At 49.7% G+C, this 70,675-nt stretch overlaps 1 protein-coding gene across 2 annotated transcripts; it reads left to right on the plus strand.

The window, feature by feature from the left end:
* The first annotated feature begins 565 nt into the window (after positions 1-565).
* On the plus strand, positions 566-53,572 carry PGM2L1 (phosphoglucomutase 2 like 1). Of its 2 annotated transcripts, XM_048493443.1 has the most exons (15): positions 605-621; positions 1,028-1,258; positions 22,194-22,361; positions 27,804-27,910; positions 29,197-29,281; positions 32,037-32,120; positions 33,050-33,243; positions 34,416-34,605; positions 35,979-36,076; positions 37,778-37,958; positions 39,437-39,530; positions 39,969-40,098; positions 43,064-43,253; positions 44,457-44,590; positions 47,934-53,572. In XM_048493443.1, the coding sequence occupies exons 2-15, from the start codon at positions 1,145-1,147 to the stop codon at positions 48,034-48,036; spliced, it is 1,872 nt and encodes a 623-aa protein (XP_048349400.1). In that variant the 5' UTR covers positions 605-621; positions 1,028-1,144; the 3' UTR covers positions 48,037-53,572. The 2 variants fall into 2 exon arrangements, with proteins under 2 accessions (XP_048349399.1, XP_048349400.1); XM_048493442.1 differs by having other exon boundaries at positions 566-1,258.
* Positions 53,573-70,675: the final 17,103 nt, after the last annotated feature.

Below are 70,675 nucleotides of genomic sequence, written 5' to 3' on the forward strand. Positions count from 1 at the left end.
GCCAAAGGTTCGCCACCACTCTATCTGGACTGTATTCTCACAACAACCCTGTGAAGCAGGTCGAGGGAGATCTGCTAATGGCCGGGTCAAATCTGAACCCAGGCCTTTCCGTTCTAGTGCGACCCCCCCACCCCCCACCACTACAAGTCTCCCCAGCAGAGACTGTGAAGAGACCTGAAAAGGCCGCAAACTGCTATGAAAGTTTTAAAAACTACATTCCCCAGAAGCACCCGCGACTCAACAGACACCGTTTCGACCGCCCTCCCCGCCCCGTTCGGAAAATTAAAAAAAAAAGAGAGAGAGGAGAATGCGCGCGCAGCCGACAGAGCCCGGGGCGCGATTGGGGCAGCCGGAGTGGGCGTGGCCTGCCGGGTGCTGCTGAGCGCGTGCGAGCGGCTGTTGAAAGCCGGAGGGGTGAAAAACGGGGAAAGAGCCCAAGAGAGGGTGGGCGTGGCCGAGGGAGGGAGGGAGGCCGAGTGGGCGTGGCCGAGGGAGGGTTGTTGATGGTTTCTCTGCGGATCTGCCGAGGGGGTGCGCGCGCACACAAGCCCCCCCCGCCCTGAGGGAGCGGCGAGGGGGTGGGGAAGAGGGGGGGCTCCGCTTTGTGTGGAGATTTTGAGGGTGGAGGGGGAAGGAGGGGGGCTGTTTGGTTCTCCCTCGCTGGGGGGGTTGGAAACCACTGGCTTTGGTCCCCCCCCCCTTGCCTGTCAGAACAGACTATGGTGGGGGAAGACTGACAGGCTCCTCCCCCTTCTTGCTAGCCCCTCCCAATTTTTAGCAGGGGGGGCAGCTCTTTGCCTGGGTTGCTGGGTGGAGGAGAGGAGCTTTCCTTCAGACGGCTGCCCCCTCCCCATTTTAGGCTCGCCCCTCCCTCCTTTTTAACAGCGCAGGGGGGGCAGCTCTTTACCTGGGCTGCTGGGCGGAACCCCCCCCCCTCCCCATTTTATGCCCGGGGTGGACAGCTCCTTGCTTTGGGCTGGGCTGATGGGTGGGAGGGAGCCACCTGCCCTGTGACTGTACCCCCCAGATCCCCCAGGTGTGGTGAGCCCTTGCGCACAGGCGGACGGGTGCGCACACTGACGCTCGCTGGCACGTCTGTGGGATTGCTCCGGCTGACAGGTGGGCGCACCTGGACCCTGCGAACATGGGGGACCACAGAGATGCCGCCGGCGACGTCAACTCCAACCTGCTCATCGGCTGCAGCACGGGGGACTCCCAGCTGGACCAGGCCGTCTGGCAGTGGCTGACCTGGGACAAGGTGCGCACCTGTGCATGGACTCCTCTGTCTCCCTTTCTCTCCCCCCCCCCCCTCACTTATGAGCATTAAATGCTAGCGCTCACCTATACCTGTGTCTAATTCCTGCGATCTGCCATGCCTTTAGCTGGTTGCGGTGGTTGGGCAGGACATGTTGTAAATACCTGGTTTGTCCATGCTGTCAAAATATTCCCACCCCCTCCTCTGCAATGAGAGGTGCCCTCTTGTGTGTTTTTTGTTTTTGCAGGTTGCTGATGGAAAACTGCTTTTTTTCCCCTCGAGACTGGGATTGTTTTAGGGAAAGGAAGGTCTTTTACCTTTGCAGGGTCGGTCAATTTCGGGACAGTGTCCAAAACCCCATTTCTTGTGTCTGCCAATGGAGACTGGTTCGTGAACGATGAGCATTCGTGTGTGTTTCCACCGGCGCCTTTTCTTTCCTCTTGCAAAAATGAGTGTCGAGCGAGGAAAATCCATGTAGCGGCTATTGGAACAGCGTGTTCTTTAATCATAATGAAGGGCTTCTGGAAACCCCAAATGGGGGTGAAGCTCTTATCTCGATCAGAGCCAAGACCGTCCTTCTGTTGGAAGAAAAAGGAATAACAGCCCGAATGGGTGCTGCGCCCTTCTTTCAATGCCCTGATCGACGGTCTTGGATCTGTGCAGTTTCACAAATTGTGCTTTATTCTCTGTTCTATACCGACTTCCCTCATCTCTGTAGCAACGGAAACAGATATTGCAAAGGCAAACAAAATCCAGGTCCTCAAAACGGTTCTGTCCTCGTGTGGTAGAGGAGAACGGATTATCTTCTCCGCAGTTTTGGGTGGGGGGGCTTGCTGCCCTTGAACGCGCCTTGGAATGCGGAGAATAATCTCGAACCCCATTCCTGGGAGACCTCTTTTGCCTTGAGGTTTTTAGAAGTTTCTGAAAGCAGAGAGTATAGCTTCCCCCTTTTTTTTCTTTAACCCTGGCTGGCAATTTTGTGCATGTGTGTGCATTTAACGCTTCCTCTGGGAAGCTGTTTCAATCTGGCATTGGTTTGTTTTTCTCCTTGCTTCGGAGAGGTATTGTCTGCACATGTCGGCCAGTAACATCACATCTGGTCAGGGGAAATGTTATCCCTGTGTGTGTGTGTGCATGCATTCATTTATTTATTTGGTTCTCTGCCTGAATGTTAGATCTCAGTCCTTGAATCAATAAACAGTCTCTGGATTGTTGGTCGGTGGACAGGTATTTAGTGGACAGGTAACAAAGCACCTAGCCTGCTTCTGACGAACCTGGCTTTTGGCCCCTTCTTTATTCAGAAATAATCCCCTCCCCCCCCCCTTTTCCCCAAAGAATGTGAGAGTTATTTCAGCGCTGCAGCACCCCAAGGTCAGCCACAGATAGAGATACAACCACCTGCACTTCCACCCCCAGGAGTCAACGGAAACATCAGAAGAACATCAGAAGGAAACACTTCTTCACGCAACGTGGGATTGGTGTTTGGAATATGCTGCCACAGGAGGTGGTGATGGCCACTAACCTGGATAGCTTTAAAAGGGGCTTGGACAGATTGATGGAGGAGAAGTCGGTCTCTGGCTACCAATCTTGATCCTCTTTGATCTGAGATTGCAAATGCCTTAGACCAGGTGCTTCGAGGAGAGTCAGGAGAAGGCCCTTGCTTTCACCTCCTGCAGGTGAGCTCCCAAAGGCACCTGGTGGGCCACTGCGAGTAGCAGAGAGCTGGACTAGATGGACTCTGGTCTGATCCAGCTGGCTCCTTCTTATGTTCTTAAGGAGCCTGCTGGGTCAGACCAGAGTTCATCCAGTCCAGCTCTCTGCTCCTCGCAGTGGCCCAACCAGGTGCCTCTGGGAGCTCACCTGCAGGATGTGAAAGCAAGGGCCTTCTGCGGCTGCTGCTGCTCCCGAGCACCTGGTAACATCCCTTTTCCCGTGGGAGTGGAAGGTGTCAGGGATAAGCCTCGTTGTCTACAAGGCGTCTGAAAGGGAGAGAGAAGACCAAGGAAAGAATTTCCCTTTTCAGCCTGGTAACATATAGCAGGCTGGATACATATATTTTGTTGCACTTAAATTGCCAGGAATGTGTTTCAGTCACAGGTACAGTCAAGCTGCATTGGTTTAGGAATGCTCCTCAATCAGCTACGGTGCCATCCCTGATGAGGCCATGGTGAACTCTTAAGCAGAAACCTTGCAGAGCACAATATGAGTGAGACAGACTCATCTGAGAGAGGGCGCTGTGTTACTTGGAAACTGGCAACAGTTACTCATTGCTTTCCCAGCTGCCGGGCAGCGGCTCTCCTGCAGACGTATGTGCCAGGTGACATAAAAGGAGAAATTTTCTTGTGTCTCATAAACATGGCTGCTAAAGGCTTCCACGGCTGGGTTCAACTGGTTGTGGTGGGTTTTCCGGGCTGTGTGGCCGTGGTCTGGTGGATCTTGTTCCTAACACTGGGGTGCTGTGTGGTTTCCGGGCTGTATGGCTGTGTTCTAGCAGCATTCTCTCCTGACGTTTCGCCTGCATCTGTGGCTGGCATCTTCAGAGGATCTCCTCTGAAGATGCCAGCCACCGATGCAGGTGAAACGTCAGGAGAGAATGCTGCTAGAACACAGCCATACAGCCCGGAAACCACACAGCACCCCAGTGATTCCGGCCGTGAAAGCCTTCGACAATACATTGTTCCTAACATTTCAACTTCATCTGTGGCTGGCACCTTCAGAGGTGTCTCCCAGAGAAAAGTGTGTTACCGTGTGTAACTGTACACAGTGTGTAAGACACTTCTCTCTGTGTCCAGTTAAGTGTAAGTGTGTTACACACTGTTACACACTAAGAAGAAGAAGAAGAAGAGTTTGGAGTTATATCTCCCCTTTCTCTCCTGTAAGAGACTCAAAGGGGCTTACAATCTCCTTGCCCTTCCCCCCTCACAACAAACACCCTGTGAGGTGGGTGGGGCTGAGAGAGCTCCAAAAAGCTGTGACTAGCCCAAGGTCACCCAGCTGGCATGTGTGGGAGTGCACAGGCGAATCTGAATTCCCCAGATAAGCCTCCACAACTCAGGCGGCAGAGCTGGGAATCAAACCCAGTTCCTCCAGATCAGAGTGCACCTGCTCTTAACCACCACGCCACTGCTGCTCTTAACCACTACGCCACTTACACTTAACACTGTGTACAGTTACACACTGTAACACACTTTTCTCTGTGATGCACCTCTGAAGATGCCAGCCACAGATGCAGGCGAAACATTAGAGACAAGATCTATCAGACCACGGCCACACAGCCCAGAAAACCCACAGCAACCAATGGGAGGCTGCCTTTTATACTGAGTTACGCCACTGGTCTTCCACTATTGTCTGACTGGTAGTGACTGTCCAGGGTTTCTGGTCGGCGTCTTTCACATAATCTACTATGTGCTGTACTACCTCGAATCGAACCCGGCACCTACTGTGTGCCAAGATAATACTCTGCTGCTGAGCCGTAGCTCCCCAGTGTAAAGAGTATTGCATAATTACATGCATTGTTTCATTTCCGTCTCAGGGCTGGTGACAGATGGCAGATTTCATGTCGTGTTACTTAATTTTGGTGTACCGGTTGGCATGTTAAAAGCTGGGCCTTGCCGCGAAGTGACCTGCGCTTGAGAATCCAATGGGAAAATCAAAATTGTACATCAGGAACAGCTGCTCTGTTTTCCGGTGCGGGCCGTGCGTCGGAAGCGCGTTATCCCTGCTGTGTGCTGACTTGCGTATCGGCTTCTGGCCTATTTCGGGCCTCATTGGCCACGGTGGGGTAGGATATAGCAGCTGCTTAATAATGCATGCTACCAATTGTATAGGTGGAGAAATGGAAAAAGCATCCCATCCCTTTTAAACCTTCAAGGAGATGCCCTGCAGAATTAATTGCTGACCTTCCGAATTCACCTTGAGGCACACAACATCACAAGCAGCTAGGTTGGCATTGTTCTGTCTAGAGCAGGGGTATCAAACTCATTTGTTAGGAGGGCCAGATGGGACATAAATGTAGCTTGGTGGGGCTGTGGGGGGGGGGGCGGTGAGGGAAGAGGAGAAAAAGAAGAGTTGGATTTATATCCCCCCTTTCTCTCCGGTAAGGAGATTCACAGGGGCTTACAATCTCCTCCCCCCCACACAACAAACACCCTGTGAGGTGGGTGGGGCTGAGAGAGCTCCAAAGAACTGTGACTAGCGGTCATTAGCCCAAGGTCGCCCAGCTGGCATGTGATGGAGTGCACAAGCTAATCTAGTTCACCAGATAAACCTCCACAGCTGAAGTGGCAGAGTGGGGAATCAAACCCGGTTCTCCAGAGTAGAGTGTACCTTCTCTTAACCACTCCGCCACGCTGGCTCTCAAGAGACAATCCCGAACGTGATGGCCAAGGCCACTTCCTGTGTGTTTGTGCCTGTTCAATATCCCTCCTTCTCTGGTCTCATGAACACTTCCTCCTTGTTTAAACTTGTAACCGTTCTATCCAGAAAGCTGTTTGACCCGGCTTATACCAGGTCACGGTAGAACAAGGAAACGGAACTAACCAAAACACTAGGGATACAAACAGGTTCACGTCAAAACAGCTCTAGTCATGGACGTAGGTAAGGGGGGGGGGTCTCGGGTTTGAACCCCCCCCATTCATGTCCGAAGCTCCGCCCACCCGTTTGTGGGTTTTAAAAACATTTTTAGTGTTTTTTAGTTTTTGGCCTGCAGGTGGTGCATTGTTTGGGCTAGCAACACCAAATTTTCCGGGATTGGTTGGGGGACTCTCCTGATGACACTAACCAGGTTTGGTGAGGTTTGGTTCAGGGGGTCCAAAGTTATGGACTCCCAAAAGGGGTGCCCCCATCCTCCATTGTTTCCAATGGGAGCTAATAGAAGATGAAGGCTACATCTTTGAGGATCCATAACTTTGGACATCCTGAACCAAACTTCACCAAACCTGGGATGTACTATCAGGAAAGTCTCTTATTGATACCACCCAGGTTTTGTGAAGTTTGGTCCAGGGAGTCCAAAGCTATGGACTCCCAAGGTGGGTGCCCCCATCCCCCATTGTTTCCAATGGGAGGTAATAGGAGATGGGGCTACACTTTTGAGGGTCCATAACTTTGGACCTCCTGAACCAAACTTCACCAAACCTGGGTGGTATCATTAGGAGAGACTCCTAAAGATACCCTGAAAGTTTGGTGCTTCTAGCTTAACCATTGCACCCCTGACAGCAGGCGCCCCCCAAATTTCCCCAGATTCTCCTTTTAAATCCACCCCCTTCGGCATGGATTTAAAGGGAGAATCTGAGGTCCTCAGTTTATAAGAAGAAGAAGAGTTTGGATTTATATCCCCCCTTTCTCTCCTGTAGGAGACTCAAAGGGGCTTACAATCTCCTTGCCCTTCCCCCATCACAACAGACACCCTGCAAGGTGGGTGGGGCTGGGAGAGCTCCGAGAAGCTGTGACTAGCCCAAGGTCACCCAGCTGGCGTGTGTGGGAGTGCACAGGCTAATCTGAATCCCCCAGATAAGCCTCCACAGCTCAAGTGGCAGAGCTGGGAATCAAACCCGGTTCCTCCAGATTAGAATGCACCTGCTCTTAACCACTACGCCACATTGAAAGTGATGCTGTTTCAGGGTGGGGGATAATCCACCCCAAAACAGCATCACTTTCAATGTTGTTTAACTAGGGACCCCAGATTCTCTCTTCAAGGTGGATTTAAAAGGAGAATTTGGGCTCTCTAGTTTAAACACCATTGAAAGTGGTGCTGTTTGGGGGTGGATTCCAGCATCACAGCGGCTGCCCGGGGCGGCGGCGGGGGGGTGGGGGTGCAAAACTCAGATTTTGCACCAGGCTGCATTTTCCCTCTATGCCTCTGCCCAGAGGGGTGGGGCAGGGGAAGGCAGGGCAGGGGAGTCTGCCATCCCTGACCTCAGAGAGCTGCTTTTATAAGCGTTAGGCCAGGGGTGGGGCTTGGGGAGGCGTGGCCATGTCCTAGGGGCGGGTGGGGGTGTGGCCCCACACCAACCCCCCCCCCATAAAAAATCTATACCTACGTCCCTGGCTCTAGTGTGTGTGCCCAGCTCACTGCAGGTTAAGTGTTGGCAGCTGGAGAAGGCGACGGCAACTCCGTCAACAAAGGCCCCTTCCGCACATGCAGAATAATGCGCTTTCAATCCACTTTCACAACTGTTTGCGAGTGAATTTTGTTATTCCGCACAGTGGACTGAAAGTGCATTATTCTGCATGTCCGGAAGGGACCAAAGTCTGCCTAGTAAACGTGATGTGATGTCACCCCACGTGTCCACAGTCACCCGGTGCTTGCACAAGAGGCTACCTTTACCTTTCAGGTAAAACACCTGAGAAGCAAAAATATGAGAAAGCAACTCAAAATACATAGCTAGACCAGTTCAAAAGCTACTTTTTATTTAAACTGTTTAGCTACCCACCTTTCTCCTGTGCATCTGCAACATGTAAAACCACCACAACAGGTAAGAGCTGTAGCTTTAAACTACTCTAAGAAAGCGCGGGACTTGTGTGACATCCAATATGGCCCTTAGCCAGGATTTACATTTTCTTTGGGCAGAAGTCTGGAAGTGGTCCTGCCAGGTCCTTCGTGCTTGGATGCCTTCTGTTCCTTTCTGTCTCTTCCAATAAGAACATAAGAACAAGCCAGCTGGATCAGACCAGAGTCCATCTAGTCCAGCTCTCTGCTACTCGCAGTGGCCCACCAGGTGCCTTTGGGATCTCACATGCAGGATGTGAAAGCAATGGCCTTCTGCTGCTGCTGCTCCTGAGCACCTGGTCTGCTAAGGCATCTGCAATCTCAGATCAAGGAGGATCAAGATTGGTAGCCATAGATTGACTTCTCCTCCATAAATCTGTCTAAGCCCTTTTTAAAGCTATCCAGGTTAGTGGCCGTCACCACCTCCTGTGGCAGCATCTTCCAAACACCAATCACACGTGGCGTGAAGAAGTGTTTCCTTTGATTAGTCCTAATTCTTCCCCCCCAGCATTTTCAATGGATGCCCCCTTGCAAGTTGATGCGTTTCTGTGTCGTACTTTCCCGTCGGCTTCGTCTGCTGCTCTCCTGGTCTGCCGGCAACGTGGGACGGCATGCCCCTTCTCCCTCCGGCGCTCGACTTCAGCGAGACTGGACAAGTCCGGAACGAAAGACCTGCTGCTGTTTGCTGCTATTTCCTGCGGGCCTTGCAAGTCACAGGAGCTGCTGTGAAATGGCGGATTTGCTACGGAAGCTGACCACAGAGTCCCACTGCTGTGTAACGCCGTTAGTTTCCTCTGGGTTGGTGTGATCCCCGTTTGAACCCATGAGTACGGCTGTATACCAAATCAGATACCCGGTCCATCAAACTTAGCATTGTCTACTCAGACTGGCAGCTGCTGAGAAGAAAAAGAAGAAGATGATGAAGAAGATGATGATGATGATGAAGATGATGAAGAAGAAGAAGATGAAGAAGAAGAAGAAGATGATGATGATTTTTAACCCCCCCCCCTTTCTCTCCTGCAGGAGACTCAAAGGGGCTCACAATCTCCTTGCCCTTCCGCCCTCACAACAAACACCCTGTGAGGTAGGTGGGGCTGAGAGAGCTCCGAGAAGCTGTGACTAGCCCAAGGTCACCCAGCTGGCGTGTGTGGGAGTGTACAGGTTAATCTGAATTCCCCAGATAAGCCTCCACAGCTCAGGTGGCAGAGCTGGGAATCAAACCCGGTTCCTCCAGATTAGATACACGATCTCTTAACCTCTTACTCCACTGCTCCTGAGATCTTTCGCCTTGCCTACTTCTGGGTCCTCGTACCTGGAAGCACCCAGGGATTGAATCCCAGCACCAGCAAGGCAAGCAGAGGTTTTACCACTGATCGCGTGGCTTTCTGAGGTCTCAGGCAGAGGTTGTCAGGCGTTATTGGCCCCCTTCAGTAATCCAACTCTTGGACGCAGCAATCAGTTTATTTGAACAGGGTGAGGAACGTACAGCAACCAGCAATTCATTGCTGGAGCTAAAGTTCAAAGCGGCAATTGAAGAGTCATAATTCATTCCCCTCAGCCCCTCCCTTCGGAGGGGGTGGTGGATAAAATAAAGAGGTATGTGTTGGGTGGAGGCATGGCTGGAAGAAAATGTCCCGTTGAGGACACGATGCAAGGGCAGGCACACGGGATAAGGGGAATTTTTCCCAACGCTGGGAAACACCAGAGTCCTGCTCGAGCGCGCACATCAAGCGCTCTCTTCTCTGTGTCTGAAGAAGAAAGGTTTCACCCTCCAAAGCTGCTCCTTCCAAAGTCTTGAGGGTCTTTCGGGTGCTCCTGGACTCAGATCTTAGCTGCCCTTCTGTTGATCTCCTCCAGAGTGGCGAGGAAACTACCTGATGCCGTTAACCGTGACTCCTCGGCTTCCCTTTCTTGGGCCTTTGCTTTACACTTGGAGAGAAAATGTCGATTCCGATCACTTCCCTTCTTTAAAAAACCCCTCCTATTTATCTGGTGCTCACATGTTGTTTTGCTCGGGCAGATCTGTATCCTAAAGGTTATTGTTATGCAGAAGTAGATTCTGGGACATCTTGTGATCACAGGATGTTCCAGCCACTCTCTTCCCCCATAAAACCACTCTTTTGGGTGATTATGCTGGCCAATTCTTCTACTGTGTTCACTGAGCCCGTGGTGGCGAACCGTTGGCACTCCAGATGTTATGGACTACAATTCCCATCAGCCCGAGCTGAAGGCAGTTCAAGTGATTATTTAAGAACTATGTTTTGAAAGGCCTTGGAATTTTTTCACCTTTTCTTTATCATGCCCGTAATGTTCTAGAACAGGGGACTGCAACCTGCGGCTCTCCAGATGTTCATGGACTACAAATTGGCCATGCTGGCAGGGGCTGATGGGAATTGTAGTCCACAACATCTGGAGTGCCAAAGGTTCGCCACCTCCACTGAGCCATAGCTGGGAGGGAGGCTGACCTTCTCTCACAGCAGACTGAATTCTTGCACTTATAGGCTTATGAATAACTGGGCCAATGTCAATGCCAATGTCGATCAGCCAGGTATGAGGAGACTACTTTGTGGGGCGCTTTGGGTCTGTGATCAGTACCCCTTGTCCCCAGGCGCAACTCTTCTGGTCACGTGGGGGGCGCAAAATCAGCCCCCCACGTGACCAGGAAGTCCTGCTGTCTCGTCATTTTTGCGCCCTCAATCCCACCCTGGACTCCCCCCTCCCTTCCTTCCTCCCCTGCCAGCTGGGCTCCCAGCCGGCAGCCTGCAGTCTCTTCTGACCTCCCCTCCGGGCAGGCCACAAGAGACTGCAGTCCCGGCCTCGGAGACCTCCTTTTATAAGCACTGAGCCCAGGGGGTGGGGCTTGGGGAGCAGGAAGTCCCACCCCTTCCAAGAAGTCCCACCCCCGGCCTCAGTGCTTATAAAAGAAGGTCTCCGAGGCAGGGAATGCAGTCTCTTCTGGCCTGCCCGGAGGGGAGATCAGAAGAGGCTGCTGGCTGGGAGCCCAGCTGGCAGGGGGAGTCTGGGGGGGGGAGGTGGGGACCCTAGACCTTGTCCATGTCTATGGTGACATGGGCGGGGTCGAGGGCAGTGGGGGTGGAGCCTGGGGGCATCAAGGGCAGAGCAGGGGGGGCAGAGGCTGAGGGGGGGGTGCATCCTGGAGACAATTTGTCTCCGGGTGCCATTTACCCCTGGAACGCCTCTTGTCTGTGATGCTGAGCCAAAGACATTTCAGTTGCATGCATTGAGCGGAGACGCAGCCCTATGAATCTCTTGGGCTAGTTGCAATTTTCTCTGAACATTCTCAGCTCCACCTGTCTCCCAAGGTGTCTGTCGTGGGGAAGGGAAGGGAAAGGAGCTTTTGAGCTGCTTTGAGACTCCTTAAAGGTAGAGAAAACCTTCCCCCTTCTTCTAGAACAGGGGTCTGCAACCTGCAGCTCTCCAGATGTTTACGGACTACAATTCCCATCAGCCCCTGCCAGCACAGCCAATTTGTAGTCCATGGACATCTGGAGAGCCGCAGGTTGCAGGCCCCTGTTCTAGAACATTATGGGCACGATAAAGAGAAGGTGACAAAATTCCAAGGCCTTTGAAAACATAGTTCTTAAATAATCCTTTGAACTGCCTTCATCTTAAGCAAGCCAAATGGTTCAAAACGGAGGGTTTATCTGCACAATTTTTGCTTTGGAATGAAAGCAGAGTCCAGGCCACCGGGGACTTTTTGTGAGCCTTCAACCTTGAGGGCTTTTGCTTTGTGTTGCTTCCAAGACTGGCTTCCAGGAGTTTCTTGGCTTTCTTCGGATTGACTGCTCTGCGTGGGGTTGCCTTTAACGATCACTGGAACATTTTATCTGCTGTAGCTGGCACCTAGATGAAATAGAGGGGTGCTGTTCAGCCCACCCTGTGATTGACAGCTTCTCCGGCTTTCACACCCCATTCAAGGTGCAGGTGTTGACTTTTGCTAAGCCCTTTATGAGTTCACGCCGGGTATCTCAAGAAGCAGCTTCTCTGTCTTCGCATCAGGAATCTGGCCTCTGTCCAGGATTTCAAGGAAGGATGCGGGAACCTTTGCAGGGACAAGTAGGACTCTACATAAGAACATAAGAACTCTGTCGGTCGTGGCTGAAAGGATCAGAAATCATTTGCCAGAGAAGGTCTATCAGTTTAACTCCTGGCCCTTTAGAAGGAAACTATTTTGAGAAGCGTTTGGAACTTGTTTGTTTTGCTAAAAATACTGTTTTTAGTGAGCATCCTGCAATTTCTTTGGTTGTTTTCCCACTGGGAGCAGCAGTGGCGTAGTGGTGAAGAGCAGGTGCATTTTAATCTGGAGGAACCGGGTTTGATTCCCCGTTCTGCCGCTTGAGCTGTGGAGGCTTATCTGGGGGAATTCAGATTAGCCTGTGCGCTCCCACACGCGCCAGCTGGGTGACCTTGGGCTAGTCACAGTTCTTCAGTATTCTCTCAGCCCCACCCACCTCACAGGGTGTTTGTTGTGAGGGGAGAAGGGCAAGGAGATTGTCAGCCCCTTTGAGTCTCCTACAGGAGAGAAAGGGGGGATATAAATCCAAAACTCTTCTTCTTTTTGCCATTTTACTTTTTAAAAAAAAAAACCTTGTGTGTTTTAGTGACACCCTCAGACCAGGTTATATTAAATGTAAGAAAATCTAATAAAACCCAGCAGAACAACCAGCAAAATAAAGTAGTAGTGTACATAATCCACAATCCAGTTATGGACGTTTGATCATTTTCATTATATCTTATTCTCAACGTGGCCTATCTGTGGATATTTAAATAGTGAGATTGAGGCCTTGGACAGACAAGACAGATGTTTTTACAAGTCAGAAAAAAAGCCCTAGGTTTGCAGGGGGAAAAAATCTTTTAAAAAACCCATAGGGGGTTACTCTTTAAATGATAAAAGAAGCATCTGTAGCTGAAAGAAACAGATGCCCTCGATGGCTGTTGCTAGGCAACCACAACACTACTGCCAGCCTTCAAGCCTTGGTTTTTGTCAGTAAAGGGAAGAGAGGAGGGCCCTTTCCAGGGTTGTTTTTGGCCTTTATGAGAGGACACACTGAGGCCAGGCCTACCCGTAACCACTAAACCACGCTTGTGTAATCCATATTGATGTTTAAAAAGCCTCTTCACACTGGTATTGCAGTCTGCACTATCCCAAATTTGCAAGCACGCATCTGGGACTATGGAGAAAGCACAATGTAGGATTTTAAACAGAAGATGCCAGGAATTTCTGGATATACTACAGCAGTAGTTCGACAGCCACACATGGCTCTGCTTTGTTGATGGCAACTGCAGAATTGGCTGTCTGCGGACTGAAATAGAACATTGTGGCTGCGTGTAAAATCCTTAATATTAAAGAGTACAGAATGTCACAGAAGCACCGATCTTCCCTACGTGAGCTTTTCCTGCTTCCTGTTATTTCTTTATCAGTTTTTTTAATCCCATCTAATTGTTGTTGCTGTTTTATCTCATATTGCTTGCCTGCTTCGGGTACAGGTTTGTAAATAGCTCATCTTGGGAAGTAAAGGTGTCAAGAAGAAGAAGAGTTTGGATTTATATCCCCCCCTTTCTCTCTTGAATCTCCTTTTCCTTCTACCCCGCCCCCCTTAACAACAAACACCCTGTGAGGTAGGTGGGGCTGAGAGAGCTCCAAAGAACTGTGACTCGCGCAAGGTCACCCAGCTGGCATGTGTTGGAGTGCACAGGCTAATCTGGTTCAGCAGACAAGCCTCCACAGCTCAAGTGGCAGAGTGGGGAATCAAACCTGGTACTCCAGATTCAAGCGCACCTGCTCTTAACCACTACACCACGCTGGCTCCAGACAGTTCTTGTAAACCAGAAGTGGTTCTTTTTCTCTCGAGGCCCCAGCTGGTTAACATGCGCGTCTTACTAGAGAACCTCTTTTCTGAGCTGTCTTACAGATAACCACAAAATGTTTTTTTTTACAAAGGAAGTTAACTTACAGATGTTCCAGTTGCACAGTGGCAGATAGGAAGGCGCTCCAAAGGGTGATCACTACTGCACAGAGGATTATTGGCTGCCCTCTCCCCTCCTTGGAAGAACTCTATAATTCCCGAAGCCTAAAGAAAGCCCAAAATATTCTGAGAGACCCGTTTCATCCGGCACACTCTCTTTCTGAACTGTTACCATCCGGCAGACGACACAGGTCTATCAAAACTAGGACAAAGAGGCTTAGAGACAGCTTCTACTCTAGAGCTGTGGCGATGCTGAACTCCGCGGCTTCGTGTTGATGTGTTTGGGGCTGTGTAGGGATGGGCGGAGGAAGGGGAAAGGGAGGATGGGGTGTGAGTCTGAAATTGTGTGCATCGAGGAATGCTGCTGTAAATTTCGTTGTGCGTGCACAATGACAATAAAATGCTTATGCTTATGCTTGTATGTCAGACTGCGTTGTAACCCAGCTTGGCAGCCATGTAAGACGATTCTGTCAAGCGGGGTGATGAAAGCAGACCGGATTCCTCGACAAAAGCCGAGTTCATCCAAGGTTAATTTCTGGAGGCCAGTGAGTCACGGACCTGCCTTACAATTCATACTTTAGATTTGCTGACAGTGTTCAGGAGAACTGTAATCACAGAACCACACCGCTGTTATTCTGTTCCTGAGATGCTCTGGCTCTGTAAATGAGCAATTGCTGGGGAAGGGATGTGTGTGTAGAAATATATGTAAAATACCCCCACCCATTGTGCTTATTATGTCCTGCAGATGCAATGTGATGGATAGAAAAAGAAGAAGAGTTTGGATTTATACCCCACCTTTCTGTCCTGTAAGGAGACTCAAGGTGGCCTAAAAGCTCCTTTCCCTTCCTTTCCCTATAACAAACACTCTGTGAGGTAGATGGGGCTGAGAGAGTTCAGAGAGAACTGTGACTAGTCCAAGGTCACTCAGCAGGAATGCAGGAGTGCGGAAACACATCTGGGCCACCAGATAAGCCTCCGCCACTCAGGTGGAGGAGTGGGGAATCAAACCCAGTTCTCCAGATTAGAATCCACCTGTTCTTAGCCACTACACCCCGCTGGATCTCACCAGCACCGGAGAGCAGCTGCCATCAACTCATGCGCAAAGCTTTTGTAAAAGGTAAAGGTTGTCCCCCGTGTAAGCACTAGGTCATTACTGATCATAGGGCCGTGGTGGCGAACCTTTGGCACTCCAGATGTTATGGATGACAATTCCACTGTCATAGGGTGACATCACATCACAGCGTTTACTAGGCAAGTTATGTCTACAGAGTGGCTTGCTGTTGCCTTCCCCAGTCGTCTACACTTCACCCCCAGCAAACTGGACAGAGAACCAGTGTGGTGTCGTGGTTAGGGCCCTTTCCGCACGGGCCATATACAGAGTCCCAGGGACGGCAAAAACGCCGCCCCTGGGAGACCGTTCGCACAGGACGCATTGCTGCTTTGCAGCAGCGCCGTCCTGGCTTTCCCTGGGCGGAGTGAAACCGCCCCTGAAAACCTCGCTCAACGAGCGAGGTTTTCGGAAAACAGAATGTTCTCACCGGCCCCTGGGAAGACGCTGTTTTCCCCATTGGCTCCATTCATCATCTTGTGCAGCGTCCCTCTGGAGGGCTGCAGAGACCCGCCCATTCTGCCCTCCGACCTCTGGAGGTCGCAGGGCAGCATGGGCGGGTCCCTGCAGTCCTCCAGCGCGACGCTGAATGGGACGGTGAGTGGAGGGGAGCGACTGGAGGCGGCTCCGCCTCTCCGGCTGAGGGGGAAGTGCCGGCTGCTCGCACGCTAGTGTGTGAACGGCCCCCGAGCCTCCGTCGGCATAAATTATGCCGGCGGAGGCTCGGCTCCACGCATGTGCGGAAGGGGCCTAAGAGTGGCAGACTCTAATCTGGAGAACTGGGTTTGACTCCCCACTCCTCCACATGAGCGGTGGACTCTTATCTGGTGAACTGGATTTGTTTCCCCGCTCCTACACATGATGCCTGCTAAGTCGCCATGGGCCAGTAAATAATTGCTAACTACTACTACTACTACTACTACTACTACTACTACTACTACTACTACTATTATTATTATTATTATTATTATTATTATTATTATTATTATTATTAATTTGATTTAATATACCGCCCTATCCCCGAAGGGCTCAGGGCGGTGTACAATATAAAACATCATATATAAAATCATAAATATAATTTAAAACAACAGTTATGTCCTAAAACAGCGTCCCACGAAACCCTTACGTAACCCTCCCAAGAAGAGATAGTGGGTCCCGATGATGTTAGGGACCCATATGGAACAGAGGGGAGGGGGCAGGGGGCACCCTCAGCGGCCGGTCTCTCCAAAGGCCCGGTGGAACAGCTCAGTCTTACAGGCCCTGCGGAATTCCCCAAAGTCCCGCAGAGCCCGGACAGCTGGAGGGAGAGTGTTCCACCAGGCCGGGGCCAGAGCCGTAAAAGCCCTGGCCCAAGTGGAGGCCAGCCGCGTCATTGAGGGGCCAGGGACCTCCAGTAAATTGGCTTCTGCTAAACGCAGAGGTCAAGCCGGGACATATGGGGTAATGCGGTCCCAAAGGTACGAGGGTCCCAGGCCGCGTAAGGCTACAGTAAATAATTGCTGAAAACGCCAGGCTCTGTGATGAAATTTCAAGGTGCCCGGGCAGCTCTGTCGCTCCTCCTGCGCTTGCAGAATAGTGCACTTTTAATCCACTTTCAGTGCACTTAGCAGCTGGACTTTATTGTGCGGAATAGCCAAATCCACTTGCAAACAGTTGTGAACGTGGATTGAAAGTGCATTATTCTTCCTGGGCGGAAGGGGCTCAAGGCTGGGAATTGGACAAGTCCTGTCTTACGGAATGCCTGTTTGTAGCAAGTATGACAAAGCTTTCTTGCAGGGAGGGGTGATGTATTGGCTGAGGTTGGTTTGAACATTGTGCAGAACTGGAAGTTATTTCAGCGAAAAGGTCCTTTTGGTTTTCTGCAGCTTGATCCTGCTTCCAGGTTGTAGTGTTGAGGGGCCCTAAAGCAGTGATGGCGAACCTTTGGCACTGCAGATGTTATGGACTACAATTCCCATCAGCCCCTGCCAATTGGCCATGCTGGCAGGGGCTGATGGGAATTGTAGTCCATAACATCTGGAGTGCCAAAGGTTCGCCACCACAGCCCTAGAGTCTGACCTTTGCAAGGCAGTTTCTGGACACCTGTCGAGGTGATTAGAACACCACCTGGAAACTCTCCTATTATCTCTCTGCCAACCTGATAACCTGTGGAAATAAACAAGATAAACTCTCGCTCTGTTTGACACAGCTATTTCAGCCACTAATAGTGTAGTTTGACCTTGGCAACCAGAGATACCAGTAAACCTAAATATGACCTCCGTGGACAAGACCTACCTAGCTTTAATAAACCAAGTAATTAAATTGTAAGCAATGGAATAAACAATCCCGTACTTGAAAAATGCTTGCATTATAAAATGGTGGCGTTAAAGCCAAATTCTGAATGGTTATGTTTTGCTTGGTAATTTCAGTGACTCCTTCACAAAGGGGGTGTGGGGTGATTTTAGGCGAAAGCTTCACCCAGAAATACATTCTTGTCAAGGGGGTTCTCTGTAGTCAGTATATCTGGAGACTTCACCCTCCTTTATCTCAGTTCGTTTCCGTTGGACACACTTGCCTTAAATCCAAAAACGCTAATTAAACGTGCTCCGTCGCAGAAGGCAACAGGCCTTAACAAGCACACAGGTAGGTTTTGATTGTGTGTTCCTGCATGGCAGGAGGTTGGACTTGATGGCCCTTGGGGTCTCTTCCAGTGATGGGATTCAAAAATTTTAGTAACAGGTTCCGATCGTGGTGGGATTCAAACAGTGGAGTAGCACCAATGGGGCTGGGCGGGGCACGGCAAGGGCGTGGCCAGGCATTCCAGGGGTGAGGCATTCCTGGGCGGGGCTGTGGCAAGGACGCAAGGCGCGCACGCCCCAGGTGCAGTTCCCCTTCGCCCCGCCTCTAGTCACAAATAATGACTGTTTAAAGTATTAAAAAAGCAATATACTGAAAGGTAGTGTATTATTTCTTTTTTGTATAATTACATTGACTTTAAATAATAACAAAAGTAAAGAGAGAAACCAAAAACTGTTTACAATTGTTAACATATTACAAACATATCTAATTGTCTATCTCTCTCAACCCCCCCAACTAAAACATCCGATATTGCCTCCCTCCTTCCCATATTTCCCTCCCTCCCTACTTTCTACTTCCCCTTCAGATTCCTATAACTACTTTATCTATTCCACTTGAAAGAAAACTAATAGAGGGAGAGATCCAAAACCTTAATCTAAAAGACTAGTTTAAACTCCTCTCTTTCCAATATAAATTTCAAGGGGAAAAAAATAAAATGAAAAATCTTTACCCATAATACTTTCCCAACCTTTATGCCAATGAACCAAAAAAATAGAATTACTATATTTTGTATTATTTCATACAGTTCATACACACGTGGCGGGGGGGGCCATGGGGGGGCCACAGGGGGCCCTGGGGGGTGATTTTGCATCCCCCACCTGACGAGATTTGTTGTACCCAGGGACAGAGATTATCCCCTTGTCCCTAGTGGAGTTAATCATTAATAACCGGTTCTCCGAACGGAGAAAATTTTAGTAACCGGTTCTACTGAATAGGTGCGAATAGGCTGCATCCCACCTCATGTCTCGTCCAAATCTATGATTCCAGGTATTCGGTTGCACAGTGCCGCTCCGTAGCAACCTTTGTCTTAACAGGAAGCAAAACTGTCCATTTTCCCCTTCCGTAGAATTGTTTGCAGTGCCAGCCATATCTGTAGGCTGAGTTGTCCCCCTCTTCCACTCCTCTTGCAATAACGGAGCTCTGCAAACTGAACCGGGCTCAGCAATTGCTTGGACTGAAGTTGGCTGACCTCTTTGTGGTAAATGTCAGTCGTGCTGACCCCGGGGGGTTTGGATTCCACTGCCTTTTTTTAACCACAGTTAAAAAGTCTGACGCATGCCGCGCACGGCAAAGATACGCTCCAGACTCAACCTGGGCTCTGTTATGCATGAATGTTGTTGAGCAGTTGCACCTAGCCAGTATTAAATTGCATTTAACCCCCATAAACTGCACTTCGGAGTGGTCTGTCTGTATCAGCCAGCTGGTTTAGAGTCTTGGCTGAAAGTCAAAACATGCAAAGGTCTTGTCTGAATTGCATACTTCGCATGGCCCTCCAGTGCAAATTTATTAATTAATTTATATTTATTTTTCCATGTATGTCCCACCCTCCCCATCAGGGCTCCGGGCGGCAAAATGCTGTTTGTGTGCAACGCTGTTATAAATAATCATCATTTTAAAATCTCATCTCAGTACTGGGAGGGCTGAGGCAAGGAAAATGGGGCTGGTGCGTATGTATAAAGTCCTGTAATGTCAGAGCGGACTTATGGTGACGCAGGCCGTTTCCGCACGGTCCAAGTATCCCGGGATGGGCAAGTGAAATATCCCAGTTCATGCAAGTTTTCTGCACGATTCCCGGTGCTGGAGCAGGCTTTCCCCAGTGTTGCCCTTGCGATATTTCCCTTAGCCCGGGATTTTAAAAAATCACCAACTTGGTGATTCTCCTGGAGGCATAGGCCATCTCGGATGGGTGATTCCACACCCCAGTCTCCGGGAGGCAGGAACTTGTCGTTTTAACTTCCTGTCTGGTCGTGGCCCTCCATTTTGAGTCAGTATTTTTCCTGCCTCAGAAGGGAGAGCAAGGACCTTTGAAAGCAACTTTCAAGTTTGTCGAAAATTACCCAGTCTGGTCTTAAGGAGCAAGAGCAGAACCGGTTTATTTTTCCTGCCTCGCCACTCCGTGTTTGCGCCTGCGGGGATGCATTTGCGGTGTAAATGCAGAAGACCCGGGCTCGTGCGAAACAAACTGGAGTATCACCTCCCGGTCCTAACTCAGCTCCTGGGAAAAATGGGAAGCTGTGTGTGGAGGGAGAAACTGGGATAAAATAGACCCAGGTTGAAAGAAATCGGTGGTACACAAGCATAATTTTGCCATGTGGAAACAACCCCAGTCGGGTTTTCAAGACGAAGGGCATACAGGGCTGGTTTGCCATTGCCAGCCGGGAATTCCTTGGTGGTTTCCTGTCTAAGAACCAGGGCTGACCCTGCTTAGCTTCTGAGATTGGATGAAATCGGGTTAGCTTGGACCATCCAGGTCAGGGGTGGCGTGGGCAGGACCTACAAAAATGCCCGCCTTCAACTACACCACGTGCAAACATGCTCTGGCCGATCTTTTCAAAGATATTATACCAAACCAGGTTTGGGAACGATCACAGCAAAACTGGGCACACTTTGGAAAGTGGACGGTTAGAGGACATCATGTGGATGTTCCAAAAGTCCCTGCTCTGGTTTGGCGTCCAAGTTCTGTGTAGAAACAGCCCATGTTGGCTTCGGTCTGACTCCGCTTTCGTTGACGGTTCTGGTTTGGAGGGACTTTGAAAAGAGAATAAGGGGTATGTGTTGGGTATGTGGGTTTATATATATTTGGGCTGAGTCAAGCATACTCAGGGATATGACATTTCTGGAGCTGTTTCCTTTGGTGGTGGCTGTACATATTTGGAAAGATATCTATAATATCCACAATGAAGTTTTGGTGCGATAATCAGGCAGTGGTGCAGGTGGTTAATAGACAATCCAGCCGTTCCGAACGGGTCATGAGGCTAGTACGGGAGTTAGTGCTGTTGTGCACAGCCTTAAAGGAGATGATATATATATCTATAGATATAGATATAGATGTATATATATATATATATATATATATAGAGAGAGAGAGAGATGATAGATAGACGATAGATATCTATATCTACATTTCTCTCTCTATCATCTATCTATCATCTCTCTCTCTACCTCCCTCCCTCCCTCCCTCCCTCCGTCTGTCTGTCTGTCTGTCTGTCTGTCTGTCTGTCTCTGTCTGTCTGTCTGTCTGTCTGTCTAACTAACTATCTAACTATCTCTCTCTCTCTCTCTCTCTCTCTCTCTCTCTCTCTATCTATCTATCTATCTATCTATATCTATATATATATATCTAAATAACAGAAGAGTTATTATAATATATAATAACAGAAGAGACAGATTCTCGGTTGCTTTTTATAAATACTAACTATAAAGGGAGGGTCACATGGAGATAAAATAAGAAATCCTTTCTGTCACACATCCACTTTACTGTATGTTTGGTCACATCTTGGTACCTATCCGCTGTCTCGTGCTCATGGTCATGGATGGTGGTGGTGGTGCTGGTATGCTCAAAGAAACAAAGTTAACTTTGTAACTTCAGATGTACTGCTCGCTAACGTGTAAGCGAGGGCTGTCTGACTGGCCAATACCTAATCAATAGACCAGGTCATAAACGGTGACTTCAGCAACTTGTTTATGTACAAACAGCTAACCCTTTTATAACTGAGCTGTGACAGACCCTTGCAAAACCTCACCCAATGAACCAAGATACATCTCCTAAGGATAAGTCGCCATCTGTAAATTGTAAATTTTGAATTGTTTAAATTCTATTAATTTAAAATTGTTATAGATTGTTTTATATTTGTATTATGATGTTGATGTACACCGCCCTGAGCCCTTCAGGGGAGGGCGGTTTAAAAATGAAATAAATAAAAATAATAAATAAAAATAAAATAATCATTCAAGTTATATATTGCCTAACTGGGCTGCAGGAGAGGCTGCAGCGTTTGGGGCTCTTTAGTTTGGAGAGGAGACGTCTGAGGGGGGATAGGATTGAAGTCTATAAAATTATGCCTGGGGTAGAAAATGTGGACAGGGAGACATTTTTCTCTCTTTCTCACAATACTAGAACCAGGGGGCATCCATTGAAAATGCTGGGGGGAAGAATTAGGACTCATAAAAGGAAACACTTCTTCACGCAACGTGTGATTGGTGTTTGGAAGATGCTGCCACAGGAGGTGGTGATGGCCACTCACCTGGATAGCTTTAAAAGGGGCTTGGACAGATTGATGGAGGAGAAGTCGATTTATGGCTACCAATCCTCTTTGATCTGAGATTGCAAATGCCTTAGCAGACCAGGTGCTCGGGAGCAACAGCCGCAGAAGGCCCTTGCTTTCACATCCTGCCGGTGAGCTCCCAAAGGCACCTGGTGGGCCACTGCGAGTAGCAGAGAGCTGGACTAGATGGACTCTGGTCTGATCCAGCTGGTTTGTTCTTATGTTCTTATGTTCTTCATCTTCTCTTCACCAAACTAAATGTCCCCAGCTCCCCAAGTCTCTCCTCATAGGGCGTGGATTCCAGACCTTTGACCATTTTGGAGCCATTTTATGAATTCAAGCAGACCAAAAGAAGCCTGGGCATGGGGGAAAAAAATCTTTTAACAATTAAATTTCTGGGTTCTTGTTTACTATGTCAATTTGCTGCGAGAAGTTAGGGACAGGATCATCTAACTTTGTGCTTTACTAACTGCAGAATCCTAAAACGAGAGAACAGATCGAGGACCTGCTGCGGAACGGGAGGAGCAAAGAGCTCCGGGACCGTCTGTGCCGCAGGCTGACGTTTGGGACTGCCGGGCTGCGCTCAGCCATGGGAGCTGGTTTCTGCTACATCAATGATCTTACTGTGATTCAGTCCACACAGGTGAGTCCCGGAGAGCTTCACGCAGGTGGTGCAGACTCTGAGTAATGAACAGCGGCCTATCCGAGACAGCTGCTGTGAGCCAGCCCTCAAAATATTTTGGTAGTTCATAGCTCTGTTTTCATAGAGTAGTTCATAGCACCTCCCCGTACGGCCCGGTAGGTCCCTCTGCTCGCCAGAGGGGAATCTGCCAGAGGCCCCTGGCCCATAAGGCAGAGGTGGGATCCAGCAGGTTCTCACAGGTTCCTGAGAGTAGGTTACTAATTATTTGTGTGTGCCGAGAGGGGGTTACTAATGGGTGATTTTGCCACGTGATTTTGGCCTTAGTGATGCCCCTCCTCTCAGCAGTAGCGCGTAGAACTTGGAAGCAGTCTAGCAGGAGGTGCACCGGCGTGCGTGGCAGCATGCGCCTGCGTGCATTTGTTTCCTGCCCAAGGACCGGTGCAGCTGCTGTCCTTGCCACAGCAATGCCCGCCCAGAATGCCCGGCCACGCCCCCCAGAATTACCCCGCCCAGCCCCATTTGGCGCTACGCCACAGTTTGAATCCCACCACCATGGGAACCTGTTACTAAAATTTTTGGATCCCACCACTGCCATAAGGTATCCATCTGGCCACCACAAGGGTCAGGACCTTTACGGTGTTGGCCCCTACCGGGTGGAATAAGCTCCCGAGTGAGATCAGGGCCCTGCGGGACCTAAATTGCTTCCGCAGGGCCTGTAAGACAGAGCTTTTCCGCCAGGCTTTTCCATCTGGCCAGTCGGACTGACTTGACTTTTACCATCATTGCCCTTCCGTGGGTTCGGTGGGGAGGGAGGGATGTCGCCATCTGTGGTTGTTTTTATTGGTTTTATGTATGAAATGGTTTTATGGCTGTTTTTATTGTTCGCTGAGCCCTGTTGGGGAGGGCGGGATTTAAATGGAGTGAATGAATGAATGAATGAATGAATGAATGAATGAATGAATGAATGAATGAATGAATGAATGAATGAATGAATGAATGAATGAATGAATGAATGAATGAATGAATGAATGAATGAATAGTAAAACTTCTCGCTTCTGTATGAAGTCATTCTGCAGATGGGAATTGTCTTTTCCAAAAGGTCCAGTCAGGAAAGTTTGAAATAAAAGTCATAACAACAACAACAATAATAACAGGGCTAGTGGGTCAAGATTTTGTGGGACTGCTGTAGGAGCAGCAGTGGCGGAGGAGGTTAAGAGCTCGTGTATCTAATCTGGAGGAACCAGGTTTGATTCCCCGCTCTGCCTCCTGAGCTGTGGAGGCTTATCTGGGGAATTCAGATTAGCCTGGGCACTCCCCCACAAGCCAGCTGGGTGACCTTGGGCTAGTCACAGCTTCTCGGAGCTCTCTCAGCCCCACCTACCTCACAGGGTGTTTGTTGTGAGGGGGGAGGAAGGGCAAGGAGATGGTCAACCCCTTTGAGTCTCCTACAGGAGAGAAAGGGGGGGGATATAAATCCAAACTCCTCCTCCTCCTCTTTTGAATCCAAATGGACAAAGTGTTGGCACATAATACACTGGACGTCACAGTGGTCGAGGACAAGAAAGTGACCATCGTTGACATAGCGGTACTTGGTGACAGCAGGGTCATTGAAAATAAACATGGGAAGGCCACTAAATATCACGTTTGAAAATCGAGATTCAGAGACTATGGCACAAACCAGCTAAGGTTGGTAATCGGCACCCTGCGTGCCATTCCAAAAACACGAGAGTGGTCCTTGAAACATCTTCAAATGGACAAAATCAGCATCTGTCAGATTCAGAAGGCAGCCCTGCCTTCATTACAACTCAAGCCTCACCCAGAGGCCTAGGGATGGAGCAATGTGTCAGCGTAGTATTCATACAGATCCCAACAGGACTGCCTTTTGAATCTGACAGATACTGATTTTGCGGATTTGAGGATGTTTCAAGTGCAGCCAGAGGTGGGATCCAGCAGGTTCTCACAGGTTCCCGAGAGTAGGTTACTAATTATTTGTGTGTGCCAAGAGGGGGTTACTAATGGGTGATTTTGCCACGTGATTTTTGCCTTAGTTACGCCCCTCCTCTCAGCAGTAGCGCGCCGAACTTGAAGCCGTCTAGCAGGAGGTGCACTGGTGTGCGTGGCAGCCCTGCCTGCATGCATTCATTTCCCTGGGACCCGGCCTTGTGACTCGTCCTTGCCCTGTAGCCCAGCTTAGGAATGCCCGCCCGGAATGCCCGGCCACGTGCCTTGTCGTGCCCATCCAGCCCCATTGGCGCTACGCCACAGTTTGAATCCCACCACCATGGGAACCTGTTACTAAAATTTTTGGATCCCACCGAGTGCAGCCCTAGTGTTTTCGGAATGGCATCCAGGGTGCCGATTACCTCTCGAATGACCTCAGCTGGTTTGTGCCACAGTCGCTGAAGCTCGATTTTCAAATCGTGGTCTTTAGAAAGAGGAGAGAGAAGAGTTTGGATTCATATCCCCCCTTTCTCTCCTGCAAGGAGACTCAAAGGGGCTTACAAACTCCTTTCCTTTCCCCCCTCACAACAAACACCCTGTGAGGTAGGCAGGGCTGAGAGACTTCCGAGAGAACTGGGACCAGCCCAAGGTCACCCAGCTGGTGTGTGTTGGGAGTTCACAAGCTAATCTGGTTCACCAGATAAGCTTCCACAACTCAAGTGGCAGAGCTGCGAATCAAACCCAGTTCTCCGGATTAGAGTACACCTACTCTTAACCACTACGCCACGCCGGGTCTCGTGACCTTAGTGACCTTCTCATGTTCTTTTTATCGTTGTTGCATTTGCTTCCCCTTTCGTGGTTGTAACGGGCTGAGATGCTTAAATCGTTGAACGTGGATCTGTGAGCAAAGGCTGCAAGATGCACGGCTGAAAACATTCTGTCACAAACACGTTCCACAGCGTTTGAACTGAGAGAGCTGCGGCCAGCTCAAAGGACCGAACCAGTGGTCTGTCTGAACCGGCTGCCACCGCCGAGGAAGGAAGCGTCCCTTTTCGCTTCTGACCTAAGAACATTAGAACATAAGAACTAGCCTGCTGGATCAGACCAGGGTCCATCTAGTCCAGCTCTCTGCTACTCGCAGTGGCCCACCAGGTGCCTTTAAAAGCTCACCTGCAGGAGGTGAAAGCAATGGCCTTCTGCGGCTGTTGCTCCTGAGCACCTGGTCTGCTAAGGCATTTGCAACCTGAGATCAAAGAGGATCAAGATTGGTAGCCAGAGATCGACTTCTCCTCCATAAATCTGTCCAAGCCCCTTTTAAAGCTATCCAGGTGAGTGGCCATCACCACCTCCTGTGGCAGCATATTCCAAACACCAATCACCCGTTGTGGGAAGAAGTGTTTCCTTTATTAGTCCTAAGTCCCCCCCCCCCCCCCAGCATGTTCAATGTATGCCCCCTGGTTCTAGTATTGTGAGAAAGAGAGAACAATTTCTCTCTGTCCACATTTTCTACCACATTCATAATTTTATAGACTTCGATTATATCCCCTCTCAGCTGTCTCCTCTCCAAACTAAAGAGTCCCAAATGCTGCAGCCTCTCCTCATAAGGAAGGTGCTCCAGTCCCTCAATCATCCTCGTTGCCCTTCTCTGCACTTTTTCTATCTCCTCAATATCCTTTTTGAGATGTGGCGATCAGAACTGAACACAGGACTCCAAGTGCAGTTGCACCACGGCTTTATATAAGGGCATGACAATCTTTGCAGTTTTATTATCAATTCCTTTCCTAATTATCCCCAGCATAGAGATTGCCTTTTTCACAGCTGCCATGCATTGAGCTGACATTCCCATGGAACTATCAACTAAGACGCCCAAATCCCTTTCCTGGTCTGTTACTGATAGCACTGACCCCTGTAGCGTGTATGTGAAGTTTGGATGTTTTGCCTGTGTGCTCTTATTGACTTTGGAGCTGTTCACGCTCTTGGGGCCTGAGCGGCACGTGCCGGCTTTGTGTTTCGGTGCGCTGAAAGCAGGGGGAAACGTCGGATTGGCTGAATAGCAGCGAGAGTTCCTGGCAGCCTCCGTTGACGGGCTGGGGGAATTCTGCCCAAAGTTGTTTTGCTCGTTCTGTGAGTTACATTTGTTGACTTGGCATGCTATTTTTGACCCTGTCACCGTAACAAGTGGGCTAGACCAGTTTTGCTCCTGTACTCGGAATGCTTATTTTTAACGGATACTTCTGGGTTGAATTCTGCAAGAGGGTTTTTTTTAAAAAAAACCCTCTTGCAGAATTCAACCCAGAAGTATCCTGTTTTCGCTGAGACCCCGGCAAAGATGGGGCCTCTTTGAGCCCTATTTCCAGTTTGAAAAGTGGCTTTTTGGGGATGAGAAGAGAAAGAGTAAAGGTGTATAGGAGCAGCAAAGGAGGTTAGGAGCAGAGTAAAAGAGTAAAGGAGCAGCAGTGGCGTAGGAGGTTAAGAGCTCGTGTATCTAATCTGGAGGAACCGGGTTTGATTCCCCGCTCTGCCGCCTGAGCTGTGGAGGCTTATTTGGGGAATTCAGATTAGCCTGTGCACTCCCACACAAGCCAGCTGGGTGACCTTGGGCTAGTCACAGCTTCTCCGAGCTCTCTCAGCCTCACCCACCTCACAGGGTGTTTGTTGTGAGGGGGGAAGGGAAAGGAGATTGTCAGCCCCTTTGAGTCTCCTGCAGGAGAGAAAGGGGGGATATAAATCCAAACTCTTCTTCTTCTTCTTCTTCTTCTTCTTCTTCTTCTTCTTCTTCTTCTTCTTCTTCTTCTTCTTCTTCTTCTTCTTCTTAAGAAGAAGATAAGCCTCCACAACTCAAGTGGCAGAGAAAGGGGGGGATATAAATCCAAACTATTCTTCTTAAGAAGAAGAGGAGGAGTTTGGATTTATATCCCCCCCTTTCTCTCCTGTAAGGAAACTCAAAGGGGCTGACAATCTCCTTTCCCTTCCCCCCCCCCCCACAACAAACACCCAGTGAGGTAGGTGGGGCTGAGAGAGCTCCGAAGAACTGTGACCACCCCAAGTTCGCCCAGCTTGCCTGTGTTGGAGTGCACAAGCTAATCTGGTTCACTAGATAAGCCTCCACAACTCAAGTGGCAGAGCGGGGAATCAAACCTGGTTCTCCAGATTAGAGTGCACCTGCACTTAACCACCACACCAAGTATGCAGTAAGGATGGAGTGTTACTTACCACGCACGACAGTGCACCTCCTGCTAGACTGCTTCAAGTTCTGCGCGCTACTGCTGAGAGGAGGGGCGTAACTAAGGCAAAAATCACGTGGCAAAATCACCAATTAGCAACCCCCTCTCGGCACACACAAATAATTAGTAACCTACTCTCGGGAACCTGTGAGAACCTGCTGGATCCCACCTCTGGTGCCGTGTCATTCTCTACCTTGTGTGAATGGGACAGGGAGAGTCCCAAAGACCCAAGCAAATGTGAATTAATGCAAGCCAACTTTCTTTGCTCTTGTTGCAGGGGATGTACAAATACCTTGAGAAAAGTTTCTCGGACTTCAAGCAGCGCGGCTTTGTTGTGGGTTACGACACCCGAGGTCAAGTGACCAGCAGTTGCAGTAGTTTACGGTATGGTTTTTGTGCACCTACATACATAAGTTCCTTTGTTTGAGCATAATACAAAATATATTTTCTTTTATTACCAGATTTCTGCGGCGTTCATCTTTCTAAAGGGCCCAAAATGGCTTAAACGAAATCCCTTGTGGGGTTTTTCAGGCTGTGTGGCCGTGGTCTGGTAATGCTAGCTCCTGATGTTTCACCTGGGTCTGTGGCTGGCATCTTCTTCCTCTGAGGAGGAGGAGGAGGAAGAGAAGGAGAAGGAGAGGAGGGGGAGGAGGAGGAGGAGGAGGAGGAGGAGGTGGAGGAGAGGAGGAGGAGGGGGAGGAGGAGGAGAAGGAGAGGAGGGGGAGGAGGAGAAGGAGAAGGAGAGGAGGGGGAGTAGGCGAAGGAGAAGGAGAGGAGGAGGAGGAGGAGGAGGAGGAGGAGGAGAAGGAGAGGAGGGGGAGGGGGAGGAGGGGGAGGAGAAGGAGAGGAGGAGGAGAGGAGGAGGAGAAGGAGGAGGAGGAGGAGAAGGAGAGGAGGGGGAGGAGAAGGAGGAGGGGGAGGAGGAGAAGGAGGAGGAGAGGAGGGAGAGGGGGAGGAGGAGGAGGAGGAGGAGAAGGAGAAGGAGAGGAGGAGGAGGAGGGGAGGAGGAGAAGGAGAGGAGGGGGAGGAGGAGGAGGAGGAGAAGGAGAGGAGGGGAGAAGGAGGAGGGGGAGGAGGAGAAGGAGGAGGAGGAGGGGGAGGAGGAGAAGGAGAAGGAGAGGAGGAGGAGGAGGAGAAGGAGGAGGAGAGGAGGGGGAGGAGGAGAAGGAGAGGAGGAGGAGGAGAAGAGGAGGAGGAGGAGGAGGAGTTTGGATTTATATCCCCCCTTTCTCTCCTGCAGGAGACTCAAAGGGGCTGACAATCTCCTTGCCCTTCCCCCCTCACAACAAACACCCTGTGAGGCAGGTGGGGCTGAGAGAGCTCCCAGAAGCTGTGACTAGCCCAAGGTCACCCAGCTGGTGTGTGTGGGAGTGCACAGGCTAATCTGAATTCCCCAGATCAGCCTCCACAGCTCCACACTGAAAATGCCAGCCATAGATTCGGGTGAAAAGTTAGAAGCTAAACCACAGCCACGCAGCCTGGAAAACCCACAGTGGCCAGTTAATTCCGGCAGCGTGCTGGATTGAATCCACTGAAATAATGTGCCACAAATACGTAGCGCCTCCTGATGTCGGTCGTTCTTATGACGTTGTTTGTTACTCAGGCAACAGTTGCAGAAATTGCACAAATTACGGAAAAGCAATCATTGAAGTCATTCCCCTCTTCCGCAGGCTCGCCAAGCTCACCGCCGCCGTCCTGCTAGGGAAGGGAGTGCCCGTCTACCTGTTTTCAAGATACGTTCCCACACCTTTCGTGGTAAGGTCTTCCTGAGCAATATCTCTGAGGTCCGTCTGGGTCTGAAGTGGGAGGTGTAGGGTCAGAATTCTCCACTGGTTTTTTTTAATGTTCTATGTATGGGGAGTGGGCTTTGGGCCAGGGAAGGGACTGTTGGGCTGCCGGCTGGCAACATTCTGATGTCAATTGTTTTAGCTTTAGTTTTAAAAGGGGCTTGGACAGATTTATGGAGGAGAAGTCGATCTCTGGCTACCAATCTTGATCCTCCTTGATCTCAGATTGCAAATGCCTTAGCAGACCAGGTGCTCGGGAGCAGCAGCAGCAGCAGAAGGCCATTGCTTTCACATCCTGCACGTGAGCTCCCAAAGGCACCTGGTGGGCCACTGCGAGTAGCAGAGAGCTGGACTAGATGGACTCTGGTCTGATCCAGCAGGCTCGTTCTTATGTTCTTAAGGCCATTGCTTTCACCTCCTGCATGTGAGCTCCCAAAGGCACCTGGTGGGCCACTGCGAGTAGCAGAGAGCTGGACTAGATGGACTCTGGTCTGATCCAGCTGGCTTGTTCTTATAAGCATAAGCATTTTATTGTCATTGTGCATGCACAATGAAATTTACAGCAGCATTCCTCGATGCACACAATTTCAGACTCACACCCCATCCTCCCTTTCCCCCTCCTCCACCCATCCCTACACAGCCCCAAACACATCACCACGAAGCCACAGAGTTCAGCATCGCCACAGCTCTAGAGTAGAAGCTGTCTCTAAGCCTCTTTGTCCTAGTTTTGATAGACCTGTATCGTCTGCCGGATGGTCACAGTTCAAAAAGAGAGTGTGCTGGATGAGACGGGGTCTCGGAATATTTTGGGCTTTCTTCAGGCTTCGGGAATTATAGAGTTCTTCCAAGGAGGGGAGAGGGCAGCCGATAATCCTCTGTGCAGGAGTGACCACCCTTTGGAGCGCCTTCCTATCTGCCCCTGTGCAACTGGAGAACCAGACACAGATGCAGGAGGTTAAGACACTCTCTATAGCACAGCGGTCAAAGGACACCAGGAGTTTTCCATGCCGTTGTTGTTTCCTTAAAAGTCTCAGATAGTACAGTTCTTAATCCAAAGCTGGCAACGCACAGGAGACTCGCCAAGGCAGAAGGGGCTCTTGCCAGCAAGGCACTGGGAGCTAAGGGCAGAAGGAGGGGGAACTCCGCCCAGGGCACGCGTGCTCCCTGGCCCCGGCCCAGAATACCCCCCACACCCTTGCAGGGGCACGCACCCGGTGTGTCGTGCACCCCCCTACTCCCTTGGCGCTACACCACTGGTGGAGCCCTTGTCAGCAATGCACTGATGCCATTTCTGGCTTGGCTGGAAAAGGCATCAATCAATCAGTGCATAGAATCATAGGGTTGGAAGAGACCTCAAAGGCCATCAAGTCCAACCCCCTGCAATGCTGGGGCAGGGCATCTCCTGCCTCCAGGGGCAACTGAACCAGTCTGAGCGGCTCCAGGGATGACAACGTTTAACCCTTTTCTCCCAGGTTATTTCCCCCAATATAAGTGCGACACCTCCCCTGCCCGCTCGTCCCCCTGGGGCGAGTGTGCCGTCCCTCCTCCCTTTACCTGGGGGTTGTCCTCCCCAGCCGAGCTCTTAAATAACCTCGCCCACAGGGTCCCTCAGCTCCAGGTGTACCCTGCCTCCCTTCCTGCCCCTTTCCCTCCCCCCTCCCCCCGGGCTCTCTACTCTCCTTCCCCTGTTGCACCTTCACAGGGAAGAGACCCAACAGGAGTCCCCCAGCTTGTTCCCCAGCACAGCTGACCTCTGGGACTCTCCCACTCCCAGCCCTCCTGGGCTAGACTGTCTTCCTTCCCTGCCTCCCCACAGCTCTCTCCTCTACCCTCTCTCCCCAGACAACCCCCCTGAGCTTCCTTTCCCACCCCCTTATGTAGCCTTCCTCCCCTCATCTCCCTGCCTCGTCCCAGCTGCCGTTCCCCCTGATCCGGCTCAGCTGCAACTGGGCGAGCCCGGCCGGGCTCAGAGCCCCGCCCCCTCAGTCCCTCGGCCGGACGCGCCTGTGTCGGCGGGTCGGCTGATCGCCCGGCTGAAGGATCGGTAGGTCGATGTATCGACATGGCGACCGGTCCGGGTCCCGGTGAATCGCCGTGTCGGGGCGGGGAGGCGGCGGATCGGCCCGACAGTGCGGCGTCCCCTCTCCAGGTCTCGTGTGGCCCTGGAACCAGTCCGGGCGCCGCACTGGGACTCGCATCCGGACAGTAAGTTGCCCTGAAAGGGCTATTTGCCAAAACTGCAGAAGGGCAATTAAATGTTTTCCCCTGCAGGGCAAGTAAAAACTTGAAGGATGGGGCAATTAAACTGGGGGAAATACATGAAGGAAAAAGGGTTGAACCACCCGCATTTGCTTTATTTTAATTTCATCGATATTTCAGCGTGGGGTGGTGGTTAAGAGCAGGTGGATTCTAATCTTGAGAACCAGGGTTGATTCCCCACTCCTTCACCTGAGTGGCGGAGGCTGATCGGGTGAACCAGATGAGTTTCTGCACTCCTGCTGGGGGACCCTGGGCCAGTCCCAGTTCTCGCTGACCTCTCTCAACCGCACCTGCCTCACAAGGTGTCTGTTGTGCGGAGAGGAAGGGAAAAGAGCTTGCAAGCCACCGTGAGTCTCCCATTTTGAAAAAGAGAGTTGCGGTGTGCCGGGGTCCAGCCATGCTGTTTGCAGACAGCCGTGTTCCGCTCAGCCGTGGGGATTCTTCTGACTCTTCTTGTCTTGCAGCCCTATGCGGTTCAGCAGCTGGGAGCTGTAGCCGGCGTGATGATCACTGCCTCCCACAACCGCAAGGAAGACAACGGATACAAGGTATATATATCTGGGTCACTCTGTGTGTGCCTCTTGCGTCCATGCTGGGTGATTTTGGACTAGTCACGGTCCTCTCAGAACTCTCTCAGCCCCACCCGCCTCACAGCGCAGTGGCGTACTGCTGATAGGGACATGGGGTATCTTGTGTCCCCAGGTGCACCTCGTTTCATCACATGGGGGGGGGGGTACCAGGCACCAGGTACTCCTAACTGTCAGGGCTGTTGGACAGTGGGATGCACTGCCTCGGAGCGTGGTGGAGTCTCCTTCTTGGGAGGTTTTTCAAGAGAGGCTGGGTGGCCATCTGTCAGGAGTGCTTTGATTGTGTGTTCCTGCATGGCAGGGGGTTGGACTGGATGGCCCTTGGGGGTCTCCTCCAACTCTAGGATTCTGTGATTCTGTGATCATACATCAGAATATCAGATGTCTGTCTGTTTTGTGATTGAACATTTAGCGCATTGTCACCCCGCAATTCTGCACCATCTCATAATATAGCATCTCTAAATTTGGTGAATCTCTACAGAAATGTAGAAGCTTTTCAGTCTTAAGCAGCAGTGGCGTAGGAGGTTAAGCGCTCGTGTATCTAATCTGGAGGAACCGGGTTTGATTCCCCGCTCTGCCGCCTGAGCTGTGGAGGCTGATCTGGGGAATTCAGATTAGCCCGTGCACTCCCACACACGCCAGCTGGGTGACCCTGGGCTAGTCACAGCTTCTCAGAGCTCTCTCAGCCCCACCCACCTCACAGGGTGCTTGTTGTGGGGGGGGAAGGGCAAGGAGATTGTCAGCCCCTTTGAGTCTCCTTGCAAGAGAGAAAGGAGGAATATAAATACAAACTCTTCTTCTTCTTCTTTTTCTTCTTAAATGCCCACTCAGTGTTCTGTTGTTCTGACTCAGGCCCTCTGTTTCTGAGTTCTTGGCTTTCCCTGCTCCAGGTGTACTGGGAAAACGGCGCTCAGATCACTTCCCCTCATGATAAAGAGATCCTGAAATGCATCGACGAATGTGTGGAGCCGTGGGATAACTCCTGGGACGAGAATCTGGTGGACACCAGCGCTCTGACACAAGATCCTCTGCAGAAAATCTGCGCAAGCTACATGGAGGATTTGAAAAAGATCTGTTATCACAGGTAAGGAGCCAAACTTCTGGAAGCAGCACTTCCGATTATGCAAGGGCTCCATAAGAGGAAAGCTGGAGTGGGGAGGGGGTACCAGCATTGACCAGCAACTGTGAGGTGGGTGGGGCTGAGAGAGCTCCGAAGAACTGTGACTCGCCCAAGGTCACCCAGCTGGTGTGTGTTGGAGTGCACAGGCTAATCTAGTTCACCAGATAAGCCTCTGCCACTCAGGTGGAGGAGTGGGGAATCAAACCCTGTTCTCCAGATTAGAGTGCTCTTAACCACTACTACAGCACTCTGGTTTACAGCTAGAGTCATAAAAAAGGAGCAGCAGTGGCGTAGGAGGTTAAGAGCTCGTGTATCTAATCTGGAGGAATCGGATTTGATTCCCCGCTCTGCCGCCTGAGCTGTGGAGGCTTATCTGGGGAATTCAGATTAGCCTGTGCACTCCCACACACGCCAGCTGGGTGACCTTGGGCTAGTCACAGCTCTTCAGAGCTCTCTCAGCCCCACCCACCTCATAGGGTGTTTGTTGTGAGGGGGGAAGGGCAAGGAGATTGTCAGCCCCTTTGAGTCTCCTGCAGGAGAGAAAGGGGGGATATAAATCCAAACTCCTCCTCTTCTTCCTCTTCTTCCTCTTCTTCTTCTTCCTCTTCTTCTTCTTCTTCTTCTTCCTCTTCTTCTTCCTCTTCCTCTTCTTCCTCTTCTTCCTCTTCTTCCTCTTCCTCTTCTTCCTCTTCTTCCTCTTCTTCCTCTTCCTCTTCCTCTTCTTCCTCCTCTTCCTCCTCTTCCTCCTCCTCCTCCTCCTCCTCCTCCTCCTCTTCTTCTTCTTCTTCTTCTTCTTCTTCTTCTTCTTCTTCTTCTTCTTCTTCTAAATTCTGCATCAAAATCAGTTGGGCCCTGGGATTCCATTCCCCCTCCTGTGACGTGACTGTAAGTCTACACAGGTAAAGTATCGACTCACCGCCATCTGAAGAGTTTTCCGTTGGAATGTTTTAATTGTAATTATATAATTTATTGCCGTTTTAATTACGCCTGTTAGCCACGCTGAGCCCGGCTCTGGCTGGGATAGGACAGGGTTACAAATACAGTAAAATAAAACAAATGCCCAATGCGATGTCATTCCTCCTGTCTTAAAACGGCTGCTTTCAAGAACCCGTCCTGCCGTGCTTCTTTCCTCACAGGAAGCTGAACACACAAACCAAGCTGAAGTTTGTCCACACTTCTTTTCACGGCGTCGGTCACGACTACGTGCAGCTGGCCTTCCAAGCGTTTGGCTTCCAGCCTCCCATTCCAGTCCCTGAACAAAAAGATCCAGATCCGGACTTTTCTACTGTCAAATGCCCGAATCCCGAGGAAGGAGAATCCGTGCTGGTAAGAGTCACGCGCCTGTCGTGGGGTCAGGAGAGCCACCTGCAATTTGGGCATCGGCACAAACACCTGTGTGGTCTGAGTGTTGGACTTGGACCTGGGAGACCCTGGTTCGAATTCCCCCTCTGGCGTGGAAGCATGCCAGGGGACTAATAAAAGGAAACACTTCTTCATGCAACGGGCGATTGGTGTTTGGAATATGCTGCCAGAGGAGGTGGTGATGGCCACTCACCTGGATAGCTTTAAAAGGGGCTTGGACAGATTTATGGAGAAGTCGATCTATGGCTACCAATCTTGATCCTCCTTGATCTGAGATTGCAAATGCCTTAGCAGACCAGGTGCTCGGGAGCAGCAGCAGCAGCAGCAGCAGCAGCAGGCCATTGCTTTCACATCCTGCATGTGAGCTCCCAAAGGCACCTGGTGGGCCACTGCGAGTAGCAGAGTGCTGGACTAGATGGACTCTGGTCTGAACCAGCTGGCGTGTTCTTATGTTTGGGGCAGTTACTCTTTCTCAGCCTCACCTACCTCGCAGGGTGGTGGTAAAGGCAATAAGGAGGAGAGGAGGGCGATATAAGCCGCTTTGGCTGGGGAGAACGATGAAGTATAAATTAAATTATGCAGACTGAGTGAATGATGCAGGCTGTTAGGCAACAGGTGAATCCAACTGGCTTTCTTGTCTCTTGCAGGAGAGAAAGGCGGGGTATAAATCCAAACTTCTTAACTCTTCGTCCTTTTCTTTCTCGCTCATGATCTCCTGCAGGGCTCACAGGCCATTCTCCGGCAGTGCTGGGCATGGTTGGGAGCGTGGGTAACTTTATAATCACATTAATCACATAGGAGCAGCAGTGGCGTAGGAGGTTAAGAGCTCGTGTATCTAATCTGGAGGAACCGGGTTTGATTCCCAGCTCTGCTGCCTGAGCTGTGGAGGCTTATCTGGGGAATTCAGATTAGCCTGTACACTCCCACACACGCCAGCTGGGTGACCTTGGGTTAGTCACAGCTTCTGGGAGCTCTCTCAGCCCCACCTACCTCACAGGGTGTTTGTTGTGAGTGGGGAAGGGCAAGGAGATTGTCAGCCCCTTTGAGTCTCCTGCAGGAGAGAAAGGGGGGATATAAATCCAAATTCTTCTTCTTCTTCCCCTTCTCTTTTTCCTCCTTTCCCCTTTCCTCCCTCAGTTAGGGTCAAAGGAATCAGGCACCATCTTGGAACAAAATAGTACAATAAATTTTAAATAGTTACTGATTTTAATGGTCAAAGTTGAATTTGCAGTTGGGTCTGTATGGATTGGGTTGAAATGTTGGAAACTGCCTTGAGCCCGTTATAAAATGAGTAAATAAGCTTAATTAATTAACTGAAAACCAATGGCCTCTACCAGGAACTGTCTCTGCGGCTGGCCGAGAAGGAAGGTGCTCGGGTGGTGGTGGCGACAGATCCCGACGCGGACCGACTAGCTGTGGCGGAGCTGCAAGAGAAGTAAGTGAGGAGGCCCTTTGCCCCTTCAGAAATTCCATCTCCCCTTGGAAATTATCCTCCAAATGGCCTAGGACGGTGGTGGCAAACCTTTGGCACTCCAAATGTTATGGACTACCATTCCCATCAGCTCCTGCCAATTGGCCATGCTGGCAGGGTCTGATGGGAATTGTAGTCCATGACATCTGGAGTGCCAGAGGTTCGCCACCACGGGCCTACGATCAAACGCTGGCGTGCATCCCCGACCTATCGGAGAGAGTGAGCTTTGACTCTTGAAAGCGTAGGCTCTGAAAACCGTTCAGGCCTGTAAGATCCTGCCGCATTTGAATCTAGCTCCTTTCTGTCTCACCTGCTACCGTATGTAGTCGCGTATAAGCCGATCCGCATATAAGCCAAGGCACCCAATTCTACCTCGAAAAACTGGGAAATTTTATTGACTCGCATATAAGCCGAGGGTGGGAAAGATCCATCGGGAGGCAGGGGGCTGAGCCGGCAAAGGAGCCACAGCTGGAGGAAAGGAGCGCCCCAGAAGCCTTTGGGAGGCTTTTTAAGGAGGGACGAGGCGGCGCGCACGGGTCTGGGGAGAGGGAAAGCGGCTGAGAGCAGGAGAAAGCGAAGCAGAGAATTCCTCGTCCCCCTCACTAACTCACACTTTCTTTCTTGCAGGCTCAAAGTTTACGGCGTTGTTTCAGGGAAGCTGCCGGCTTTCCAAGTTCTCAGTCTGTAGTGGCGAACCTTTGGCACTCCAGATGTTATGGACTGCAATTCCCATCAGCCCCTGCCAGCATGGCCAATTGGGGCTGATGGGAATTGTAGTGGCGAATTGGGGCTGATGGGAATTGTAGTGTAGTCTGTAGTGGCGAATCTTTGGCACTCCAGATGTTATGGACTGCAATTCCCATCAGCCCCTGCCAGCATGGCCAGGGGCTGATGGGAATTGTAGTCCATAACATCTGGAGTGTCAAAGGTTAGGGTTAGGGAGAGGGAAAGCGGCTGAAAGCAGGAGAAAGCGAAGCAGAGAATTCCTCGTCCCCCTCACTAACTCACGCTTTCTTTCTTGCAGGCTCAAAGTTTACGGCGTTGTTTCAGGGAAGCTGCCGGCTTTCCAAGTTCTCAGTCTGTAGTGGCGAACCTTTGGCACTCCAGATGTTATGGACTGCAATTCCCATCAGCCCCTGCCAGCATGGCCAATTGGGGCTGATGGGAATTGTAGTGGCGAATTGGGGCTGATGGGAATTGTAGTGTAGTCTGTAGTGGCGAATCTTTGGCACTCCAGATGTTATGGACTGCAATTCCCATCAGCCCCTGCCAGCATGGCCAGGGGCTGATGGGAATTGTAGTCCATAACATCTGGAGTGTCAAAGGTTCCACCATTGCTAAGTCTACAGGGAAGCTGCCTCGAGTGGCAGCTTCCCTGTAGACTTAGAGCTTGCAAGAAAGAAAGCCGGCAGCTTCCCTGAAACAACGCCGTAAACTTTGAGCCTGCAAGAAAGAAAGCGTGAGTTAGTGAGGGGGACGAGGCTTCGCCACTCATAAGTAAGTGCTGTGGCTCTGCGCGGGCGGTGGGAGGGGGTGACCTGCATATAAGCCGAGGAGGGCATTTTTCAGCCTAAAAAGAGGCTGAACAATTCGGCTGATACGCGAGTTGATACGGTAATTCCTTTTTCAGTGTCTTACACCTGCTGCCTTTCCCTGCTTCCACAGCGGCCGCTGGAAAGTCTTCACAGGCAACGAGCTGGCTGCGTTGTTCGGGTGGTGGATGTTTACTTGCTGGAAAGCAAGCCGCGCCAAGGACCGCGACGTCAAGAACGTATACATGCTGGCCACGACCGTCTCCTCTAAAATCCTGAAGGCCATCGCGCTCAAAGAAGGATTTCACTTTGAAGTGAGGGTCATTTCCCTGGCTACTCTTCCAGCTAGTTTGGGTGAAAACAAAAAAACAAAACAAAAACGGAATTGTTTCTTGCGTAAACACGGGCCCTGTTTTCCGTCTAGATCTGAGCCTTGATGCGTTCTGGGTTTATTTTTGCAGGGGTGTTTTTGAGCAAGGGACGGTTCCGTTTGTTCAGGTCTAGCTCAAAGGAAGAGCTTTAGCGGTTTTGTCATTTAAGGAGAGCAAGCGTGGTGTGGTAGTTAGGAGCAGGTGGATTCTAATCTGGAGAACCGGGTTTGATTCCCCACTCCTCCACCTGAGCGGCAGAGGCTTATCTGGGGAATCAGATGTGTTTCCGCACTCCTACATTCCTGCTGGGGGACCTTGGGCTAGTCACAGTCCTCTCAGGACTCTCTCAGCCCCACCTGCCTCACCAGGTGTCTGTTGTGGGGGGAGGAAAGGGAAGGAGCTTGTAAGCCACCTTGAGTCTCCTTACAGGAGAGAAAAGTGAGGTACACACACACAAAGCCTTTATTGGCATCATACAGTAAAACATTTTGTAACCAGAAACATTTTACATCCAGAATAACATAGTTACAGCTCAAATAACCATCATTTAATACACAAATCTTCCTTAGCAGATGTACCAATTATATTCAACAGAAACTTGGCAACTAATTCAGAAAAATCCTGATTTGATCCATCCAGGAAATACTTTATCCTTTGATCATCTGTCATATCTACATTAAAAGATGTAAACAATGGTCGATACTTGTACCTTAAGTATTCCCTATTTGGACAGTGAAACATGATATGCTCTAGTGTTTCTACTTGTATGCTGTTGCAAGGGCATAATCTTTCGGTCTTTGGTATTTTTTGGAATTGACCCTCGAGTAAGGCAGATGGCAAAATATTGAATCTAGCTAAAGAGAATGCACGTCTCAATCTAAAATTAATCATATGGAATAAATAATGAGACATACAGCCCTTTGCTTCAACTAGTGATTGATTTAGAGGTGAGCAAAGTGAGGTATAAATCCAAACTCTTCTCTCCTTCTACTTTCAGCCGCCCAGTGAAGATCCTTGAGCTGCGGTTGCACCTTCTACCAAAACAATATTTTTTTTAAAAAAAAGTCTACAAGCCAGTCAGAATCTTTGTTGGGCAAAATCCCCACCTGGCCCCACCCACTGTCTAAAAACTCTTTGTGGGAGCCGTGGGCACCATGTTGGGGATCCCTTTTGTAGGCTGATACTTGCTAAAAACAGTAGAGTGGAATGGGGCACGCAGCAATCAGTTTCTCCGTAGTATTTATAAACAAAGGGAAAGCGCATTGCTCTCAAAACACAATCTAATCCAGACAGTGAAAGTGGAGGTTACAAGACCGGAGAGGAGTTGGGTGGGGGGGGGGGGCGGCGTGGATTTGAGCCTCTGCCTACAACGGTACAGTATCTACAGTACTCAGGGAAGGTTCCTCCTCTTCTTGTTTCAGGATACGCTCCCTGGGTTCAAATCGATTGGCGGCCGAGTCAAAGACTTGCTGGATAGCGGCAAAGAAGTCCTTTTTGCCTTTGAAGAGTCCATCGGTAAGCACGGCGAAGCTCCGAGCCTCAAGGAACCTTTCGAAGTATTCCCTTGTGCTTCAGAGTAAAAATGAAATGTAACAAGCATTTGCCAAACTCCTCCTCCTCCTCCTCCTCCTCCTCCTCCTCCTCCTCCTCCTCCTCCTCCTCCTCCTCCTCCTCCTCCTCCTCTTGTTGTTGTGTGAGTCTGTCTAATCTTCCTGAAAGTGTTTTAGTGAGAATCTCTGAAATTGTATAAGATATGTATGCCCTTCTGCCTCTGGTCTCATGTCAATGTGTCGCAACCTTTAGTTATCCTTGCAATTCTTCCATATTAATCATTTTGAGTGCAGTTGGCCTTGACAGTTGAGTACAGATTGACCTCGACTAAAAATCTTTAAAAGGTAAGCGTGCCCGCAAAGGAAAGTTGTGCTCAGCATGGAATATTTCCTTGTCTCCCAGGCTTTATGTGCGGCACTTCCGTGTTGGACAAAGATGGCGTCAGCGCAGCCGTGGTGACTGCAGAGATGGCTGCGTTTCTGGATACCAAGAGCCAAACTCTGGCCCAGCAGCTAACAGAAATCTATAAGACGTACGTGCTGGGATTGACTTTGGGGGGTGGAGTCAGAAGGGGGAGAAGACGCGAGCCCTGCAGTCGTTATAATGCTGTCAGTAGCGTGGTAGAGCGGTGGACTTATCTGGAGAACCGGGTTTGATTCCCCACTCCTCCACCTGAGCGGTGGACTCTTCTCTGGCAAACTGGGTTTGTTCCCCTGCTCCTACGCATGAAGCCTGCTGAGTGACCTTGGGCTGTTCCCAGTTCTCTCTCTGGACTCTCTCGGCCCCACTTACCTCACAAGATGTTTGTTGTGGGGAGAGGGAGAAGGAGCTTGTAAGCCGCTTTGAGACTCCTTACTGGAGAGAAAGACGGGGTATAAATCCAAACTCTTTAACACCCTAGTGCAGTGGTGGCGAACCTATGGCACGGGTGCCGGAGGTGGCACTCAGAGCCCTCTCTGTGGGCACGCGCAAACAGAGTCGCCCCCTCTCCCCCCCACACACATCTAGGCTGGCCTGGGCCACTGGGCTCGATTATTAGCATTAAACCTAAGACCTAGTTTTGGGGAAGCAGTGTAGGTGACGCTGTTAAGCCCCACGGATTTTCATGCGAAGAACTAAAGCACAATCCTTTACCTGGGAGTAAGCTCGCTTGCTGGCAATGGGGCTTGCTTCTGAGTAAACCCTCCTAGGGTTGTGATTCACCTGTTGGAAGAGTTGCACAGTTGCTTCAAAGCAAAGCCACCGACTACCACCAAGCTTACTCCTGAGTAACACACACCTCAACCGTTTTTTTCTAAACTAAAACCTCAGTATTCAGGTTAAATTGCGGTGTTGGCCCTTTGCGATGAATAAGTGGGTTTTGGGTTGCAGTTTGGGCGCTCGGTCTCGAAAAGGTTTGCCATCACTGGCCTAGTGATTCTGGCCATGAAGGCTTTCGCCAATACAAATCCAAACTCTTCTTCTTCAGTACAGCCTCTCACTACGGGAGAGTATGTTCCCACTGATGCTCCCAAGATGTGCGGTTAAGTGAAAAGGGGGCAGCGCGCACTTGTGTATCCCAAGGCAGGAAAATGTGTGCATTCCCCTTTTCCCGCTAAGCGGCAACCGCACGTTGGCCGCTGTTGGTTTGCGCATCTTCTCAGTTTCCCGGAAGACACTTTGTGGCCCTGCGAGGGGGTAAAAATGGGGTAGCAATATTTTAAATAACGAAACCTATGAGAGGAAGTTTTCACCAGAAAAAAAAAAAGGCCTTCAGCCTTTCCGTATATGGTTATGTGTTTACTCATTTCTGCTCCAAAACGGGAGCCAAAATGGGCTGCTGTCATTCTCCCCCCCCCTCCATTTTATCCCCACAATATTTTTTTTATTTATTTATTTTTATTTATTTATTAAATGTATAGGCTGCCTCATCCCCGAAGGGCTCGAGGTGGCTCACAACACGGCTGTTTCAACAGCAAATCAATACAACATAAAAGTCAATCCATTAAAACTCATCAGCAATTAATACAATCAATCATTAAAACAGCAAGATTGTGTAACACATATACCCATTTACACAGGCGCCCGATCTAAAGGCCAAAGAAAACAGGAAAAGAAGAAGAAAGAAGAAAAAGGGGGAGGAGATAGGCAAGGCCCGAGATGGAATTAGGGCCCAACCAAGATGGTCCAGACAGGCAGCTTTGATTTCCATTTCAGTGGGGGGCGGTGGAACTGCGGCCGGCCCCTCCAAAAGCCCGGTGGAATAGCTCTGTCTTACAGGCCCTGCAGAACTCGCCAAGGTCCCGCCGGGCCCGGACAGCTGGAGGGAGAGCGTTCCACGAGGCAGGGGCCAGAGCGGTAAAGGCCCTGGCCCGGGTCGAGGCCAGCCGCATCCTCGCAGGGCCTGGGATCACCAGTAGTTCCAGGCAGGGCCTGGGATCACAATAGCCCTTTGAGGTAGGCTAGGCTGAGTGTGTGACTGGTCACCCAACCAGCCTCCATAGCAGAGGAAGGATTTCAGCCAAGATATTGCAGATTCCAGTCTGGGTTTTCTAACCATGGTACAACACTGTCTTCTCGGTATATCTGAGTGTCGCAGGACGACGTGGCAAGAGAATTATTGCAATCACCAAACCAGATAAACGGAGGAGTTTTAAATAGCTTTGACTTTATTTATTTTTTAAAAATATTTTTAATTGTATAGTTTGAAATAATCATTCTATTTACACCTTTCTGATATAATTTCCAAACAATACATTTTCCCTTTTTTCCCTCCCACCCTCCCCTAATATTATGTTTTACTTTTCTTTAACCAAACAGCAGTATGTTCATTCGTTGTTGTCTTCTTATCCATATGTCTTCTCTGACTCCCGTCTCCTTCATCCAATTCTCATAACTTGTCCATATCTTCATTATTTCATTCTGTTTTTCTTGCCATGTTTTACTCTTTGATAATATTTCAAAAATGTCTAATGTCACTTGTTCCCATATATATTCCAACCATTTCTGAATCATCCATTTTTTCTTATCTTTCCATCCAAACGCTATCACTGCATGTATTGCTCTAATCCACGTTTTATACATATTTCTATATTGTACATCTATTTTTTCATCATCAATTATTCCCATAAATAATAGATCATTTCTTAATTCCGCTTTATTTTTCACCATAAGAACATAAGAACATAAGAACAAGCCAGCTGGATCAGACCAGAGTCCATCTAGTCCAGCTCTCTGCTACTCACAGTGGCCCACCAGGTGCCATTGGGAGCTCACGTGCAGGATGTGAAAGCAATGGCCTTCTGCTGCGGCTGTTGCTCCCGAGCACCTGGACTGTTAAGGCATTTGCAATCTCAGATCAAAGAGGATCAAGATTGGTAGCCATAAATTTCTCTATCCATAGCAATGCCTTTTCCCAGAATCTTTTTACTTCTTTGCATTCAATCCACATATGGATATAACGTGCATCTAGGTCTCCACTAGCTTTGACTGTATTTATTTTTTTTCTCTTTCTGTAGATATGGCTATCACATTTCAAAAACCTCCTACTTCTTGTGCTACGATCCTGTCACCATCAAAAGGATATTTGAAAGGCTGCGGAACTTCGGATCGCCGAACTCTTACCCAGAATACTGTGGGGCTTACGGCATCTTGCATGTGCGGGACGTCACCACGGGCTACGACAGCAGCCAGCCGAACAAGAAGTCGGTGAGTTTCCAGCGCTCGGAAGGTCGGTGCTGGTTCGGCCCGGATCTTTGCTCAGGAATCCTCATTTGCCGAAATTGAGGACGTCTGTTGACTCGGCTACTGTTGTATGGCTGGCAAAGACGGCCATAGGTTTGGGGAGGGTCTGGATAGAGAGTGTCCAGGGACCCCCTATGCCCACTTTCAGACCCTCCTTCTTGCCCTCCTATCCATGTGCCCCCCACCTACCAGTGTGGTGCAGCGGTAAAGATCAGGCGGATTCTACTCTGGAGAACCGGGTTTGATTCCCCACTCCTCCACCTGAGTGGCAGAGGCTTATCTGGTGAACCAGATGTGTTTCCACACTCCTACAATCCTGCTGGGTGACCTTGGTCTAGTCACAGTGCTCTCCCAACTCTCTCAGCCCCACTTACCTCACAAGGTATCTGTTGTGGGGAGAGGAGGGAAAGGAGCTTGTAAGCCACCTGGAATCTCCTTACACCAGGGGCACGCATTGAAAAGGCTAGGGGGAAGAATTAGGACTAATAAAAGGAAACACTTCTTCACGCAACGTGTGATTGGTGTTTGGAATATGCTGCCACAGGAGGTGGTGATGGCCACTCACCTGGATAGCTTTAAAAGGGGCTTGGACAGATTTATGGAAGAGAAGTCAACCTATGGCTACCAATCTTGATCCTCCTTGATCTGAGATTGCAAATGCCTTAACAGACCAGGTGCTCAGGAGCAGCAGGAGCAGAAGGCCCTTGCTTTCACCTCCTGCACGTGAGCTCCCAAAGGCACCTGGTGGGCCACTGCGAGGAGCAGAGAGCTGGACTAGATGGACTCTGGTCTGATCCAGCAGGCTAGTTCTTATGTTCTTATGTTCTTATGTACAGGACAGAAAGGTGGGTTTAAATACAAACTCTTCTTCTTCACTCTTCATCCTTTCCTTTCTCACTCATGATCTCCTGCAGTGCTGGGCACGGTTGGGAGTGTGGGTAACTTTATAATCACATTAAGCGATGTCCTCAGAAACCTCAGGAGAAGCCGTTGGAGGGCATGTAGGGAAAACCAGGAAGAATGCAGCACCCGGAGTGTGAGACAAACAGCCGCTCATTCCGTAAGGACCCAGCGGGTGGTGTTTCACGTGTGCGGAAAATTGGGGAGGAGACACATCTTGACCGTTCCGAGTCTCAAGTCTCCCCCCCCCCGCTCTTGTCGCAACAGGTCCTGCCCGTCAGCCGAAACAGCCAGATGATCACGTTCACCTTCCAAAACGGCTGCGTCGCCACCCTCCGGACCAGCGGAACGGAGCCAAAGATCAAATATTATGCGGAGATGTGCGCGCCGCCAGATCAGAGGTAGGAAGGTGTCCTTGGCGTCTCTGTTGCTGGGGCCCACGCTTTATGCCTGCAGCTGGCCCGGTGAATCAAGGGCTTTGAATGGGATCTCTCCAATGGCAGACACCAGTGGCGTATCTGCCTAGGGACAAGGGGTACCCCTTGTCCCCGGGCGCAACTCTTCTGGTCACGTGGGGGGTGCAAAATCGCCCCCCCCCCACGTGACCAGGAAGTCCTGCTGTCTCTTTTTTTTTGCAAGCCTCGACCCTGTCCCCCCAGGACTTCCTGCTGCCTCCAAGCCCCACCCCCCAGCCTCAGTGCTTATAAAAGAAGGTCTCCGAGGCCGGGACTGCAGTCTCTTCTGGCCTGCCCGGAGGGGAGGTCAGAAGAGACTGCAGGCTGCTGGCTAGGAGCCCAGACGGCAGGGGGAGTCTGGGGGGGAAGTGGGCACCCTAAACCTTGCCCATGTCCATGGTGACATAGGCAGGGTCGAGGGCAGTGGGGGCGGAGCCGAGGTGGGCGGGGCAGGGGCAGAGCCTGGGGGGCGTCGTGGAGACAATTTGTCTCCGGGCACCATTTACCCCTGGCATGCCTCTGGCCGGCACATGACCGATTTGGTCTCTTTCTGAACCTTGAAGAAGAAGAAGAAGAGTGGGTTTTCATGCCCCACTGTCTATTAGGAGTCTCAAAGCAGCTTGCAATTCCCTTCCACTCCCCACAACAGACGCCTTGTGAGGCAGGTGGGGCTGAGAGAGTTCTGAGAGAACCGTGACTGGCCCACGGTCACCCAGCAGGCTTCATGTAGGGAACAGAACCCAGTTCTCCAGATGAGAGTCCGCCTGCTCTTCACCACCACAGCATGCTGGCACTCTTCCAGACATTTTGAGAGCCAGACACCTTTGGGGTGGGAGCAGCATCATGGAAGTCCATCCTTACCTCTTCCTGTAGGATAAATCGTAGAATTTTAGAATCAAAGAGTTGGAAGAGACCCCACGAGAAGGATCCACTCGGCAGCGGTCGTGGTGACCGCAGAAGCAGTTAAGGAAAAGAAAACGCAGGAACCCAGGCGTCGTTCACTTCAAAGGACAGAAGGGTTTTATTCCTTTTTCCCAAAATCTGACAGAGTGCAGCGCAGCAACTGGATAACCAAAGCACGCGCAGAGCAAACTGTTCTGTGCCCATATAGACAGATATACAACCAATCAGGGTGTAGTGATGCAGTCACACTAGATGTGCTTAGTCATGGTTGCGTCACCCACCTGAAACTAGGTGAAAGGTGGAGGATTGCATCAGCCAAGCTGTCGAGTAGATTTTGCTGATCTAATTGTCAAGTCCTAACACCCCAAGGGCCATCCAGTCCAACCCCCTGCCATGCAAGAATACATAATTAACGCACTCCTGACAAATGGCCATTGAGCCTCTGTTTAAAAACCTCCAAAGAAGAAGAAGAGGAAGAGTTTGGATTTATATCCCCCCTTTCTCTCCTGCAGGAGACTCAAAGGGGCTGACAATCTCCTTGCCCTTCCCCCCTCACAACAAACACCCTGTGAGGTGGGTGGGGCTGAGATGAGCTCCGAAGAACTGTGACTAGCCCAAGGGCACCCAGCTGGTGTGTGTTGGAGTGCACAAGCTAATCTAGTTCACCAGAAGGATATTGACAAGCTGGAACGGGTCCAGAGGAAGGCAACCAAAATGGTCAAAGGTCTGGAATCCATGCCCTACTAGGAGAGACTTAGGGAGCTGGGGATGTTTAGTTTGGTGAAGAGAAGAAGAAGAAGAAGAAGAGTTTGGATTTATATTCCCCCTTTCTCTCCTGTAGGAGACTCAAAGGGGGTTACAATCTCCTTGCCCTTCCCCCCTCACAACAAACACCCTGTGAAGTGGGTGGGACTGAGAGAGCTCCGAAGAACTGTGACTAGCCCAAGGTCACCCAGCTGGCGTGTGTGGGAGGGCACAGGCTAATCTGAATTCCCCAGAGAAGCCTCCACAGCTCAGGCGGCAGAGCTGGGAATCAAACCCGGTTCCTCCAGATTAGATACACGAGCTCTTAACCTCCTACGCCACTCCTACACCACGCCATGAGGTAGTGCATTTCACTGTTGAACAGCCCTGACTGTCAGGAAGTTTTTCCTTCTTTTTAAAATGAATTTTTTTATTGTATAGAGTATTTATATAACAGTTACAAACAATATATTTAATCAAACTATACATTTTTCCTTTTTTTCCTCCCTCCCTCCCTCCCCTTCTTCTTTCTCAGTTATTCAAGCAAGCTCAGGAAGTTTTTCCTGATGTTTAGGTGGAACCTCTTTTCCTTCCCCTTGAACCTGGTCCTCAGTCTCTGGAGCAGCAGAAAACAAGCTTGCTCCCTCACCAACATGACATTTTTAAGGAAGCAACAACTAGATGGAAAACTTCTGGTGTCCTTTTACCGCTGTGCTATAGAGAGTGTCCTAACCTACTGCATCTGTGTATGGTTCTCCAGTTGCACAGTGGCGAATAGGAAGGCGCTCCAAAGGGTGATCAATACTGCACAAAGGATTATCGGCTGCCCTCTCCCCTCCTTGGAAGAAATCTATAATGCCTGAAGTCTAAATAAAGCCCAAAATATTCTAAGGGACCCGTCTCATCCAGCACACTCTCTTTTTAAACTGCTACCATCTGGCAGACGATACAGGGCCCTCACAAGTAGGACAAAGAGGCTTAGAGAAAGCTTCTACTCTAGAGCTTGGGCTATGCTAAACTCCGCTGCTTCATATTGATGTATTTGGGGCTATGTAGGGATGGGTGGAGGATGATGATGTATGAGTCTGAAATTGCATGAGTCTGAAATTGTATGAGTCTGAAATTGTGTGCATCGAGGAATGCTGCTGTAAATTTCGTTGTGCGTGCACAATGACAATAAAATGCTTATGCTTATGCTATGCTTATGCTTATGCTTATGCTTATGCTTATGCTTATGACATCCCTTCAAATATCTAAACAGGGCTATCATGTCACCTCTTCACCTTCTCTTTACCAAACAAAACATCCCCAGCTCCCTAAGTCCTCGTAGGGCAGGGATTCCAGACCTTTGACCGTTTCGGTTGCCCTCCTCTGGACCCGTTCTAGCTTGTCAATATCCTTCCTGAATTGCGGTGTCCAGAACTGTACGCAATATTCCAGGTGAGGTCTAACCAGTGCAGAACAGAGAGGTACAATTGCATCCCTTGATCTAGACACTATTCTCCCATTGATACAGCCCAGAATCGCATTAGCTTTCTTGGCCGCCGCGTCACACTGCTGACTCACACAGTGCCCGCTTGTGGTGGGCTCTTGGAATCGCGCTCCGAACGTCTTCCTAACCGCCGCCTTCTGTCTCCTTTAGTGACGTGGCCTTCCTGGAAGAAGATCTGCAGAAACTCATCGACGCCCTCGTGGAGCATTTTCTGGAGCCCAGCAAGAACGGACTGATCTGGCGCTCTGTGTAGCCCCCGTCCCGGCCTTGGCTTATCATACGAGTCACTTTATGCACTGCGTCGTGCGGAACAAAGGAACCAAGGATATCGCTACCGTTTGCATTAATTTAACGTCTCTCTGTGTGTGTTCTCTATACGGAAGCAGTATTTTCTCATCCGCTTTTTCAATCCAGAGTGGCGAGCTGGCCATCCGATCGCTTTATGGGTCCCTCCTTTCAAAGCTGACAGGAAGCGCCCGGGCCGGTTCCGGCCACGTTACCGGGTGCCGATTGGTGGCATTTGCTTCTTCCGCCATCACAGCTCTTTAAAAAAATATATCGGTCATTTTCATGGGTTCTCTCTGGTTTTACGCTAATTTTTGGCAATAGATATATCGCAACAAGCTAGTGGTCATCAGATGAAAAAGGGTAGGGATCGTATTTGGACAGACGTCTGGTGTCGCTCCTTAGTAGCTGTGTTTGAGCGTAGACTTCTTTGCTGTCCGAGAGTCTTAATTCTGTCTCTACTCTTTCCCACCACCCCCCCTAGCTTAGTCTGAGTTGTTTAGCGGTAATAAGGTTTCCAACTTCCGTTCTAAATGGTGCTCTTTCTGCTTCTGTGTTCTTATACGTCTGTGTCCTTTCTCGAAGTTTACTTAACAGCATCCGCTGTGGCCGGGCTTGTCTCGGAGCGTCTGCACGGTAGTCATGGAAGCCTGCCGGGGCGCATGTCCGTTTTGGTCCAGGGGCAGGAGAGAAGCTACCGTGGGGGACCTGGACGTGGCCGTGCCAATTTTGACTTCGCGGGCCTCCACGAAAAATCCCTCCAGCCTTTAGAAAACAAGGAAAGGACAGTGGTTTCCTACTTGATTGCATCTGGCAGCAAGATGTCAAAGAGGCTTTGCTAACGATCCCAACTATCGCATTCTTGCGGCCGTAGCTAAAATTTTTGCAGGATTGGAAACATCAGTCCAAAGCTCCGTAGTCTGCCTGGGTCCTTAAAGAAGGTGAGTTGAAACAGTCTCTCCTTATGGATCTGGTCTCGCAGAGTGCCGGGATGGCTCAATCCGGCACTGCACGTTAATAAACACGGGCGCCGTGAGATCTCGCCTGACTCTGTTTCAGGGGCTGTGTTGCAACTGGGCAGGCAGAAACTCCCCAAGAAAGGGGGGGACGGCTTCCTTGGCAGGTCTTGGCTAAGAAACAAATGCGCTGCATCAACCGCTGATATTATCAAACGTTAAAGTGCAACAGTGGAAAAAGTGCAATACTCTCATACGACTCTATACGATGTAGCACATCCATTTCAATAGCAGCTTCTTTGGCGTCGTCTTCAAACAGTCCTTTCAGTTAGTCCGTATATATACTAGGACGAATTCTCTTTCTTTGAAGACCGTCAACCGATTTCCACATGCTGCGCTCCCTGCATTCCGTCAAACCGACTTGCTGTACGTATGGTAAACAACCGGACTGGTTGTTATCCCAACCAAGACTGACGAATTAATCATAATCTGAAGAAGACTGAATCGAAAACGGTTACAGTAGCGCAACCCGTCAATTGTGTCTATCGGACTGGGCCAAGACCAGTCCGGTTGTTTACCATACGTACAGCAAGTCAGTTGGACGGAATGCGGCTGACGGTCTTCAAAGAAAGAGAATTCGTCCCAGTATATGTATGGACTAACTGAAAGGGCTGTTTGAAGACGACACCAAAGAAGCTGCTATTGAAATTGATGTGCTACATCGTATAGAGTCGTGATGGTGAACCTTTGGCACTCCAGATGTTATGGACTACAATTCCCATCAGCCCCTGCCAGCATGGCCAATTGGCTATGCTGGCAAAGGCTGATGGGAATTGTAGTCCATAACATCTGGAGTGCCAAAGGTTCGCCACCACTGGTATAGAGTATTGCACTGTTTTCGCACTTTTTCACTGTTGCACTTTAACGTTGGTTGAAATATTGATAATATCAGCGGTTGAGGCAGCGCGTTTGTTTCTTGACTGATTGTATACGTTGCATCCATTGAGAAATTGAGAGCTTGGCTAGAGCTTCCGTCTCCAGACGGAAACATGTACTAAACGGGCAGACATCGCAGCAAGAACTTTACAGCCTGTTGGCCAGAGACCGTTTCCTTGCTCACAAACGTAACACTGCAGGTACAGGCGTGTCTTTCACTACAGCCTCCTGCCCATCCCTGAAAGAGGGACCGCAGGCACGGAGTCATCTGGGGGGGTCTCAAGAGGTCAGAAAGACCCTGAGCAAGCAGTGCGTTCGGCACTCAGAGTCCCTGCTTCCGTCTGGCCTCCAAGGCAGATTCTGTGGCTGTCGTGAGCCCCAGTTGGCTTTACTATCTAGGCCAGTGGTGGCGAACCTATGGCACTCCAGATGTTCATGGACTACAATTCCCATCAGCCCCTGCCAGCATGCTGGCAGAGGCTGATGGGAATTGTAGTCCATGAACATCTGGAGTGCCATAGGTTCGCCACCACAGATCTAGGCTTTGAAGGTGCCAAGGAAAGGCGAAGGGAGATCTGGCTACAAGATCAACATCCAAGGTGGTCCGTCCTTTGGCGCGAGGTGGGGGCTCGCACGTCTGATTGGCACCTCCGCATTTTTGAAACCCTTCCTCACAGGAAACCAGGAGATGGGTTTTCGTGTAGGCCCGGCCTTCCTTCTGCACTAAAGAGCATCCGCTTGACCGAGACAGTCCAACCGAGACTCGAGCTCGTCAGGCAACCTCGCTGACCCAGGAAGTCTCCAAGGCGGGCAAACCTGCTGGATTCCTGCCGCTTCGGGCACGTCCCAGAAGTCAGTAGCCTGCTGGAACTTGTGTCACCTCTAGTGTTTTCAAAGCACTCCTTTCTGCTTTGGAGACTTGTTCCAGGCCAGGTCACTCAGAGCACGCCAAAAGCATCCTCCAAGTTTAGGCAACCCGGGTAGGTTTAGCCTGGCCGCGATAATCTAACTCCTCTTTTCCCCATTTGGATTGGGTCTCACAAGGTGGCGCTGACAACCTGATGGACCTCTGGGCTAGGTATACCTGCACATGTATGCGGAGGGGAAAGGGGGGATGATTTCTCTCATTCATATGTCGACCAGAACTTTTTGCAACGCAGCATCACCGAACACCTGAGCTATACCTGAATGGACAAGGACGGCAAGAAATCACCTCCCAGCTGTGAGACTTGAAGGATGGCCAACCTATGGCACTCCAGATGTTCGTGGACTACAATTCCCATCAGCCCCTGCCAGCAAGGCCAATTGGCTATGCTGGCTGGGGCTGATGGGAACTGCAGTCCATGAACACCTGGAGGACCATAGGTTGGCCACCCCCAAGGGCACCGTCTGCCAGGAACTTCCCGGCGCGTCTTGTTGAATCGTCAGCGTAAAGGATATTGCGGCAGGATTTTTGTCTTTGATTTGATGCAATATTTATTTATTCTTATTTAAAGCTGAAATGCCTTCCAGAGCGTGCATATACCTTTTGAGTGAAATGCATTGAACGCCAAAACTCTTTTTTTTAAAGAAAAAACTCTTTTCCTCATTCATTTATTGTATATTTAATATATGTATATGCAGCATAGTGCGTGAAGATTGTAGGAAAGCTCTGAAATGAGAGGGCTGTCCTGATTTGATCTTGTGTGTGTGTTTGTGTGTGTGTGTGTGTGGGCTGGAAGGCACCCAAAGACATTCGAGGCAGATCTTTTGGCTTTCAGAGATCTGTTGCGTTGTGAGATCTGATTTCCGCCTCCCAGAAAGCATCACCGTTTAAGCACAGAGGAACTTCAGTCTCTTTCTAGATCCAGATTTTATTTTATATTTTTTTTAAATCAGGGAAGAGTACAATCTCTCTCTTGCTTGGGCCGAACAAAGAAACGCAAGGACAAAATTTCACATTGTTCGGCAAGCGTTTGCTCCTTATTAGTATGGTTTTGTGGTGGAGACCTGAAAATGCACAATAGGATTTAACCCTTCCCTGGAACGAGTTTGCTGTCCTTCGCCCTGCCCCACAAGTGAGATGAAGAGAAAAGCAGCCCCCAATACTGCATGGGCCGAAAACTCGACTCCTTAAAACACAGGTGTCAAACTCGCGGCCCTCCAGATGTTGTGGGCTACAGTTCCCATCATCCCCTGCCAGCATCATGCTGGCAGGGGATGATGGGAACTGTAGTCCATAACATCTGGAGGGCCGCGAGTTTGACACCTATGCCTTAAAGGTCGCCGCTGCTACTGGTGTGTTTTCATGGCTCAGAATGCTTGAAAATCCAGTCAATTCCATTGGGGGGGGGGAGAAACTGCTTTTTTCTTCTCTTCCTCTTTCCTCCTGCATTTTACTTTTCTGTTGACTGCGAAAGACCGATCACCTTTTTGACCTCTCTGGTGGGCAGCCCGTGGTGCGCTGACCTTTGACCCCTTTCTCCTTTCCAGTGGGTCTTCTCTTGTGATAGGAAGGACGTTTTAAACTGGGTCTGGGGGACAAAATTATTAGAATGCCCTGTAGCTTGGGCAAGCGTTTAAGATGGCAGAGGCGGCAGAGGTCTGCAGAGGCGGACTGATTTTTACCATATTATCGGTTGATTCACCCCTCCCTTTTTTTGCAATCTTAAAAGGATTTTCTGCATCCTTCGAACAGATCCCGTAGACCTAAACAAGATTAGGCGACTGGCTTTTTCTTTCTTTTACGCTACCTGCTTTTTTCTTTCTTTCTTTCTTCCGGGAATGTTTACAACACATCCTTGCCTTCAGCATCCTCCAAGAGAATTTCACCTTCCTGCCAAGTAAGGAATTGTTCCTTCCTCTCCCGCTTCTGTTGTGGCAATAAATGGGAAGAATAGGTGGGGTACATCTTTGACATCAATAATAAGAAATAGGAACATTTCCCTCCTCCACCCTCCCCGAAATAATGATTGTGTGAGTTGGCTGTTACAGTGCGTTGCTGTGATTCGCGTTTGCAATCAGTGGGCGAGATCCAGCGGTGAAGTCCCTGGTTACACCTTTGTAAAGTGAGGCAGGAGAGAGCCCCCCCACCCCCACCCCGGGCAGCTTTGAGCAATGGGAACCCCGTGCATTCTCTCCTGCCCCTTAAAAGTCTTAAAACTTAAAATAGTTTTGCTCTCCGTTGGGGGGCTCGATGTTGTATGTTACCTCAAAAGTTCTTAACCCGTTGTCTTTTCTTGACGAAAGAGCCCCCCCGGAGGTGGTTCCGGTTGACTATCTGCATTCGTTCGGCATCCCGCCCTTCTTGAAGGGCGCTAGAAAGGTCAGTCCCAGACCTGTCCCACTGTTCTAGCGTGTCTTCCTCGACTTTGATTCCAGGGTGACCTCTTCCGGACGGTCACGATTCTGTCTCGCTCCGAGTCGAGGCCGATCTTCAAAGTGGTCCCGGAAAGCTTGCTTCCTTCCCAAAGCCTTTCGTTTCCCTCAAAGACAATGGGTGTATTATAAATGTGGACTGAACATTTTGCACTTTGATCCTGTCGGAAGTACATATTTTTTTTTTTTGTGCGTGTGTGTGTGTCTATGACGTGGATTTAGTTGAAGTGTTAAGTTAATAAACCTTGCTCTTCAGAGACGCTTCCGGTTCTCATTTCTTTGGGAATTCCGAATTAGGGGTAGCCGCTGGGTGATTCCACACCGGAAAAATATAATGGGTTAAGGGGTGTGAAAAAAGCATTATGGGGGAAAAGTTCCCACAAAACTCCCCCCTCCCAAACACTTCTGACCTGTTTTATTTTGCTGAATCCGGGTTAAATGAACGTTGCTGAATTAGCATAAGAACATAAGAACGAGCCAGCTGGATCAGACCAGAGTCCATCTAGTCCAGCACTCTGCTACTCGCAGTGGCCCACCAGGTGCCTTTGGGAGCTCACCTGCAGGAGGTGAAAGCAATGGCCTTTGATCTGAGATTGCAAATGCCTTACCAGTCCAGGTGCTCGGGAGCAACAGCCGCAGAAGGCCATTGCTTTCACATCCTACATGTGAACTCCCAAAGGCACCTGGTGGGCCACTGCGAAGTAACAAAACTTTGAATAGATGGACTCTGGTCTGATCCAGCTGGTAACTATTCTTCCTCTAACATATCCAGCTTTAACGTTCGATACCAGATTCAGCTGCTCCCGAGCACCTGGACTGTTAAGGCATTTGCAATCTGAGATCAAGGAGGATCAAGATTGGGAGCCAGAGATCGACTTCTCCCCCATCAATCTGTCCAAGCCCCTTTTAAAGCTCTCCAGGTGAGTGGCCATCACCACCTCCTGTGGCAGCAACTTTCCCCCTTTAACCCGGGTTTCACACGCTTCTTGTTTCCTTGTGCGAACTACGGCAAGCAGGAGGCGTTCTATTTCCCCTCCTTCCATCCACTATTATTTATTTATTTATTTATATTTTAGATTTATAGGCCGCCTCTTCCCCGAAGGGCTCGAGGCGGCTCAACAACATGGCTGTTATTAACAGCAACTCAACAACATAACGTAAACATAAAACTCCGGCAGCAATTACATATAATTAAAACAATCCAAGCCATTCAACCTGTATAAACAGTTCAAACGAGCCCGTTCCTAAGGCTAAAAGCAAGGGAAAAGAGGAAAGAAGAAAGGACAGAACAGGTGGGCCCAGATGGGTGAGTCACAGCAGGCTGGCGAGATGACAAAGATGGAAATTGACAGAGTTTCAGTGGGGAGCAGTAGAACCGTGACCAGCCTCTCCAAAGGCCGGTGGAATAATTCTGTCTTACAGGCCTCGCGGAGTTCGCCAAGATCCCTTAAGGGCCGGACTGATGTGGGGGTAGGTATTCCACCAGGCTATGGCCAGGCCGTAAAGGCCCTGGCCAGTGCGAGGGGCCGGCTTACATCGTCCCAGCGGGGCTAGGGTAAGCCAGCAATTCTGCCACCACTTGCGGCAGTGGCCTGTAATGAGGACATAAGGGGGGTGATCTGCGTCCACGTGAATATGAGGGCCCCATGCGGCGTAAGGCCTTAAAAGGTTATTACCAGCGCAGCAGAGGCGATCCGAACTCCACTGGGAGCCAGTACGACGGCAGTAGCACAGGGTGATATGGTCTGAGTAATCACCACCTGTCAGAAACCCGTTAAGCTGCATTCGGTTAACTTCAACTTCGGATCAATCGCAAAGGAAGGCCCGTAAAGGCGAGTTACAGTAATCTAACCGCGGTGACTGTCATGGATCACAGTAGCCAGGTCAGTTCAAGGAGAATAGAGCCGCAACCGCCCGTGCCATGGCGATGAAAAAAAGCGCCCTGGGTGACATGGGCCACCTGGCTCTCCATTGACAAGGCAGAGTCAAGCGGACCCCAGACTCTGAGCCAGGGTGCGGGGCAAAGCGACCCCTCCAATATAGGCGGCTGGAATTCCCTTGGTGCCTCTCCCCTGGCTAGCCAGAGGACCTCCCAGATCTTTGTTGGCTAAAGTTTTAACCTACTCTGCTTCAACCAACCAGCGACCGACTCCAGACAATGCTGTAGAGGCTGGGGCAGGGCAGCTCTCCATCAACAGGAGCAGGCGGTGTGTCATCCGCTGTGGTGACAGACCAGCCCAGCTCCGCTTCCCAGCTGAGCAAGAGGGTGGCATGTAGATGTTAAATAAAGCGGGGAAAACAGGCCCCTGAGGAACCCCACAACTAAGTGGGGCTCTCTGGGAGGCCTCATCCCCGCACCATACCTGCTGGCCCCGACCCTGGAGAAACGAGGATTCTGTAGGCAGCTGCCATTAGAGTGGATTCTAGGCGGCTGCCATGTTGTGCCAGTATATTTGTGGGGGGAGGGGAAATTGTACGTTGCCTGAGTGTGGATGGTTTAGTGATAGCTCATCGGTTTTAAAAAGCAATAAATTGCCTTCCTGTTAAAGTTCAGCACAATTTCTACCGATCTATCTAAAATCGGTAGCATAATCGGAAAGCATAATCTTCATAACTCATCTGGCTTTTAGATCAACGCCCTTCACGGCTTGGGCTGTTGCGTCCTGTCGCTGCCCCGTCCACCTGTGTCTCCTGAAACCAGGAGATATCTCTGTGGCCATTTCAGAGGTTGGTGTCATCAAAAATCTGTTACTAAAATTTAATAAAAGCCTTAAGGGAGTAGATCACTTGAGCCAGAGCGGAAGAAATGGCTATGCAATCAATGGTGCCCGCACAGGAAAAAAAAGATACAAATGTGAAAGAATCTCCTGACTGTATTGTCGAAGGCTTTCACGGCCGGAATCACTAGGGTGTTGTGGGTTTTCCGGGTTGTATGGTCATGTTCTAGTAGCATTTTCTCCTGACGTTTCACCTCCATCTGTGGCTGGCATCTTCAGAGGATCCAGCCAAAGATGCCCGCCACAATGATAAAGGGACTCAGCCCGACATGTTGGCATTGTGGGGATAAAAATGCAATTTACACCCATATGTGGTTAGAATGTCCAGAGGTAAAACACCTGTGGGAAAATGTTACAAAGTATAAGGAAAAATGTGTGAATGTAAAATAAAGATAAATATAGATCTATTATTTATAGGCATACTGGATTATACAATAATAGAACAAAGAAAGAGAATGCTATTTAAACTTACGATCAGGGCGGCCCATGCAGTAATAGCATTAGGGTGGAAGGACAAAAGAATCTGGACAATACACAAATGGGTGCTGTGTGGTTTACGGGCTGTATGGCCGTGTTCTAGCAGCATGTTAGTAACAATGAAGATAGCAAGGTCAATAGGTGAATGCATCTGAATAGAAGTATCCTGGTCTTTGTTCCCTTTGGTTGCTATTGTCTATAGTTGTCCTGTGTTTGTGTGGAGCTGATTAGTCACTGTCTTGATTCTAGAGTGTTTCAACACTGGCAGCCAAATTCTGTTCATTTTCATGGTTTCTTCCTTCCTGTTGAAGTTGTCCATGTGCTTGTGAATTTCAATGGCTTCTCTATGTAGTCTGACGTACTGGTTGTCAGAGTGGTCCAGAATTTCAGATGCATTCACCTATTGACCTTGCTATCTTCATTGTTACTCCCAGGCTACAGACTTCTTTGTGACTCACATATGAGCTACTCTATTCAGAGGGCCTCAACCTTTGACCCTCACAGTATATATATATTCCACTTACTTTCCATTCTACTATCAGATCCTCTGAAGATGCCAGCCACAGATGCAGGCGAAACATCAGGAGAGAAAGCTGCTAGAACACGGCCATAAGTGATTCCGGCCGTGAAAGCCTTCGACAATACAATACACAAATGGTTGGAATATATATGGGAACAAGTACAATTGGAAGTTTTTGACATAAGCGTAAACGTTTTTTTTATTGTCATTGTGCACGCTGCAAATTGAAATTTACAGCAGCATTCTCGTGCACACAATTTCAGATCATACATCATCATCCTCCACCCCATCCCTACACAGCCCCAAAATACATCCAATATGGAAGCAGCCCCGAGGTTAGCATAGCCACAGCTCTAGAGTAGAAGCTGTCTCTAAGCCTCTTTTGTCCTAGTTCTGAGGGTCCCTGTATGGAGTCTGCCAGATGGTAGCAGCTTTAAAAGAGAGTGTGCTGGATGAGGCGGGTCCCTTTAGAATATTTTAGGCTTTATTTGGGCTTAGGGCATTATAGATTTCTTCAAGGAGGGAGAGGGCAGTCCGATAATCCTTTGTGTGCAGTATTGATCACCACAGGAGCGCCTTCCTACCTGCCACTGTGCAACTGGAGAACCATACACAGATACAGTGAGTTAGGACACTCTCTATAATTGTACAGCGGTAAAGGACACCTGTGAAGTTTTCCATCTAGTTGTTGCTTCCTTAAAAGTCTCAGAAAGTACAGTCTTTGCTGGGCTTTCTTAACCACCGCAGCAGTCTGTACTCCCCAGGTCAAATCCTCTTTAATCATAACGCCCAGAAATTTAAAACTAGCCACCCGCTCCACTTGATCTCCATTTATAGTCAAGGGCTGAATTTCTGAGCTATTCCTTCTATAGTCCACTATGAGCTCCTTTGTCTTGTTAGTGTTAAGAACCAGGTTATTTTCCCTGCACCATGAGAGCAGTCGGTCCACTTCATTCCGACATGATGTCAAGAAACCAAATATGGCAAGAAAAACAAAAAGATATGAAGTGGATCTGGACGGAATTCAAAGGCTGGTTAAACGAAATTGGAATCACAGAAGAAAACTGGAAATGAAGATTAGAAAGAATGGACCTGCTGCTGCACATTTAAAGAAGAAAAGAAGGAGGAGGGGGGGAAAAGAGGGGAAAAGGATATGGAGGATGAAATATAAAGATGTATAATATAAATCTGTAACAATCCAAAATATCAATTAAAAAATAAATAAAAAGATGCCAGCCACAGATGCAGGCGAAACATCGGGAGAAAATGCTAGCGGAACACGGCCATACAACCCGGAAAACCCACAACACCCTCATCTCCTGACTTTTCAAACTTTGTACCGAATAGAATAAACAAGTCGCACGTAGAAAGCAACTCTGAAAGCAGGAAGTATTCTATGCTTAAAAATGGTTTTTAAAAGTGACAGGAGCACCCGTTGGAATAATCCAGTCGGAACGGCCTGTGCAAAAAACGAGAGAGGTCTCGCTTGTAATTCGTAGCATCCCTCGCTTGGTGTCACTGCAGCCCAGTGCAAGAGATCACAGCTGTCACAGTTCTGCTGGCAAGAGTCGGAACTCGGTTCTCGTTTTAAGGCTGTGTCTTGAAACGCAGGACCTTCAATTGAGAGCCAGCGTGGTGTCGTGGTTAAGGGCAGGTGGATTCTAATCTGGAGAACCGGGTTTGATTCCCCACTCCTCCACCTGAGTGGCAGAGGCTTATCTGGTGAACCAGATGTGTTTCCGCACTCCTACATTCCTGCTGGGTGACCTGGGGCCAGTCACAGTTCTCTTAGATCACTCTTAGCCCCACCTGCCTCACTAGGTTAAAGGTCCGATTAAGAATTTCCTTTAAAAAGAAAGTGAAAGCTGAACAAAATGTCATGTTCATTTTCTAGGAGGGATTGTGCCCTTCTTGACCTGAAAACATCATAGAATTGTAGAGTTGGAAGAGACCACCAAGGGCCATCCAGTCCAACCCCCTGCCATGCAGGAACACACAATCAAAGCACTCCTGGCAGGTGGCCATCCAGCCTCTCTTTAAAAACCTCCAAAGAAGGAGACTCCACCACTTCCAAGGCAGTGCATTCCACTGTTGAACAGCCCTGACGGCCAGGAAGTTTTTCCTGATGTTCAGGTAGAATCTCTTTTCCTGCACCTTGAACCCATGGACTCCTGGTCTTAGTCTCTGGAGCAGCAGAAAACAAGCTCGCTCCCTCACCAATACAACATCCCTTCAAATATCTAAGCATGGCTACCACGTCCCCCCTTAATCTTCTCTTCACCAAACTAAACATCCCCAGCTCCCTAAGTCTCTCCTCGTAGGGCACGGATTCCAGACCTTTCACCATTTTGGCTGCTCTCCTCTGGACGCGTTCCAGCTTGTCAATATCCTCCTTGAATTGCGGTACCCAGAACTGAACAGCATATTCCAGGTAAGGTCTAACCAATGCAGAATAGAGAGGTACAATTACATCCCTCGATCTACTAATACAGCCCAGAATCGCATTGGCTTTCTTGGCCCACGAGGGCAAATACATTGATAATAAAACTGCAAAGATTGTCATGCCCTTATATGAAGCCGTGGTGCGACTGCACTTGGAGTCCTGTGTCCAGTTCTGGTCGCCACATCTCAAAAAGGATATCGAAGAGATAGAAAAAGTGCAGAGAAGGGCAACGAGGATGGTTGAGGGACTGGAGCACCTTCCTTATGAGGAGAGGCTGCAGCGTTTGGGACTCTTTAGTTTGGAGAGGAGACGTCTGAGGGGGGATATGATCGAAGTCTATAAAATTATGCATGGAGTAGAAAATGTTGACAGAGAGAAATTTTTCTCTCTTTCTCACAATACTAGAACCAGGGGGCACCCATTGAAAATGCTGGGGGGAACAATTAGAACTAATAAAAGGAAACACTTCTTCACGCAACGTGGGATTGGTGTTTGGAATATGCTGCCACAGGAGGTGGTGATGGCCACTCACCTGGATAGCTTTAAAAGTGGCTTGGACAGATTTATGGAGGAGAAGTCGATCTGTGTCTACCAATCTTGATCCTCCTTGATCTCAGATTGCCAATGCCTTAGCAGACCAGGTGCTCAGGAGCAGCAGCAGCAGAAGGGCCTTGCTTTCACCTCCTGCAGGTGAGCTCCCAAAGGCACCTGGTGGGCCACTGCGAGTAGCAGAGAGCTGGACTAGATGGACTCTGGTCTGATCCAGCTGGCTTGTTCTTATGTTCTTGTCTGTGGAGCTGTTCCTGGTGCTGAAACTCATTGCAAGAATCCACAGCCTACTCCTAGACAACGCTGTCTTTCAGCTGTTTTGCCTCCTACTGACGTGGACATCCATCATTTGTGAGGGGGGAAACTCTCGGCTTTCTCTTCTGCGGAGTCCCAAGGAAGCCTTCCAGTCTCTTCCTCCCTGGATGATTTCAACATGTGCCCTCTCTCTATGGTTCTCCGGGGACTCAACTGGAGGACTTTCGCATCACCTACTACCCGGTGGTGTGGAGATGCCGAGGATTGAACCTGGGACCTTCTGAATGCCAAGCAGGTAACTCAATCCGAAACTGAACTTCTGGTTCTGCACCACCCAAACTCCTCCTCCTCCTGTTGAGAGCCAGCGTGGGGTAGTGGTTAAGAGCAGGTTGATTCTAATCTGGAGAACCGGGTTTGAGTCCCCACTCTGTCGCTTGAGCTGTGGAGGCTTATCTGGTAAACCAGATATTATTAACTGTGTTGACTTGGCTACTGCTGTATGGCTGGCAAGGACGGCCATAGGTTTGGGGAGGGTCTGGATAGAGAGTTCCCAGGGACCCCCTATGCCCACTTTCAGACTCTCCTTCTTGCCCTCCTATCCATGTGCCCCCCTCCTACCAGTGTGGTGCGGTGGTAAAGAGCAGGCAGATTCTACTCTGGAGAACCGGGTTTGGTTCCCAACTCCTCTACCTGAGCGACAGAGGCATACCTGGGGAACCAGGTGTGTTTCCCCACTCCTACATTCCTGCTGGGTGACCTTGGCCTTGTCACAGTTCTCTCAGAACTCTCTCAGCCCCACCTGCCTCACAAGGTGTCTGTTGTGGGGAGAGGAAGGGAAAGGAGCTTGTCAGCCACCTTGAGTCTCCTTACAAGAGAGAAAGGTGGGGTATTTATTTATTTATTATTACTTTTATATACCGCCCTCCCCCTGAGGGCTCAGGGCGGTTCACAACAGGTTAAAACATACATTAAAACATAATTTAAATACCAATTACATAAAAACAGAACCCATTTAAAAATGTGGACGGCGTCTGGCTCCCCCCCTCCCCCCCCCCCTTGTGCCCACGGGAGGCCAGATGACACGGTAGATGTATATTTAACCAGGCTGGCCAAACGACTGGTGGAACAGGTCCTGCCTTTGCAGGCCCTCCAAGGAAACTCCCAAGAAGTCTCGCAGGGGTCCCCATCTCCCTGGGGAGCCTGTTCCACCAGGTAGGGGCCAGGGCTGAAAAGGCCCTGCCCCTCGTCGAGGCCAGCCTGATCATTTTTGTGCCAGGGATCACGAGTAGGTCCTCCTCCGAGGAGTGGAGGGGCCTACCGGGGCAATATGGGGAGAGGCGGTCCCTCAGGTATGCAGGTCCGAGACCGCGAACGGCTTTGAAGGTCAAAACCAACACTTTAAACATAATCCGGAACTCAATTGGGTATGAATCCAAACTCTTCAGGACTTCTTCAGGGTATCTGTCCGTGCTCCAAACCAGCCGTTTCCTCTGTCATCTGGTGATCAGATGTACTTCCTGGAGTTCTCCAGGTCTCACCTGGAGTTTGGCAGCTGTATAGTTTGGCGTGAACTTTGCTGAAGATCTCTACATGCCTTTTCGCAACTTTATCACCCTGCCTGCCACACCTTAGCCGGTTTCCGGTCTAGTTTCGAAGAACCTGAGCTGTTAGCCTGCTAAGCCCCCTTCTACTGACAAGCTGGAACGGGTCCAGAGGAGGGCAGCCAAAATGGTCAAAGGTCTGGACTCCGTGCCCTACATGGAGAGACTTAGGGAGCTGGGTGACCTTGGGCTAGTCACAGCTTCTCGGAGCTCTCTCAGCCCCACCTACCTCACAGGGTGTTTGTTGTGAGGGGGGAAGGGCAAGGAGATTGTCAGTCCCTTTGAGTCTCCTGCAGGAGAGAAAGGGGGGATATAAATCCAAATTCTTCTTCTTCTTCTTCTTCTTCTTCTTCTTCTTCTTCTTCTTCTTCTTCTTCTTCTTCTTCTTCTTCTTCTTCTTCTTCTTCTTCTTCTTCCTCCTCCTCCTCTTCTTCTTCCTCTTCCTCTTCCTCTTCCTCTTCCTCTTCCTCTTCCTCTTCCTCTTCCTCTTCCTCTTCCTCTTCTTCTTCTTCTTCTTCTTCTTCTACTACTACTACTACTTCTTCTTCTTCTTCTTCGGATGTTTAGTCTAGAGAAGTGAAGGTTAAGAGGTGACATGATAGCTCTGTTTAGATATTTGAAGGGATGTCATGTCGGTAAGGGAGCAAGCTTGTTGTCTGCTGCTCCAGAGACCAGGACCAGGAGTCATGGGTTCAAGGTGAAGGAAAAGAGATTCCACCTAAACATCAGGAAAAACCTCCTGACTGTCAGGGCTGTTGGACAGTGGAGTGCGCTCCCTTGGAGTGTGGTGGAGTCTCCTTCTTTGGAGGTTTTTCAAGAGAGGCTGGATGGCCATCTGTCAGGAGTGCCTTGATGGTGTGTTCCTGCATGGCAGGGGGTTGGACTAGATGGCTGCTGGAGGTCTCTTCCATGATTCTAGCAAATCTGAGTGCTTCTCATTACATCCTTCATAGCCAGCCAGCTGAAAGGGAGATTGCTCAGTCATAATTTCCTCTGGAGAAGCAACCATTGTTTCTGCTTGCTCAGTGGGAGGAAATTAACAAGGAAGACACAGGAAAGGCGGTCAATGAGTGCGTCGGTTGCTATTCTGGTTTCTGAGCGGCGGAAAATGCACATCAAAGACGGGCTTTCTGCAGTTGCTTTTCTATTGAGAGCAAATTGCAGCTCGGTTGGCAGCGCAGGGAACAAGAACAGCCAAGACTCAGAGAGAGAGAGCAGGAGACAGAATATGATGAATGGCCCCTGTCTCTTTGGTGAGCAATCGCGTCGCCGGCGCACTTTGTTCCAGCTTTTTAACAATAAGATGGAAGCAGCTCACACTCCGGTTCAGTTTTTCACTTGGCGGCGTGTCAGCGAGGGTGCAGGCGTTGCAGCTCAAAAGCAAATAAACCGTTTGCAATACATCCATCCCTGGTTTTTCCCTGGCAGGCGCGGCCCAGGTTTTGTTTAATAAATTTGCCTCGCTTGCAAAGATGGGGAAACGATCTGAGGTATCCATGTTGGACTGGGCAGGAAAACCACCTGCAGAGCACAGAGTGGGGGGTGGGGGGCTCACCCTAAACCCACTCCACCCAGTTGCTACACGCATGACCTTATCTCACACGTGTCTGGTGTTTGGAGATGCCATCGGTGGTGGTGACAGGGCTGTCAAGCTGGAACGGGTCCAGAGGAGGGCAACCAAAATGGTCAAAGGTCTGGAATCCATGCCCTGCAAGGAGAGACTTAGGGAGCTGGGGATGTTTAGTTCGGTGAAGAGAAGAAGAGGAGTTTGGATTTATATCCCCCCTTTCTCTCCCGTAGGAGACCCGAAAGGGCTGACAATCTCCTTGCCCTTCCCCCCTCACAACAAACACCCTGTGAGGTGGGTGGGGCTGAGAGAGCTCCGAAAAGCTGTTCAGAGGTGACCTGGTATCCATGTTTAGATATCTGAAGGGATGCCATGTTGGTGAGGGAGCAAGCTTGTTTTCTGCTGCTCCAGAGACTAGGACCAGGAGTCATGGGTTCAAGGGGAAGAAGAAGAGATTCCACCTAAACATCAGGAAGAAATTCCTGCCTGTCAGGGCTGTTGGATAGTGGAATTCACTGCCTCAGAGAGAGGTGGAGTCTCCTTCTTTGGAGGTTTTTAAAGAGAGGCTGGATGGCCATCTGGCGGGAGTGCTTTGATTCTGTGTTCATTGCAGGGGGTTGGACTTGATGGCCCTTGGGGGTCTCTTCCAACTCTTATGATTCTAAGTCACAGCCACCTTACAGTGACCCCTTTATGATTTTCAAGGCAATAGATGAAAAGGGCTTGTTTGCCACTGTCTGCATCTACGGAGCAAACCCTGGACTTCCTTGGTGGTCTCCCATCCAAGTCCTAACCAGGGTCTGTCCTGCTTAGCTCCCGAGCTCTGACTAGATACAGCTAGCAGTGGCGTAGGAGGAGCAGCAGTGGCGTGAGAGGTTAAGAGCTCGTATGTCTAATCTGGAGGAACTGGGTTTGATTCCCCGCTCTGCTGCCTGAGCTGTGGAGGCTTATCTGGGGAATTCAGATTAGCCTGTGCACTCCCACACATGCCAGCTGGGTGACCTTGGGCTAGTCACAGCTTCTCGGAGCTCTCTCAGCCCCACCCACATCACAAGGGTGTTTGTTGTGAGGGGAGGGGAGGGAAGGGAAAGGAGATTGTAAGCCAATTTGAGTCACCTTTACAGGTAGACAAAGGGGGGATATAAATCCAACTCTTCTTCTTCTATAGTCTAGTAAAGCTTTGTAACACTGAGCAACTGACTCTGCTTCATTATTTGCCCAAATTCTGCATTTATAATAAGAGTGATATAATAATCACACCAAAGATTTCACGTCATAAGAACATAAGAACATAAGAACAAGCCAGCTGGATCAGACCAGAGTCCATCTAGTCCAGCTCTCTGCTACTCGCAGTGGCCCACCAGGTGCCTTTGGGAGTTCACATGTAGGATGTGAAAGCAATGGCCTTCTGCGGCTGTTGCTCCCGAGCACCTGGACTGTTAAGGCATTAGCAATCTGAGATCAAGGAGGATCAAGATTGGGAGCCATAAATTGACTTCTCCTCCATAAATCTGTCCAAGCCCCTTTCAAAGCTATCCAGGTTAGTGGCCATCACCACCTCCTGTGGCAGCATATTCCAAACACCAATCACACGTTGCGTCAAGAAGTGTTTCCTTTTATTAGTTCTAATTCTTCCCCCCAGCATTTTCAATGAATGCCCCCTGGTTCTAGTATTGTGAGATGTATGCATGGGGTAGAAAATGTTGACAGAGAGAATTTTTTTTCTCTTTCTCACAATACTAGAACCAGGGGGCACTCATTGAAAATGCTGGGGGGAAGAATTAGGACTAGTCAAAGGAAACACTTCTTCACGCAACATGGGATTGGTGTTTGGAATATGCTGCCCCAGGAGGTGGTGATGGCCACTCACCTGGATAGCTTTAAAAGGGGCTTGGACAGATTGATGGAGGAGAAGTCGATCTATGGCTACCAATCTTGATCCTCTTTGTTCTGAGGTTGCAAATGCCTTAGCAGACCAGGTGCTCGAGAGCAGCAGACAGCTGGTGTGTGTCGGAGCTCCTGCAGGTGAGCTCCCAAAGGCACCTGGTGGGCCACTGCGAGGAGCAGACAGCCGGACTAGATGGACTCTGGTCTGGTCCAGCTGGCTCGTTCTTATATCATAGCATTTACTAGGCATACTATGTTTGCAGGGTGGTTTGCCAATGTCTTCCCCAGTCATCAACACTTTATCCCCGGCAAGCTGGGCACTGATTTTACCAACCTTGGAAGGATAGAAGGCCAAGTCAACTTGAGTTGGCTCCGTGAAGCAAACTTGAGTTGGGAGATTTGGGAGGGTGGGGCTTGGGGAAGGCAGGGTTTGGATAGGGGAGGGACTTTGGTAGGGGATGATGTCACAGACTCCGCCTTCGAAACCTGTCATTTCCTCCACGTGACAGCTGGAGACCAGTTGAATTCTGGGAGATCACCAGGCCCTTACCTGGCGGTTGGAGAGCTAGCGTGGTGTAGTGGTTCAAAGCAGGTGCACTCTGATCTGGAGGACTGGGTTTGATCCCCCGCTCTGCCACTTGAGCTGTGGAGGCTTATCTGGTGAATCAGACTAGTCTGTGTGCTCCAACACATGACAGCTGGGTGACCTTGGGCTAGTCACAGTTAATCAGAGTGTTTGTTGTGGGGGAAGAGGGAAAGGAGATTGTCAGCCCCTTTGAGTCTGCTTACAGACTCCAAACTCCTCCTCCTCCTCCTTCTCTTCTTGGCAACCGTAATTTTTTGTTAGTAATTGAGGCCACGCATTCCAAACTGGCTGTCCCTGTAGAATCAACGTGATTTGCAGTGATTATCAGGTGACGTTGCCCATTTCTGAACATTAAACATCCATTCAAGAGGCAGGATATTTTGTACTCTGGCCAGTTGGCAACCTAAGCGAGTTGCCGGGCTGCGTTCCGATTTTGGACCATCATTCTCTTGGCACAAACTGGATCCAAACCTATTTTACTGCCATGATTTGCCAGACATTGGCTGGAAGGTGTATCAGTGAAGTGCAGTCAAATCCCAGCCAAGTTGGCCCAACCCATCGGCTTTTTCAAGGCAAGAGACATACAGAAGAAGAAGAAGAGTTTGGATTTATATCCCCCCTTTCTCTCCTGCAGGAGACTCAAAGGGGCTGACAATCTCCTTGCCCTTCCCCTCTCACAACAAACACCCTGTGAGGTAGGTGGGGCTGAGAGAGCTCCGAGAAGCTGTGACTAGCCCAAGGTCCCCCAGCTGGTGTGTGTGGGAGTGCCCAGGCTAATCTGAATTCCCCAGATAAGCCTCCACAACTCAAGCGGCAGAGCTGGGAATCAAACCCGGTTCCTCCAGATTAGAGTGCACCTGCTCTTAACCTCCTACGCAAGAGACATACAGAGGGGGTTTTTGCATTGCCTTCCTCTGCGTAGCAACCCTGGATTTCCTGGGTGGTCTCCCATCCAAGTACCAACCAGGGCCAACCCTGTTTAGCTTCTGGGAACTGATGAGACCAGGCTACCCTGGGGCATCCAGGTCAGGGGAAATGCTGGGATGTGTTGTTGAGTCACCGCTGATTTATGGGGACCATGTAGGATTTTCGAGGCAAGAGCTGTTCAGAGGTGGTTTGAGATGGCCACCGGGACTATGACCCTGCATTGCTTCCAAGGTCAGAATGGGGGGTGAGAAATGCAACCATAAGAACATAAGAACAGGCCAGCTGGATCAGACCAGAGTCCATCTAGTCCAGCACTCTGCTACTGGCAGTGGCCCACCAGGTGCCTTTGGGAGCTCACCTGTAGGAGGTGAAACCAATGGCCTTCTGCTGCTGCTGCTCCTGAGCACCTGGTCTGCTAAAGCATTTGCAATCTCAGATCAAGGAGGATCAAGATTGGGAGCCATAGATCGACTTCTCCTCCATAAATCTGTCCAAGCCCCTTTTTTTAAAGCTATCCAGGTTAGTGGCCATCACCACCTCCTGTGGCAGCATATTCCAAACGCAATCCCACGTTGCGTGAAGAAGTGTTTCCTTTTATTAGTCCTAATTCTTCCCCCCAGCATTTTCAATGTACGCCCCCTGGTTCTAGTATTGTGAGAAAGAGAGAAAAATTTATCTCTGTCAACATTTTCTACCTCGTGCATAATTTTGTAGACTTCAATCCTATCCCCCCTCAGACGTCTCCTCTCCAAACTGAAGAGTCCCAAACGCTGCAGCCTCTCCTCATAAGGAAGGTGCTCCAATTGTAAAGGATTCAATGGTGTTGATGGTGAGGTAACCTTGAGTGCATTCCACAGCCCGGGCGATGGGCCAGATGCATCGGCGGAGACCTTTATCTTTACGCTGGAGATGAAGCCCTCCCCGTTCCCATGGGAAGCAGGAAGGGGGGATGGGGTGACTGGTATTATAACCTGTGCTCCTGGCGGGAAGTGTCATTCCTGCCACTGCGTGTATTTGAGCTTTCTAAGATGTCTTAATAAATGGACTTTTACTCCAAAAGCCTTTTATTTCTGCTTCTATGGAATTCCTTACACCAATCCTTCAATCATCCTCGTTGCCCTTCTCTGCCCTTTTTCTATCTCTTCAATATCCTTTTTGAGATGTGGCGACCAGAACTGAACACAGGATTCCAAGTGCGGTCGCACCACTGCTTTATATAAGGGCATGACAATCCTTGCAGTTTTATTATCAATTCCTTTCCTAATTATCCCCAGCATAGAGTTTGCCTTTTTCACAGCTGCCATGCATTGAGTTGACATTCCCATGGAACTATCAACTAAGATGCCCAAATCCCTTTCCTGGTCTGTGATTGATAGCACTGACCCCTGTAGCGTGTATGTGAAGTTTGGATTTTTGGATTTTTCATGATAAAGGAGTTTTCATGATAAGCTACTGTCAGGAACTGACCGGGTGATCAAGGGGTTCCTCAGCAAATTGCAACTGTAACAAATTATGCTAGCAGGGACGGAAGGTACTTTGAAATGTAACTTCGGTCCAATGCAATTTTTACGGGATATGTTAATGGAACTCTCCTTTCTGTGATGTGTTAATGGAACTTTCCTTTCTATTGATCTTTCTTGATAGCTTCACACTTTTTAGATGACTAGGCTGACCCCGGTGGGTTACTCAAGGGGAAACAGGAAGTAACTTGCCTGTGGGGGGGAGGGGGGTAGACGTGCCAGGTGGGTGGCTGCCTCCCTATTGCTGACCTTGAGGCGCCTAAGTTCCAAAATAACTCTTTTCACACATTCTTTGGATAAAGGCGGAGGGGGAAATCTGCAGGAATGAAGGGATCAGCAAAAACCAGGCCTAGCAGACCTGGCTTTTTCAAGCTGGGTTTCAATAAAGCAGGTGGTTAAGAGCAGGTGTACTCTGGAGGTTAAGAGCAGGTGTACTCTGATCTGGAGGTTAAGAGCAGGTGTACTCTGATCTGGAGGTTAAGAGCAGGTATGCTCTAATCTGGAGGTTAAGAGCAGGTGTACTCTAATCTGGAAGTAAAGAGCAGGTGTACTCTGATCTGGAGGTTAAGAGCAGGTGTACTCTGATCTGGAGGTTAAGAACAGGTGTACTCTGATCTGGAGGTTAAGAGCAGGTGTACTCTAATCTGGAAGTAAAGAGCAGGTGTACTCTGATCTGGAGGTTAAGAGCAGGTGTACTCTGATCTGGAGGTTAGGAGCAGGTGTATTCTAATCTGGAGGTTAAGAGCAGGTGTACTCTGATCTGGAGGTTAAGAGCAGGTGTACTCTGATCTGGAGGTTAGGAGCAGGTGTACTCTAATCTGGAGGTTAGGAGCAGGTGTACTCTGATCTGGAGGTTAAGAGCAGGTGTACTCTAATCTGGAGGTTAAGAGCAGGTGTACTCTGATCTGGAGGTTAGGAGCAGGTGTACTCTAATCTGGAGGTTAAGAGCAGATGTACTCTAATCTGGAGGTTAGGAGCAGGTGTACTCTGATCTGGAGGTTAAGAGCAGGTGTACCCTGATCTGGAGGGTTAGAAGCAGGTGTACTCTGATCTGGAGGTTAAAACAGGTGTGCTCTGATCTGGAGAGGTTAAAACAGGTGTATTCTAATCCTGGAGGTTAAGAGCAGGTGTATTCTAATCTGGAGGTTAAGAGCAGGTGTATTCTAATCTGGAGGTTAAGAGCAGGTGTACTCTGTTGATCAGAGTTAAGAGCAGGTGTACTCTAATCTGGAGGTTAGGAGCAGGTGTACTCTAATCCTGGAGAGTTAGGAGCAGGTGTAGTCTAATCTAAGAGGAGTTAAGAGCAGGTGTACAATAATCTGGGTTAGAGCAGGTGTACTCTAATCTGGAGGAGTTAAGAGCAGGTGTACTTTCTAATCCTGGAGGAGGTTAAGAGCAGGTGTACTCTAATCTGGAGGTTAAGAGCAGGCGTACTCTAATCTGGAGGTTAAGAGCAGGTGTACTCTAATCTGGAGGTTAAGAGCAGGTGTACTCTAATCTGGAGGTTAAGAGCAGGTGTACTCTGATCTGGAGGTTAGGAGCAGGTGTAGTCTAATCTGGAGGTTAAGAGCAGGTGTACTCTGATCTGGAGGTTAAGAGCAGGTGTACTCTAATCTGGAGGTTAAGAGCAGGTGTACTCTAATCTGCAGGAACTGGGTTTGATTCCCCGCTCTGCCACCTGAGCTGTGGAGGCTTATCTGGAGAATTCGAATTAACTTGTACACCCCAATATATGCCAGCTGGGTGACCTTGGGCTAGTCACAGTTCGTCTGAGCTCTCTCAGCTCCACCTACCTCACAGGCTGTTGGTTGTGTGTGTGGGGGAGGGAAAGGAGTTTGTAAGCCCCTTGGAGTCTCCCTGCAGGAGAGAAAGGGGGGATGTAAATCCAACTTGTCTTCTACTACTACTGATCAAGAGTCCAGAATCCGTTTATTGATTGAAGATCCGAGACCTGACAGATACTAACTGGGGTAGTTTGCAGTTGCCTGCCTCTCTGCATGGCAACTCTGGACTTCCACGCTGGCCTCCCACCCAAGTACTGACTGGGGCTGACATTGCTTAGCTTCAGAGATTTGATATCAAACCGGTCTGGGCCATCCAGGTTAGGATAAAACACACACAGAGTCGGTTTGCCACGGCTTTCCTCTGCACTGTGACCAAGGACTTCTTTGGTGGTACGAACCACGGATGACTCCGCTTAGCTTAGATGTCTTTTGATTGAAAGTGCTCCAAACACTTCCATTCCTCCT

This window comes from Sphaerodactylus townsendi, linkage group LG04 (genome assembly GCF_021028975.2).
Source record: "Sphaerodactylus townsendi isolate TG3544 linkage group LG04, MPM_Stown_v2.3, whole genome shotgun sequence".
Taxonomy (NCBI): domain Eukaryota; kingdom Metazoa; phylum Chordata; class Lepidosauria; order Squamata; family Sphaerodactylidae; genus Sphaerodactylus; species Sphaerodactylus townsendi.

Coding starts and splice junctions, on each gene's coding strand:
- PGM2L1 (XM_048493442.1), top strand. CDS start 1,145: ATGGGGGACCACAGAGATGCCGCCGGCGACGTCAACTCCAACCTGCTC. Junction 39,531..39,968: donor TGCCTTTGAAGAGTCCATCG/GTAAGCACGGCG, acceptor CTTGTCTCCCAG/GCTTTATGTGCGGCACTTCC. Junction 40,099..43,063: donor CTAACAGAAATCTATAAGAC/GTACGTGCTGGG, acceptor CTCTTTCTGTAG/ATATGGCTATCACATTTCAA.